This window comes from Dermacentor variabilis, chromosome 9 (assembly GCF_050947875.1).
Source record: "Dermacentor variabilis isolate Ectoservices chromosome 9, ASM5094787v1, whole genome shotgun sequence".
NCBI lineage: Eukaryota > Metazoa > Arthropoda > Arachnida > Ixodida > Ixodidae > Dermacentor > Dermacentor variabilis.
In genome coordinates this window covers 112,364,819-112,436,907 of record NC_134576.1, presented here as the reverse complement: position 1 = coordinate 112,436,907, position 72,089 = coordinate 112,364,819, and the positions used below count along the sequence as shown (strand labels likewise).

The 72,089-nt window shown below is 45.7% G+C and overlaps 1 protein-coding gene across 1 annotated transcript; it reads right to left on the bottom strand.

Moving 5' to 3' along the window:
• Nucleotides 1-30,314: 30,314 nt before the first annotated feature.
• Nucleotides 30,315-48,680, bottom strand: LOC142558137 (uncharacterized). Its single transcript, XM_075670294.1, has 8 exons — nt 48,462-48,680; nt 47,545-47,837; nt 46,330-46,432; nt 43,732-43,889; nt 42,487-42,621; nt 37,910-38,245; nt 32,784-33,035; nt 30,315-30,851 (listed from the first exon to the last, which is right to left on the bottom strand). The coding sequence occupies exons 1-8, from the start codon at nt 48,631-48,633 to the stop codon at nt 30,552-30,554; spliced, it is 1,749 nt and encodes a 582-aa protein (XP_075526409.1). The 5' UTR covers nt 48,634-48,680; the 3' UTR covers nt 30,315-30,551.
• Between the last annotated feature and the right edge of the window lie 23,409 nt (nt 48,681-72,089).

Sequence of the window (72,089 nt, the reverse complement as noted above, 5' to 3'; positions counted from 1 at the left end):
TTAGCGCGTGGCTACTTACTCACACAACCACACACGTACCCCCACGTACACACACACGCACGCACAAACACACGCACAGACACACACACGCGCAAGCACAAATTTTTCTAATGGCCCTGCCTCAGATTCTTTGTGTGCAAATGCCAGAAACTCTGAGAATACACTGCAAAAAAAAGAATATTCAAGTGAAAAATTAACGTCATGAAGAAGGTACGTTTAACGCCGTGAGCGTTCACGTTCGTTCGGGAACAAAGCTTGGCGCAACCTGTTTCTGGGGAACATGCGTATATGCGCGTCCCTAGTTTCCGATATAGTTTCTAGTTTAGCTTTGTGGGCACGTGAATGAATACGTGAACTGCGCGCGTGAGAACTCCAGCAATTGGAATTCAAAAGCACTTTTTATAGGCTATCAAACATCATCATATAGTTCAGCGACGGCTAACGCGACCAAAAGCATTAAAAGCGACAATAAAGGGCTTCGAACCGGTCCATCTTGAAACAAATTACTGAAAAGCAGACGACACACAAGACTAGATGAAATGACAGGTGCAACTAACAGCTTTTTTTTGTCTGAAACGTTGCCAGGGAAACCTGTTTTGGCGGCTAGGCTTATGAGTCTCCTTTGGTGCCATTTCTTCCAAGATGAAACCGTAGCAACTGTGCCAACAAACCATATGGCGAATGGATCCTTGGTCAAATATTTGGTCCGGCATTTATGCGCATCAGCTATCAAATTCCATTATGCAACACGTTTACAAATGGTGCCAATTCTCCGTCATAGCATGTCTTCCTTATCTTTTGTAGCCATGGTGACGTTATGTTCTATAAGTGCTTCTTTCATTCGTAGAGTCGATGTTCTCTAGCTGGCTCTTGCTGGCGGTCTAGCATCTAGCGAACGACACCGCATCTTTTGCTTCGTGGGCTGCAACGATTGATTTGTGTGTCATATAAATTACTTGTTATATGCGTACACAAACTTAGTACTGTCTATTGAGCTGACCCGGATGGGATACGGAAGCACCCACTCTGCCACTGACGAGGTGCTGCTTACTTCAGCCCTCAGGTTGCGTCTGTGGGAATGATGAAATGTTGCCGCTTCATTCGCATATCTCTACACTTCTAATTCGCGTTATCGTTTCCATGATTCGTCCGAGTGGTCACTGAGGCTGCGCTTTCCGCAATCTCTCCCGCCTCACTGGACCGTCAGAATCCACCATCTTTCTCCTCTCCTTCTGCGTTTGCATCTCTACTATCCTTCCCGTGGCCAGGTTGCCCAAAAGAACCAGAAGAAGTAGGCGATGAAATCTGTCACTTTGAAATTGCGCTTATTCCACGTGATGTAGAAAATTAGATTATGCGAAGCGTTGCGTTATGGTATCAGGACACCTTGCTCCTGTCAGTTACAATAATCGATGACGCTGAACTTTGCACACTGTGCAATAGGGAAAGAAATGGAGTTAATTTCTGTAGCATAGTTTTAGAATTTGTAAGCGACATAACCAGGCACGTAAAAACGATGTACGCGTCTTTTATTTTACCTTACAAAAAAGTGAAAGACCGAAAAAAGTGAAGAAAGCTTTTGAGCGACGTAAACGACGTTGTTTGTCAATTGCGCCGCATACTTATATAATGCACAAATGTACAAAAGGCAAATTGTGAACTTGCACGATCTCTTGGTTGGTATTTTACTAGAGTGCGACTTGGCTGTTGGTGATGCCTTGCGGTTTCAGGGGCGATAGTGTGCTTATGACCGAAGCCTTATAAAAACAAATAATATGCCAGCAGACAAGCTTACGCGTCTGTAATGGAATATAGCAGTATTACAGAACAATTCATGTGCAAGTTTCTGAGAAGCACAAGAGTGACTGGCTTTTTTCTTTCCTACAATTGTAAGCAGAGATGCTTATTCTCTTGGAGCTTCTACCTGTGATACAAATAGGAAGCTTGCGTATTCACACAAAGAGATAGCTAAATTTAACATCAGTGATGAACCCAGCGTCATTGCAAAAGGTAAAGTGTTGGTCGTGCGTTTCGAAGTGGCCGAGAGACAGCGAATATATTTTTCGTTGCCTTTATTGTTCTAAAATTCTTTTATAGCAAAAAATAGCATATTCAATTTCTTTTTCTTTCTGGGAAATCGCAGCTTTTATTAGTTCACCTTTGAGGAGAGCGTCCAGGGCTCGAGTTTTCTGTGACAAAGTCTCACTAGCCAGTGCTGGTTCGTCCTTCCCGCTGGATGATGGTCTCCTTCGGTGAAATACCTGCGTTATACCGAATGCATGCACGTCACTATGCCAGCTTTCTCTTTGTTGAAGACGTGAGCCATGGCCATGCAACAGTGTCGCGCAGGTTGCTGAAGCACTGTGCGTGTATTATATGAATTTACCTTAGCCCACGATGGAAATAAAAGATCTGCTCACAAGGGCAAGCCATACCTCTGCTGATATTTTCCGATGAGGCGCCTTCCGATAACGCGCTGGCGGAAACCCAAATACAGATCACTTTCATACGGGCTTCGGTGTCAATCACACCAGCCTGCGCCACATCGCTGCCAGTTTGTACTCTCGCAATGCGAGTGGGCTGTTACTGCGCGTCATACAGTTTAAGAAAAACAAGAGAATACTTCAATAAACTTGAATTTATAGACAGACTACGGTTTCTTAATCGGATGTAGTGCCTATGAAACCGTTACCCCTTCGTAGTGGTTGCACGCATCCCTGCCGCAATTGACACATTATTAAATTTTCTGGAGGGGATAACAATCTAGCTCCAGCCCTACGCACACATTTACACCAGAACAGAGACTCTGCCTCAAAAGCGTGTTTTCTTGCAAAAGGGTGTTCCTCGCGAGCATTGATTCGCCGTCATTCTAAGGTGAAGTCCACTGTGGAGTGCATCAAGACATACGAATTTCCAACAATAATTAATAAACAAAATTCTTGTGCTGCGTTGAGCTACCACGGGCGTGATTCGTGTGAGTACAGGGATTGGATTAACCTTCGTGTCCAAATACTTGAGACGGTCTTCCGGCATTATCTTCTAGAATCTCCGTTTCTAAATTTCCAGTAAATTATATATTTTTTTTATTGACGCACGAAACCAGTAGGGATGTTAATGCGCTCCTAATCACTGCAGTTTTCAGCAGTTCTTACGAAATAATCTTGTAAAACAGATAAGCTTGCGAAATGCCGAAGCCGTTTAAAGCCAGGGTGACCAAGCCCATGCATATCCTCGTAATGCTTGTCATTCCAATGCTGGGTGCACTCCAGAGCTCCCAGTAGCAACTCTTGTAGTAATCTATGCTACAAGCGGCCGGCCGGTCTCAATGCCGAGCAATTGCAAGGTTGAAAGAATTAGTGGGCCCGTTTGAGGAGGGCGTACCGGAGGGGTACCGACGGGACGTTCCTGGGTCCCGCTGGCCGATGTTGGCGGTGACGCATGGTCCGCAGCTCCTTCGGGCCTTTTCGCTGGTGACGTCAGAGGCACTGCGGCGTGTTCAGCTTGGATATCGTGTGAAGAGGGCCCCCTTGTAGGTCCCGCAAGCGCGACTATTCGCCTTTCGGTCGGTGATGGAAGGGCGTGGCAGGCCGGCTCTGCTGGCGGTCGAGTTGATGGAACTTCCTCTTCCGGCTTCGACACCGTTGCCGCCTGGTGAACTCTCACTGACCCCGCCTCTGAAAGTGATTTGGTAATTTGATTGGAATTTTGCTTGATTTAATGCGACGGTTACGATGCTGTTAACTATATTTAGAAGAGTTTAGAGGAATGGCAACGGATGCCAGAAAAAGCGCTCTCTGGCGTCTCTATCGGCGTTCCTGATGCACACCACCGAATGTTAAATGAAATGGTGATCGACCGGACAAGCATGATTGAGTTCTAAATTGAATGAGTGAACAACACATTCATCGGAATGTAACGCCTGATAAAAATGCCTTGCTTAGGAAAGATGCCACCGTAGAGTGCTCACGAATAATTTTCACAAATTGGGGGACACCCAACATTAATTATCCGAGTGTTCTTGCATTCTAAAATCAACAAACTGCAATTGCCACTGCCAAAAATTGAACCTGTTGTCACTACATCGGCTTGATACATCGTCCCAGGCACTGAGCTACTAGAGCGAGGGAGTTAAGTAAATAAGGGCTAAAATTGGCCAGTACCTGTTGAGTTGGCTTTCCATGCCGATTAAATGTGTTCATTTATCACGTTTTTTTTAATGTACACTGTCGTGTACAAACAAGCGACGAGGTAAAAATGTTAATGGCTACAATACTGTATACAAGACTGTTGCAGGCACTCACTCGTTTCTGCGGTTTCCGTTGTTGTTGTGTGGTGCGTTCCATGCTTGGGACCTTTTTCCTTATCATTCTTCTTGGCGCCTTTGTGCCCAACGTCTGACTTGTTGGCCTTCGAAGATCGCCTGGCTTTGTGGTCCTTGGGGGACTTCGAGGCTCCTTGCGAAAGGGGTTTCATGGTAATTCCAAAGGGTAAGCAGATGGAACACCACCAGAGCAAGATGGCTTCTTCTTCTTCTTCTTTTTCCTCTTCTTCGATTGTAATCTTTCTGATCATCCTGGAGCGCCACTGGTGGCCTCGTAGAACTTTGTAACGTAAAGAAAAAAAAACCTATATTGACACACGCATAATGTTTTGTGGATAGGTTAATTCTAGCACTTTACGTGCCAAAACCGCGATCTGAATATGAGGCAACCCGTTTTAGAGGTCCCAGGATTAATTTTTACCACTAGGAGATCTTTAACGTGACCTCGTTGCACAGGACGCAAGCGTTATTGCATTTCGACCCCATTGAATTGCGGCCTCCGCGCCCGGGATTTGATCCCGCGGCCTAGTGTTTAGCAGCGCAGCACCATAGCCGCTAAGCCATCGCAGTGGGTGGGTTTTGAGAGTGTTTGTGCGTGTGTGCGTTACCGTTCCATGTTTTGACCACAGGAACGTTTGTAGGGGCGTAGACTTTCTGAGCGATACGAGATTGAGCGCATGCTACATTTTGTGCTTCCCAATTTCAATTCTTTAGCATAGTTTATCACAGCGAAGCTGTTTACGCCTGGGGTTCCGTGTACTTTTCGTTTGAGAGCGAAAACTATCGATATGTGAGAGCGAAAACTGTCATCATCATCAATGGCACGTGCCATCGATCGCGCCTCCGTCGTCGTTTTCTTCCACAGCTGGCTCCTAAGCCCTTCATCATGCTAGCGTTCATCATGCTAGCCGACACGCAACACTGCTGTGTCGGCTGTGGGTAGGAGTAGCATTCACCAACTCCTACAGCTATCGTATTGGAATGGCGGATTCACCAATGTGCGCTAAGTGCAAGTGTGAAGAGACCATCAGTCACCTTCTGTGCCACTGTTCTCGCTTCGATAATCAACGTGCGACTCTCCAGTGTGCCTTGAATAGACTGGATGACAGGCCATTTACGGAAGCGAAGATCTTGGGAGCCTGGCCTCACAGCTCATTGGCACAGAAAGCAGTTCGAGCGCTTTGTCGCTACCTGAGGGCAACAGACTTGAGTGCCCGACTATAGACATCCTACACCTAAGTTCTCTCTCTCTCCCTCTTTCACTCCCCATTCCCCTCCTCACGTGTAGGGTAGCAAACTGGACTCAGTCTGGTTAACCTCCTTGCCTTTCCGTCTTCCCTTCTCTCTCTCTCTAGCGTTCCCATATTGCCTCTCCCTCTTCGAAGGCGCTGACGGCACTGGCCCACTGCCCCTCCATGCGCTGATCCCGGTCTAACATTCTTTGCCTGTTTTAATCGCGAAATGACAGCGCGAATGTATTTAAGCATGTATAGCACGAATGTGCGCGGATGTATAAAAATAAATGTGTATGCGTACTTTCTTCCCCATGACCGCCGATACAGACAATAACTGTGTTCGTACCCTTGCTCAAAATTATGTGTCACCTACTTGTCTTGTGCAAGACAGCTTTGCTGGTGATCCCCCCTTCACAGAATGGAATGGCTCGTAATTTTCCGTTATCAATACTCGCAGGCTACTTTTACTTGTTGGCGCCTAAATTCAAGTTACCTGCCTAATAACATTCTTTCGTTATTTTCCCCACTATTTTCGAGGTGGTTTTGACCAATTATAATGCCCTCATTCTTGTCCAGTTTTCCAGACCAGGTCACGCCATTTATTCTTTTCTTTTTTTTAGAACGCAGAGCTAGATAACCACCCACATCCATAATGCTCTTCGTTTGTAGAAGTTGTACTGCAGCTGGTGACGGAGAAGTTCGACAGCCCCTATAGTTTCCTATATGGGGCCGAAGAGCACCATCATGCATGAAACGCACTTAGAACAATTCAAACAGATACTGAATAGAACTTTTGCCGCCGATATTTTTAGCCAAAATGAAAGCTTGTGTGCTGAAATTCGTCGACACAGGCCTGTTTGCAGGAGGAACCTCGCGAACAAATAATTAATTTACTGTATTCTTCGCAAAACACCACGCCTATCTACTTCGCAAACACCACGAAATAGACCACGAGTCTGTGACGTTGTCTGTGACGTTGTCTGTGACGTTGTCTGTGCCGTATTCCAGCGTGCCAGCCATCGCCCGCGTCTCTCCACCCTCGTGGACGGCAGCGAACGACGTCTCAACTGTGCTGTTATACTCGTGGCCGCGTGCTTGTTTTTGTAAGCGGAGCTCGTGCCCCAGTATTCAACATCACTGTTTGTGTTGGGTGGTGCTTTGTGCAATGTTATCAGCGAAGCACTGGGTACAACGCAGGAGAATGCCTCTACCTCTACTGAGTGAAAGTGTGTGAGAAAGGTGCCGGCCGGTGAAACAATCCAATTGACAAGCCAAGTGGCCAATTCTCAGATAAGCAACTTACTCGGATAAGGAATAATAGATACGGCAATGGAGAGTGTAATGAGAACGCATAACTTGATCCCATCACACGGGAAAACATGTACAGCTTCATTAGTTATTTTATTGAATTGGTAAGGTAAATCAGGAACTCCTTGGCCCTGCCTCATAAAAGCTTTATTGATCCATGTAGGTCCAAATAGACTGGCTTGATTAGGGTTTTTTTCTAGCTGGTGATGTGTCGCATTGTCGCCGTCCACAAAATACGAATATTAACTGTCACGTTATATAACCCCTGGTGGTCAAAATTTTGAGTGCCCCACTACGGCGTGCCTCATAATCAGAAAGTGGTTTTGGCACGTAAAACCCCATAACTTTAATGTTAATTATAGGAATATGTACAATACGTAAATGACCTGAAAATAAAATATTATGTTTTGGGTCCGCGTCCACTGTACGGCATGTCCCAGCTATCCTTAGCCAAGCTGTTCAAGGAAAACCAAGATATTAAAAAGAAAACAAAGTGCGTGATATAATACTAATACCTACGCTCTTTAGTCGCCAAAGAGTAGGTCCATAAATCGTATCTTTCACTGTGCTTTTGTGGCCAATTCTTTTTTTTGAAGAGCTTGTCTAACTTTAGCTGGGACACCCTACATAATCCGCTGCAGAAACCTACAACAGAATATATTCTTAAATAGTCACCTTGTCTGCAGCCAGTACACGGTAAATGAGAAATGTTTCGCTCTCGAGCACTGAAAGCCTGCTTCTTTCATTAGATTGCACGCAAGAGTAAATTCCAAATTCAGCAATGCCAGATCCCCCGGTTCACGCTGTTGCTCTACCAATGCTGCAAGTGTTTCTTTGGCTTTTGACCAAGTTGGTGTCCTGAACAGTCGTGCCCGCTTCTTCGCAGGCGTTTCCCGGAGATGCTTCAGAGAGATGACCAACATCCGCTTTCGTTTTTCATCGAGGTCAAATTTTGTTCGCAGCTGCTATGGTTGGACTTCAGGTGTTGTCCAAGCTAAAGTACACTGAGCTTGACGATTCCGTCAGGGCTCTTCATTGATTCGCTGTCATCGCAGCTGTTGTGCTTTGCGCGCCTATAGGAAAGTTGCGTATTAAAGTGCTGCTGTTTTTGCGACGAGGTTATATGCGTCGGCTCCAATTTCAAGCGCTCGAAAGCAGGTGCCTTGGGTATTGCGTTGGGCTGCTGAGCACGAGGTCGCGGGATCGAATCCCGGCCACGGCGGCCGCATTTCGATGGGGGCGAAATGCGAAAACACCCGTGTGCTTAGATTTAGGTGCACGTTAAAGAACCCCAGGTGGTCAAAATTTTCGGAGTCCTCCACTACGGCGTGCCTCATAATCAGAAAGCGGTTTTGGCACGTAAAACCCCAAATATTATTATTATTATTGTTGGGTATTGCGGGATGCATTCACTTGCATATGTTCAGCGGCCGAGGCATACGCTAGAAATACTCATTGTGCGGAGTAACGATCATTGCGCAGCTCATTTCTCTGTGCAGTTTTGCGTAAAACAATAAGTCTCTGTAGGTCTATAGTTTTCTTACAAGTACACCTTCAAATCTTACAAAATGAAATCATGTAGGGTTCACACCCAATATAGTTCACGCGAAAATATTTCTTAAATTTTGAGGTTTTACGTGTCTAAATGACAATCCGTATATGCATGAAGCACACCGTGGTGGGTTACTCCGGAATTATTGACTTAGGTTCTCCTTTTTTTTCTTAACATGTGCCTAAATGCAAGCACACGAGCGCTGCCAGGTGACGCCCCCATCAGAATGCAGCCATCGCAGCCGCAATCGAATGCGAAACTTTGAGCTCAGCAGAGCGACCTCGTAGCCACTGCGCTAACATTCTACGTTATACCAGTCTCCGCTTGGGCGAAATTTCATTCTTTACACTTGTATAGCACGTGAGATACAATCTGGAACATACGTTGCATTGTACTAATTCCTGTATTACAATCAGACATGTTAGTTATCTTGCAGGAACTACACCTTTTCCAATACGTCGTGGTTGTTGTTCTTGGTGCGGTTGTCTATACAGATTTACTAAACCACACTCTCCTCCCCATTAGACAATCGCCACCAGGAATTGAGGAAGCTGGAGCAGTTCTGGCACCTTAGAGTTGGGCTGCGAAGCCCGTGTTACCCACGCAAGCAAGGGGTGAGTGTAGTGTCCGCTTGCGCCGAATGTCGCCTCCAACGGGCCGCTTCCACTTTTGAAATAATGTGGCTAGAAGGTGGGCGGCAGCTTTTCTATATGCGCCCCTTCCTACGCACATCATGTCTACAAGTTATAGTAGTAAATAACTATTAGTGTGTAACACGTCCCCATCATGAGGCCGCAAGTTATCTGCGATGTTTCGGGAGCAAACATATCCTTGAAGTCATGCGCATAAATAACGCGGGATTTTCTTTCTTACTGTACTTTTAACAGGAACAATGCTTTACACGAACGCAACAGCTTCGCAGAGGTTACCAGGAGTGCAGCGAAGTAGATTCAGTGCCGTCCCGTTATGGCATAAGGACTTTTATACGCCGGTGCAGTCACGTAGACTAAAGCCCTTATGCTTATCGAGAAGATGACTATAGTGTAATATTCTCCCTCATGTTTCGCGCATACTTAGCGTTACCGACTCCAGGGAAGAGTATTCTGATTATCAGTTAAAATATCTTGAGCTTAGGCTCAAGTTCGGCCTTCGAAGTTCTCCTGGCGTTATTATCTTTCTGGGACTGTGAGGCTTCTTGCGAAAGGGGTTACATGGTCATTCCAAGGCTCAAGCAGATGGAACAAAGCAGCGCAAGATGGCTTCTTCTTCTTCTCCTTCTTTTTTCGATCTGCTTCGCTTCTCATTGTTCCTATCTTTCTGGAGCACCACTGGTGGCCTTGTACGGCTTCTTATCTACCTCGTAAAAAGAAAAAAAAAACCTTTAGTGACTGATGCAAAGTATGCTTTCTTTTAATGCGGTGTTTCCGTTTTATATTTGTGCCTCAGGAGCGTTTGTAGAGGCTTTTTTGGCTGCTTTCGAAAAGGCAAGATTTATCGTATGTCGAATTTCCTCGTATCTCTCGTTTAGCTTTTTTTCAGCGATATTTATTTTGTTATCATAATTCACGGCCTGTTCTTGCTAGTTAGTGCTTAAGTTCAAGGTCACAGCTTCATTATTTGCTTTCCTTTTTGCCCCCACTATTGCGTTGTAGTTTTGAACAGTGCTTACATAAGCAATCACCACTTCTCTTATCATCATCATCCATCCCAATACTTTCACTCCCCTTCCCTCTTCCCCAGTACAGAGTAGCAGACTAGAGCGCACTAGCTCAGGTCTACCTCTCTGTCTTTCCTATCAATAAATTCTACTCTCTTGAACAGTGCTATTGCACTCTTTCCAGGCCGATATTCAAGGGCGAATTGCGCCGTTGATTTCTTTTTGCAGAAAACCAACTAAAGAACCAAGCAACTCCAGAATAATTTTCATTTGTGGAGGTTACGTTCCGTGGCGATAGAGAAGTTCGGCAGCCGCCATCGTTTCGCATATCTGGCCGCAGTTTCATACCAGGTGGCTCCAGACGGTTTGACACAGGTGCAGGAGAAGGGAACTTGAGCTAACACGAGTGAAATAGTGAGTGAAAACTTTATTCTAAATGTCCGGCGATTTGGCGGGGTGCATGGGGCCATAAGCACCCTAAAAAAATGGAGGTAATAGAAAAGAGAGTAGCATGTTCGTTAATAAGACTGACAATTTGAAGCCGCAGCGAGGTAGCTATCACGCTCTGAAATTTCACGGGCACCATTTAGCGCCGTTGCTGTGGTTGTGTTTGGCCAACCTAACTTTTTTTTTTTTTGCTCTGAGAATGGCAACCAGCAGTTCAGGCTCTCACTCTAGTGACTTTCACTCGATGAAAGTGAAACCTGCTAAGTGACAAGGTCACTGAAAACATGCAGGAAGCCTGTTGAAAATTGTTAAATGGCGTGGATATTAAATGGGAGTCACGCCCACTTGACTGTCCACGCATTTGTAGGGTGTTGTAATACTTTTCGAACATGAACATCAGATAAGTTATTCGCATTTATAAGTGCATGTCAGGTTTTCATATAATATAAAGATGTATATGCAAGTAAACGAACATTTGTATATATGAATGTGGATAGTAGCAAAATAACAGCATCTTAGTATTTCAGCATTTCTTGTACTCTTGTACTCAACTTGAAGTAAACAGCCGGCATTTATGTCATTATGAGTGACATCTTCGACTACAAGGAAGCCATTCGTTATCCGCAGTGCAAGTTCAATTAGTAGCTTTCATATGAGGGCGCCAAACATAGTTTTAGCAATTCGTCGTTCGTTTAGCTCACAGTACAAGCATCAACTTAGTCTACGCTGTAGCAGACAAGAAAAAAACCCGCAAACGCTCTCCAAGCAAGAGCGGCCCATCGCCATATTTCGCTGCGGGAAACGAGGTAGGGTAATAACGAAGGAAGGAAGGAAATCAACTTTATTCAGGTCCTGCAGGCCACGAGAGCTGCGGGCTCTCATGGAGTGGGCGTCTCCCACGACGGAACCGGGAGGTTGAGTTTCCTGGCGGCGTCGTGGACCTGCAGGACGGCCCAGAGTTGGGGAGCGAGTTCTTCGCTCCGGATTGCCTCTTCAAACTTGCGCTTGTCCTGTTCGTAGTTTACGTGAGCTTGCGAGCACGGCCAGAGTAAATGATAAACGTTAAGGGATGTATGGCAATTGGTGCAATAAGACTTGTCGTAGAGCTCAGGCATGTAATGGTGTAATCTATTTTGAGTGGGGTATGTGTCTGTTTGTAGCATTCTGAGTGTAACTGCTTGAGCTCGAGTGAGCGTGCGGTGTGGCGTGCTATATTGTCTGCGTTGTAGGTAGTAGTGTTTAGTGACTTCGTTGTATATAGTGGGCGCGTCCTTATTCTCCGAGTGGTCGGGTGAAGCCGCGCGGTCTGTAAGCGCGCGCGCAGCCTCGTGTGCCGCCTCGTTAAGGTTGGGGACGTCGCCGAGCTTTGGTCCTAAGTGTGCCGGGAACCAGTATATGAAGTGTTTCTTAATCTCTTTCTTTGAAACAATTTTGAGAGCCTGTGCGCAGACCGTGCCCTTCTGGAAAGCTCTGATAGCGGCTATGGAGTCGCTGTAGATATGGGAAAGATTGTCGTCGGTGAGCGCAACAGCGATCGCAACCTGTTCGGCCTGTTCAGGCTTCCTTGCAATTACCGTGGCTGCATATCTTGTGGATCCGCGGCCGTCCACAACCGCCACTGCGAAAGCTTTGTTTCCCGTGTATGCCGCCGCGTCCACAAAAGCTGAGCGTTCACGGTTCGCCAAGGCTTGGTTAAGAAGGAATTGTCCTCTCGCTTGTCGTCTGCCCCTGTTGTTTTCGGGGTGTACGTTTCTGGGTATAGGGCGGACCGTGATCCTGGCGCGTATGTCCCGGGGAAGGTCCGCAAAGTCTTTTTCTATGTGTCCTAGTGCAAAGCCTAGCTTCTCTAGGATCGTGCGCCCCGGAGGCGTCGTCGAAAGCCTAGCAAGCTGGGCGCGCTGCTAGGCTTCAGCAATTTCTTCCAGGGTGTTGTGCATGCCCAGGTGCCCCAGCTTCTCGTTGCTGGTGCTGGTTGGAATGCCGAGGGCTTGCTTGGTGACCTTTCTGATTTGGGCATTCAGTCTGTCTCTTTCGGATCGTGTCCAATTGAGCATTTCCGCAACGTATGCGAAGTGACAGGTGACGAACGCGTGTATGAGTTTGATGAGGTTATGTTCCTTGAGGCCCCTGTGTCTATTGGCAATTCTGATGAGTCCAATAGCGTTGTTGGTTTTGGTGATGAGCTTCTGAACCGTAGAGGCATTGACGTCTTTAGTCTCTACGATCATACCCAGGACTCTGATTTTGTCGACGCACGGTATGGCGTGTCCCGAAGTGGTTCGTACGATAATTTCTTGATTATAGTCGAAGTCTGACGAGTATGGCCTGATAACGAAGGGCATAGACAGATGACGTGGCTTCGCAACCAGCAAGAATAGAGAATAGGCTTGTAAGCAGGTAGTTGGTCTACTCTATCCGAGTATGTCGAGTTAAAGAGGTTGTTGATGTATACAAACACAAAAAAGCAAAGGTGGGACCAGGTAAAAGACAAACCATGTTGGCCATTACTCGGATAAAGAATAATAGACTTGAGAACGGAGAACATAATAAAATAGCTTTATCGGAGCACACATGAAAACGTGTGCTGCAACATCAATTACGTCAATGGACAAGGTAAGTAAGGAAGTTGCCTATTCTTGCTTCATAAAATCCTCATCAATCCCTGTAAGTACAATAGAATAGCTTATTATTTTTGAGCAAGCGGCGATGTGCCGTATTTTCCGCACTGTAGTCCACACACACTGTCCATAATATTCCGCAGAGGCCAATCTGGCCTGAAAAAAATTTTGGTTCATATAGTCGGCCACCACTGCGCAATACAATGCGAAAAACTTGAACCGAAAATAGTGTGACATCGTGGACTGGTCTTGAGCCTCTAGAGGGTAGATAAGCAAAATGTTTGCTCTGAACCACTGAAAGCCTGCGTCCTACGTTAGCCTCCATGCAGGAGTCGATTTAAATCCATCCACGCAAGGTTCCCCACTTCAGGCTGTTGCTCTATCCATGCTATGCGTTTCTTCGGAAAATTGGAAAGATACCGCAAACAAAGCATGAGAACTCCCCAAATTCATAAATAACCAACTGACCTACACCCACGCTCTGCTGTATGTTAAGTTTCTTTGGTTTCTGGCCAAGCAGGTGTCCTGCACCATCGTACCCTCTTCCGTGGAGGCAATTCCTTGAGATATTTCGGAGAAGCAAGCAACACCCCTCTTCGTTTTTCACCGACATCAAATTCACTCGGGGCTGCCCGGTTGGACTTCGGGTCATGCGTATGCCAGACTACAATGACCTTGACGATGCCATCAGGGCTTTTCGACTTTTGGCTCTCATCGCAACTTTTGTGCTTTGCGCGTGAAGTTCTACATGAACGCGCCCGGATATTGCACCAATGGTATGCGCTTATGCTACAAATTCAAGCACTGAAAGTAGCCACTTCAGTTACTGCGAGAATCATTCGCTTGCGCATATTGAGCTGCCAATCGGAGCTATATAGAAGTTCTGATTGCGTGCAGCGACGATTATTGCGCAACTGATTTCTCTATGCAATCTAACATAAAACTTCTTGCCTTCCCTAGTTTTAGTCACGTACGCGTCCAGTCTTACAAACCACTACTTTCGCTGTCGCCGCTGGAACTTCGTTACTGCTTAGAATTTCTTCCCCTAGGAATTGACGTCACTTTTTTTCTGAGCTCCATGAGACTACTTCTTGTTGTTCTCAGCTTAGTCTGAAACTGTATTTACATAAAGTTGCATGCAAGCAATTCAAATGAGCTGTCGCCTTCTTCGTTTATATATTTTGTGCAACGTGCGATCACGATAAACCAAGACACTCATTGAGGTTTTCTGTGAACGACATTGGATCTCAGACCTTTTTCATTTGGAGTAGTTATTGTGCCCTTACCGAAAAAGCGCCATGCAGAACAACTCGCTCCATTAGTTTTAATGAAGTTTCTTGAGTACTTTACGTGACCTTGTTGGAATGATACCCGCAAGAGAAAGACTCATATTTTATTAAATCTAGATATTGAAGTATGTAGTCCGTATCAGTCGTTATCGAATAATGTTTGCTGATGCGGTGGCCGCTGGCCACCGCATCATGATGTTACTATCTCCAGTATTGTTCACCATATGCGAATACCTTCCTTCGCACTGTTGATTTTCTTATTTGTATTTTCGCTGCATTGTCCTTGATTACACTGCATTGCAGTCCTGTGCGTTCAGGGCTACGTTTAGTTTCCTGCCCACCTCATACGCCTACAAGTTATCGTAGTTTGTAGTTATTAGTGTCTAACGCTTCTACATCATGTGGCATGTTACCTGTGGAGATTCGGACGCCACCATATCCTTGAAATCATACGCATAAAAAAACGCGCAACTTTCAGTTTAACCGCACAGTCAAGAGAAACAATGTTTTACATCAAGGTAACAGCTTTGCAAATATTACCAAGAAAGCAGCGAAGCGGATTCAGCCTCTTCCAACTATGACGGAAGGACATTAATACGTAGACGTTTTGAAGTACATAAAATTCTTATAATTATGGAGTAGATGAGTATGTTGAATGTCTCCCACTTAAGCTTCACGCATGCCTACCGTTACCGACACCAGGTAAGGTCATGTTGATATTGAACGGTAGACTTTAGTCGGTAAGCAAGTTATAGAAACAAACCGTACCTCGAAGAGCATATATATTCCTTTCCCTCAGTGAGCGAAGCATGCTTTACCAGGCCTTATAGGCTGTGGGCAGCTTTGACACTTCCATGACAACAGCTGTCATCGCAGGTGTCAGCCTACCATGGCAAAATCTTCATGACAAGTCACGTGAACGTCCCTTTGAACCATCAAATGAAACTTGTGCATTAGTTAATTTCGTGGTAAAGCCAAAGAAACGCAATTAGTGATTTGTTGTTCAGCTAACCTGAATATATAAGCAGTTCGATGAGAGAATGCGCGCAGCCTCTTAGTCGAACAGTTCACTTTGGCGAGAAAATAGCGTTCAACAATCGAAGATAAGGTACCTTATCTCTGGAAATCGACACGTTTCAATATACGCGCACAAAACGTCAGGGGACATCATGTACAATGCGAAGGAGACATTCAAGTCATGCGCCGACAGCATCCTTCGGAGGAAGTTAGCTTGCGTGGCTCAATCGAAATAAAGGCACTTCAGCGGTGGGTTCATGGGCGAACCAGTCGGACACCGGAAGACTCGAGCGAAATCCGGGAAATTACTGACGGCCTTGTTGCAGTCTCCCGTCAGAGCCTTGATTGGGCCGGCTCGGATACACATGCTGAAGCAGGCTGTAATAAAGAACACCTGTGCAAAAACTTAGAATGAACAACGCGTTTACAATTAGTAATGCGACTCTGTACACATAAAGAGCAAATGAAATGCTGGAAACGTCTTTTTAATAAGTTATAGTCAGGTATCTGACTTCGTTGTTAGAGCCTTGTTATAGTGAAAGACTTAAGTCCATTTTTAAGAGCCTTTCTTCCACTCCTATACGTCTACACCATCTTTGCTGCTGCTCAAGCACGGACTGACTCTACCAGAGGAGTGGTCTACCGCAAGGTTGAACACATTTTAAGAGTAAAGGCACAAAAGCCTGAACTTTTGAGTACTACATGCACCCTGCTATACAGAATTAAACACAGTGCAAGAATTCATTCACGAGAATTGGCCAGCCGGCATTGCCTTTGTTCTAAGACCATGTCAGACATACATGTGAATTACAGGCAAAACTAAGCAGAACGGTGAACAGTCAAAGTTGGTAGGTGTTCTCCGCTAACATTTCGGCACTTGTGTCACGTGGTTTTCTCTTTCGACCTTGCGTCGTTTTTTTCTCGCTGTGAAAAATTACCTGCGCAAAACTAATTTTATGTTGAATGACCCATTTTACTTGCACTTCTATTCCTGGACTCAAATATTTCAGGGAATGAACTTATTCGAGCCCAATATCACGGTCTATACTCGGTACGAAGCGGGTGCGTTTAACGCTATGCGGTTCGAGAGAAACAAAGCGACGTAGCATTTGTGTGAATCACAAGTCGACCTTGCGTCGTTTTTTTCTCGCTGTGAAAAATTACCTGCGCAAAACTAATTTTATGTTGAATGACCCATTTTACTTGCACTTCTATTCCTGGACTCAAATATTTCAGGGAATGAACTTATTCGAGCCCAATATCACGGTCTATACTCGGTACGAAGCGGGTGCGTTTAACGCTATGCGGTTCGAGAGAAACAAAGCGACGTAGCATTTGTGTGAATCACAAGCTTTGTAAGGTGTGCCTTTTCGAAGCTGAGAATACAAGGATTAATTTCTCACGGATAAGTGAATACTCCGAACTTAAGCAGCGCCGTGGTTCCGTATTGTGAGCAAGATGGACAAGTAGGCTGAGGAAGGGCTGTGGTTTTACCGGTTCCACAATTGAGATTGAGCACCCTAATCAGAGACGTCATTCTTATTGGCAATTGGTAATGCAAGTCATGTTAGTTTTCAATAAAAGGCATCGACTTTGCATTACCTTGCATTGTGCAGTCCTTCAACTAAAACAAGCGGCACTTATCCTTTTCTCTTTAAAGATAAAGCCATTGAACAAAGCTTTTAAAAAAAGTTGCAATAATATATAAAACTTAAACCTAGACTGCTCACCTTGCATGGATGCGATAGTGGCTTATTTCACAATGTAGCGAAATGTATGTGGTCTTATTGCTTTATGGGCGTTGCCGCGTATGCAAACATTGGAATAAATATATTGCACCCGACGACTCTCCAAGACAAGACGTGAATCAAATTAGGAGCTGAAATGCGACTGAAAGGTGTAGTGCGACGCATCCGAAGTCGTGGATTTGATAAGGTGCCTGCAGGTGAAGCATAAAGACAGGGTCCCCACCTGCTCCTCTCTCCAAACATCCGATAGCCGCAGACCCGCGTCCGACTCTCGCCTCTGCCTCAGGAACGCCTCATATGCCAACTGCATGGCGGGCACCTCCGGAAAGATGTCTTCGCCGGATGACAAGCAGTTGGCCGTCATCAACATCTCTTTGCGCCAGCGTGACGTCACCCAGGAGTCGTTGATGCGTCCAGCCGGATCTATCTACAAAAGACCACCGGTCATGGGTTGAACGAAATTGTGTTACAGCCGTTCCCATATCAGTTGACGGAACCATCAAGCGATATACAGTTAGTGTGATTCATAGTGTACAGTAATACAATGAGGCAATTTCTTTAAAAAGCACACCTCCTCTCATCGCCTCTTCTTCTTTTCTAAATTATGGGGTTTTACATGCCAAAACCACTTTCTGATTAAGAGGAACGCCGGCCGTAGTGGGGAACTCGGGAAATTTGAACCACCTGGGGTTCTTTAACGTGCGCTCTAAGTGCACGGGTGATTTCGCATTTTGCCACGATCGAAATGCGGCCACCATGGCCGGAATATTGCCTCTTCTAGCTCGGGCCATCTGTGGAAGCGACAATCTAATTGAAATCAGACACACCCACGGTGTTCCCGTATTACCATCGAGCAAGTGTCGCTCGTTCCTACTGGAATACATTTTTTCAGCCCGGAAGACTCAACTATCGCGTACCCGCCGTGGTTGCTCAGTGGCTATGGTGTTGGGCTGCTGAGCACGAGGTCGGCCGATCGAATCTCGGCCACGACGGCGGCATTTCGATGGGGGCGAAGTCCGAAAACACCCGTGTACTTTGACTTAGGTGCACGTTAAAGGATCCCAGGTGGTCAAAATTTCCGGAGTCCTCCACTACGGCGTGCCTCATAATCAGAAAGTGGTTTTGGCTCGTAAATCCTCATAATTAAATTTTTCTACTAACGCGTGCTTTCTCCATTTGTGCACAGTGGTCTTCCTCGTTTACTCTAAGGCCCATATTATTTACAGCCCCTTGCTCATTTCACTGACATGGTCAAGGCTAAGCATTTCATTCATACAGTTACAGTCAAGGGATCACCATATCCAAATTCATAAAAGGAAGAGACATATGAAGAAAGCATACGCGATGACAACAAGGATACACAGGGAGAATATCTGTGTGCGTGTGTGAAGACAACATTAAAGAAACGGTGTTGGTTTTTTTTATGACTGACTGTCTGGCGTGCTGCTCAACAACATCAGTGAAGTTTTTGATAAGCGAAGTGCTCAAACAATATTAGCTATTCCACTCTGTGAACATATATGACCAGCGAAACTGTGGACGTATTCTGAAACGGTTCCCTTGGGCGACACTATCGCCAAGATCAAGTGATCTTGCATCAAATTCGGGAGCTGAGTTTTTGCACCCACAGATTTGTTGACAGACACGAAAATAAAAATCCACGGAACCCTATTCATGCACAACTTTTCTTTAAAACACACTTAGACATGGCACAATTCCCAAAGGTATCAAGAGTAATACTACCTAATCTGCCAGATTCCCAATACCAGAGGGCAGACTTGTACATAACGAATTACAAGTAATTAGTTAATTGTAAACTATTGCATTCCTGGTAATCTTGTAATTTACTATTCAATTAGTTTAGTCGGTAATGCTCACTGTAACTTAATTACTTATTTCGGTAATCAATTACAGGTAACTAGTTCATTTTTGACGACACATGCTATGACACGCGTCACAGCTCTGAGTACATATATCTGGCGGGAACTACCGCGCCGAAAAGAATGAAAACATAATGCAATGGGTCACTTCCTTCGCTCAATCAGCGTCCTGCAGCTACACCTCACTCACCTGACACTGGCAGACTTGCACAGTTGCAAGCCTTTCTTGAATCTCAGCCTATCTTATTTAATAAATTTCTGTGTCTGTCTGTCTGTCTGTCTGTCTGTCTGTCTGTCTGTCTGTCTGTCTGTCTGTCTGTCTGTCTGTCTGTCTGTCTGTCTGTCTGTCTGTCTGTCTGTCTGTCTGTCTGTCTGTCTGTCTGTCTGTCTGTCTGTCTGTCTGTCTGTCTGTCTGTCTGTCTGTCTGTCTGTCTGTCTGTCTGTCTGTCTGTCTGTCTGTCTGTCTGTCTGTCTGTCTGTCTGTCTGTCTGTCTGTCTGTCTGTCTGTCTGTCTGTCTGTCTGTCTGTCTGTCTGTCTGTCTGTCTGTCTGTCTGTCTGTCTGTCTGTCTGTCTGTCTGTCTGTCTGTCTGTCTGTCTGTCTGTCTGTCTGTCTGTCTGTCTGTCTGTCTGTCTGTCTGTCTGTCTGTCTGTCTGTCTGTCTGTCTGTCTGTCTGTCTGTCTGTCTGTCTGTCTGTCTGTCTGTCTGTCTGTCTGTCTGTCTGTCTGTCTGTCTGTCTGTCTGTCTGTCTGTCTGTCTGTCTGTCTGTCTGTCTGTCTGTCTGTCTGTCTGTCTGTCTGTCTGTCTGTCTGTCTGTCTGTCTGTCTGTCTGTCTGTCTGTCTGTCTGTCTGTCTGTCTGTCTGTCTGTCTGTCTGTCTGTCTGTCTGTCTGTCTGTCTGTCTGTCTGTCTGTCTGTCTGTCTGTCTGTCTGTCTGTCTGTCTGTCTGTCTGTCTGTCTGTCTGTCTGTCTGTCTGTCTGTCTGTCTGTCTGTCTGTCTGTCTGTCTGTCTGTCTGTCTGTCTGTCTGTCTGTCTGTCTGTCTGTCTGTCTGTCTGTCTGTCTGTCTGTCTGTCTGTCTGTCTGTCTGTCTGTCTGTCTGTCTGTCTGTCTGTCTGTCTGTCTGTCTGTCTGTCTGTCTGTCTGTCTGTCTGTCTGTCTGTCTGTCTGTCTGTCTGTCTGTCTGTCTGTCTGTCTGTCTGTCTGTCTGTCTGTCTGTCTGTCTGTCTGTCTGTCTGTCTGTCTGTCTGTCTGTCTGTCTGTCTGTCTGTCTGTCTGTCTGTCTGTCTGTCTGTCTGTCTGTCTGTCTGTCTGTCTGTCTGTCTGTCTGTCTGTCTGTCTGTCTGTCTGTCTGTCTGTCTGTCTGTCTGTCTGTCTGTCTGTCTGTCTGTCTGTCTGTCTGTCTGTCTGTCACAAATCTGTTTCGACCAAGTCCATGATACGGTAGCCTAATATATTCACGTGGCACTTCTAAAATGCGATGGCTGCGTCGGACGTTCGTGTCAGGAAATCACCGATGGGTGAGTTATCAGTTCCTCGCTTGCGCTGTGAAGAGCGCCTTCCTGAGTCTTGTGAGCAGTGTTCAAGCACTACAGCACAGCGCTCACCTTCAGCCCACACATTGGGCAATGTTTCAGTGTTTGCCACAGATTGGACAAACTTTATTACACGTCCTGCGGAATGTACGTCAGCGCGAGTGGGCGTATTCCACGCAGGGACCGACAGGGAGTACCTAGCGGCCGCCGCAAGCGCCTTCTGGACGGCCCTGTCACCACAGTTGTCTCAAGAAAGAAACGAGGGAAGAATACCAAAGAAAATTTCGAAAATCAATTCTTAGTGAAGACAGGCAACTTGTGAAAAGCTAAAGAGAACACATAGAAAGAACTAGACCAGCTCGTACGCTGCACTATATTTTTGCGATGTGCGAATGTAACGTTAAGGTAATCGGAAAAGCTTTATGAATTGCTCAATGACATTCGCGATGCAGTAACTGGTAACCATAATCAATTACATTTTTGTAACTGTAGCTACGATTGTAATCGGTTACCTTTCTTCTTGAAGGTGTACAAATCTGTGAGTTGGCTATTGTTTGGGTACGGCTTCTAAATAGGTACTTCTAGCCAGAGGTTTTCGTTTCAAACAAAGGTTCAGCGCAAGAGTATTTATTTCGTTTTTTTCGTTTCGCAACCGTGAGCAGTTTTCTACAGGAGAGTGGAAGTACGTAAAGATAATTCGGTACGTTAGGCCTGGTCTCTGATTGTCGATGCCAATTCCGGAGCTTACCATGAGACCCGTGCTATCCATAGCTCTGACCAGTTCCCTGGCAAAGCCAAAGCCCAGGCCTCCGTGATCCACGGCGGCTGTTCCTTGGGCGTAGAAGATCGGCCTCGCCAACGCCGTCACGGCGATAGACACCGTGTTGAGCAGGTAGTCGTAGGCGAACAATGGCAGCAAGAAGTTTGGTCGCAGTGCCAACGCGTGCGAGTAGCGAGGTTGCTCGGCCAGCTGCCGGAGTCGCTCGTGCCCGTGCAGCCAGTATTCGGCGAGCGTGTCCTTGTGCGGCGCGAAGGTGGCGTACATTTCGTTGAGGCCACGCCACGTGAGCAGCGAGTCCGGAGGCCAGAGAGATACGCGAGTGTTATTCAGCTTCTCGACGACGGCCATGACTGACGGGTCATTTACCCGCGACAGCTGGCTGACGCCGTTGACGGCCGCGTTGATGATGTGGGTCAAGGTGCGGTTCACTTGCATTCGTGCCTGAAGGGTGTTGAAGGTATGCCCCATGTTCGAGGATAAATAAAAAAGTAAAGACAATTTAAGATAACACCTTTATTTTGGCGCAGGAAGGAAATAAAAGTACGCATCAGTTTTCCACATATGCCCCATACACTGCTTTCAACTTTCGGTATAGTGCAATGATCTTGTTTACCCATCCACAACGAAGATGTTTGGTTGCTCACGAAGCCAGATTTGCACCGATTACTGGACATCGTCAACTGAATCGAACCAGCGACTGGCAGCGCCTTGATCAAATGACCAAAGATGCGGTAATTTGAAACCACCAGTTCAGTGTTGTACGGAGGATAGGGAAGCGCTAGCAGCCGACGGTGCATGTCACCAGCTTTGACGGCCCTGCGTCCACAGAAAATGCACTACGGTGCGCAGTTTGACAATGGTGCAGTGCTGGAGTCATGCATGCATACGTGCGACGATTTTCCTCCACAATTCTCAACTAAGTGCTGCGCTGTTCAATGCTCCGACTTCCACGACCCTACAAATATGCACGTGGTAACATCACACACACCCCTGTCTTTGCTTATTCTCGTTAAATACAAAATAACCTTTAGTTTCATTTTATTTATCCTCGTAGATCACGTCATCTCTTTGCAGGTGACGACTCCACATTAATTCGAAAGCTTTCTTTATTAACTTATTATCGACTGTCAAACATCAGTGTACATGCAAAGAACATTGTATTATGTGCGTTTGCTTCATTTAGTGCGTCCTGCCCAATTCTTTTATTCCAGGAACCTAATTGCAGTCTATAGCTTAGAGCATTCTAGACGGGAGAGTAGCATGTGCAATAACCTAAACATTTATAATAATCACACTTTTTGTACAGGGAGAAATTCACCCCCTAATGAAACTACATGTCGAATGACTCTGTTCCTGGAAAAGCTCAACCAACAATGAAACTCTTATCAACTTTATTCAGCTGCAACTGCCGCTCTGTAATGAATTTACGTGCATTTTCAAAAGCTTCATAGCCTGCGAGATAGCCTGAATTGAATCTGACAAGCTACAAACGCCAAGTAACTTACTTCATCGGAAAATATGATTAGAATAAAAGGAACTCAGGAAGGGAACACTCATGTACTCCTAGAAGAGAAGCCACAGTTGTCCAAGAACATATAAGATGCTTCGGGGATTTTTGGTTTGGACAAGGTTGTAATATGCTGGAAGGAAGCAACTAATGCTGGTAGTTTTTCACATATATACTGCTGCCAAAAGTGGATTTCTCTATTACACATATTAAAATATCCCTACACACTTATAGGTCAAATACACCTCGTAGCCGCGAAGTACGCCGACGTCTTAATATGGCTGCCTCTTGAAAAAGATTACCTGAGTTTGTGCGATTCGATTTTCCCACGAATATGGCTAATAGGAATGGGCAAGGCGTTGAGTGGTATATTATTGCACTGGCGCACTTTTGTAGTTGCGTCGAGAAAAGAGACTCCTCTACTCTCCCCCCCCCCCCCCACCACACGCACCGTCATTTACATGGCAGCGACATGCCAGTTGGACTGACGACAGAAAATATCGTGCATCAACAAGATCATTGTCGTAGCATAGTAGTAGTTTACCACATGAGTGGATTGTGCATAAGCGCCTCGAGGTTCATGGAAGTTTAGAAGGTTAATTCGAGGTTAATTCGGCGATATTGGTTAAGACTGCGCTGTTAAATATTTCGCCAACTTAGAGCAGTCGGCAATGAGTTCAAAACTGTACCAATTGCTCAAGACGTTTTCTGCAATATTGTATCGGTCTGTTTTAGCCCAACCACTTGAGGGGTACAACACTTCATGGATCTTTTTTTTTGCATTTATTCTTTCACTTCACTCTCGACACAAGTGCACGTGTGTTAGACGTTCCATAGAAAGACTTGTGAAGTGTCTAGCCAACAAATAAAACCAAGGCTGACCTGTGGCGTCAGGTGCGTCGCCACGTAGACTGACGCCATGAGAACACCGTACAATGCTTCGACTTCGGTGGCACAGAAGATTGGCCTGTTTTCCACGCCCTTATCCTGATCACCAAACTTGTTCTTCAATAGGGCAATGTCACCTAGTGGCGCGAACACCTGCACGTTGAATGATCCATGAATTAAATCTATTGATCTTTTTTTTTTGTGAGAGAAAGTGCTCACAGACGTACTAACAAGAAATTAGCATAGAAAAACATGGACACTTGCATTGATATCTCGCGTTCACTCGTCAGCTGGTGATGTCGTATATTACTTTTTTTTATAGCTAACCTGTATATGGCTGGCATCTCGCGATTTGATTGTCTCTGCAGCTAAATACTCAACCAATCACAACTGGAGGCGCGCGCCGCGGGTACTGCTTTCCTGCACCACCAGATGGCGCTCGTCTCCGCGCATGCACGGCAGCGGTGCTGCCGGCCACATGGTGGAAAGGAAAAAATAACCAGAAGGCACATCGTCGCGCATAGTATTCGCGGCAAGCGTTTCCCGGTAAAGATTACGGTTGCATAAGCTGCAGTTGCCGGAAACGGCAACTGCAGCATACGAAGCAGGGGGTGGCGTAAGAACACTTTCTAATGTAAAAGGATAACCCACTTAGCAACTGATTTCGCTTTTCTTTCGGATATTACTACGCCAAGAACACGCATAGTTGGGACTCCCGAAGAGCAGCGTAAACACCGTGAACCGTGACGGGAACAGCAACGTCAATATGCAGAACGGCCTCATGCTCAGGCTAGACTGGACACAGCGGTTCCTGCCCAAAGCAAACCACGCACAGTTAGGACGCCTAAAGAGCAGCGCGAATATGATGGGTAACAAAAGGAACAGCAGCGTTAATATGCCCAATGGTGTCGTTCTTAGGCTCGCCAGGACCCAGCACAAAGCTACGTCACATTGTTTGATCGGATCGCGTGATGTCACAGCTTCGTTGGCGAATAACCTTTACAGCATTCAATGGAGCCCATATTATAGTTCGTCCTTTGGAGTTTTCATGCATGCGGGGAAATTGCAAGGCTGATTTGCGCTATCATTTTCTGGTGACCTGTTCGTTGCCTGATGGCCCACTGTGCTCTCCTGAGAAAGTGGTCACCAAGTTTTACTGCAAATGCGTGTTGAAGCACACAAAATAAATGTGGTTGCTGTTGCTTGCTGTTCTCTGGTTTGACATGCGGTACCGACCACATCCTCACACGAAAACCAGTTTCTTTAATTTTCTATATATCTGCTTTTCTTTTTTCAAGAACAATTTCGCTTTGCAGCATTGTTCTAAAAGAAGTTTAAACCTGCCCGACAGGCAACGTTACCTTGAACATCACTGTTAAATAATTACATATTGCGCCTATATGAGGCGCATTGGGTACATGAAAGTTTAGAAGTAAGTATTCGCTTCAGGAATTCACGACCAGTCAATTGTGTCTGTTTTCACACCAATAAACAAGATGTAAGAGGCCGGAAGCACGGGAAAAGAAACAGGTGCCAAACTCGCCGGGACTTATGGAGGAAGGAAGACGGTTGGAGGGAGTGTACCGTACTGCAACTGAAGTCAAACCTGGTGGCCCAACACGTGATCAGACGTCAAATTGCGCGGTTGGTTTTAGTGTTCCCGGTCTCCCATGAGAGCCACGGCAGGGCAACCGAACAAACGCGCACCGAATGAAAACTACTGGCGTAGCTACTACTGGGAACCAAACGCCTCGGCAAATCTCGCTTCTTACTCCGTGATCCCGCCGCAAGAGGTCCCCCGTTGTGCCACCAGTGTGGCTTCATGGAGCGTTCGCTTGCCAAGGCTGGCTGCGTGAGGTAATGCTCACTCCTATAGTTTTTCTCCCAGCATCACGGGACTAGACAGCGTAGCAATGCAAGTGCAGAAGTTCCACCTCTGCGGTTTCTCTGTCATAGCCAAGAAATTTAGTCCTCGAAAATATAAGTACACTGTAGTCGGTTGCAACCTAACGAACAATAAGTTTACTGAAAAGGTTTGCGCGAGGACACGAGGACAAGCCGAGAAGAGACAAGGACAAGCGCTAACGTAAAACTGAAGTTTATTCCAAACACATACACGAATAAATAGGAAAACCTAAACAGAACAAAACAAGGCTATTATATTGAACCTTTTCTGTATGCATTTCAACCAACTGTCTACTCTCCTAAATAAAAGGTTCTCCGTACACTATCCCACTCAAATACCATTTGTCTGGATGCGCCGGAAAATTAAGTTTGCCTACTTATATGACGAGTGATGCTGATATAACTGCTGATCCGAAGGCAAAATTTTGCGCTTGAAGACCATGATTTATTTTTTAGCCTCGTATTTCATTTAGCAGGTCATAGTGAGTAAGCTGTGAGCGCACTTCAACTGGCTTGGCTCTCCTTCAGAGGTGTAGAGGACGTACACTACGTTTTCGTGCGTGGAGATTGGTTTCTAATTTTTATGTTGTCATGGAGTAAGGCGTTCCGGCAGATGTGCGGTGTGTATCCACTGGACAGGGCTGCACGCACAGTAGACTGCAACGTAACGTTGTTTAATATGCCTCTGGGCGCTGAATAAGGCCACCAATTTTCCACCGATCACATCTCCTGCTCCATCAAAGTGATCCACCTGTAACGCTACCTGGTGGCACTCCCATTCACGTCAGCATTGTGATGAGAAGGCAGCTAGCCTGGCTGCCTGGGCGTTGCTGCTTCTCCCTAGCAGCACTTGCCTCAAGCAGAGAAGCGTCATACAAAAGCTCGCTCAGCAGGACGAAGGTTTGTGCATGCAGGCTCCCTAGCCTTACATGCTGTATTGCATAGTTAGAGCACTGCCTTTTCTTTCGGGCAAAAATGTCGTTTTTTTATTGAAGTTGAAAGACTTAATGCGTTCATATTTCGGAAAGCCCGCTAAGTTATCAGGAGGTTGGAGACGGCCTCCGCCCAAGAAAACCGTCACCACAACGTTACATAAGCCACAGGTTAAAGCCGTGGGCTGCTGGCTCTATCACAGCCTTTCTCTTGAACCAGTCCCTTGCGTGGATTGGGCCTATGCATTCATATTACAAGTAGTTTGATAAGATTTATCGGAAGTTTGCACAACACACCAGCTCTGCCCTGCCAGCAACGAAGTCATCACGGAACAGTTTCGCGAGAATAAAGCTTGCGGCTTGACGAGTACGGCCATGCAGAATGTTCAATGGGTTTACCTTTCCAAAGGAGTTCTAGATTTCCTGCTCATAACCCCGTCGCATAGGGAACCGAATTCCTCAGAAGTTTTTTCTCGAGGTGGTGCAAGCGCTCTTATTACGTGTTACTAGTTGCCGTTTCTTTACATAATGTAAATATCTGCGCAGTGCTCGACGCCGTCGTCTCAGGTAAACAGTTGAATAATCAAAGCAACTTTAGATAATTAAGACACATGAACCCGTTGCGGTGGGTCAATGGCTCTTGTGTTTGTGGCGCTGCTAAGCACCAGGTGGCGGGATCGAATCCCTGCCGTGGCGGCCGCGTTTCAAGGGGGGCGAAATGCAAAAAACACCTGTGTCCCGCATATATCGGGCACGTTACAGATCCCCTGGTGGTCAGAAATTTGTCAGGAGCGACGTGCCTCACGATTAATTCGTGGTTTGCGCTAGTTAAGCGCCAAAATTCAGTTCAGTTCAATAAACATGGAAGTTGTCAGTAAAAAGTGTTTTAATAATCCACAGTAAGAGTATTACTCCTTATATGATTGTTCGCGGGCAAATGATCCAAAAGCGATATTCCTTGAAAAATGGCTGTCATTTTACTGCAGTAACTGTTTAATTTTGCCAAAGCAGGTGGCTCCCTTCCAATGCGTTGATATTTATGCGATTATTATTGGCGTTTAGACAGAAATTGTGCACTACCTGGACAAAAAACCAAGCGATGTGGCGAAGTATTTCACGTCGATCGTATTTCACGAAGAACGCGTTGACAGTCTCCAGGAGCGCCGTGTCCTCGACCATGACTTGGTCGCCGTGCTCGAATTCAGGCGAAATGGCGACGTGCTCACACAGCTGGGCGACCCACGCGTCTGTCGTTATATTTGGGCTGTACAACGCTATATCGGACAGCGGGAATTCGGCTGGATGCTGCGTAAGAAGACGCGACGTTTTGTCGCTATCATCACAGGGGTGTTCCGTGTGGGCAGGCTTCAAGAAAGCGTGCAGAGACGTTAGGCGGATGACTGCACAAACAGTGCAGTGCTATTTTGAAAATATCACGGCCATACGCAGTACGTGTAACAGACTGAGTTTACGTTATTTTCATGCACAAGGTAATGTCTCCGGTTACGTTTGCACTAGGTGCGAGGTAAGAGCATAGATTGAAGTTATTCTGTTCAATATTTGTTTATGCGTTCCTCTATCTTCAGGTAAACACCCACAGGCAGATAAACTGCGTGCGTTTCATTAAACGTTTAGATACACGTTTAGATATTCATATTTCCCATGGGCAATTGAAATCTGGAATTGGTTGCCACAGGAAATTATAGAATCAGATTCTGTGGATGGCTTTGTCGCAAAATTGGAGCCATATTTTGGCTGTTCATGAAAGTGTTTGAGTGCGTAGTTCAAAGGTAATGCATTGGCTGAGTGATTGGACACTAGTGCACGTGCGTTTTCATACTGCCTTATGATTTCAAATGTAAATATTGCAATGTGCTGAATAGTGGTGTTTTATAGATCGACGATAACTACAAGAATATTATACGACTGATATTGCAATTGTTTTTTTCCCTGATTCATGTGAAACAAAAAAAAAGTGTCTTGTGTTGAATACCAGTGCTGTTGTATGGCAGTTTTTTTTTGCTTTATATATATATATTTTTCTTTTTTCCTGTTTTTCCCATGCTCATGTGTATATATTATAATCCACTTCCTGTTTGGGCCTGTGCAAAGGCCTACAGTATTGTTAAATAAAAAAAAAACGTCAACGAAACTTAAACTGCTTTAAACATGATATGCTCAGGTGCTTAAGCGTTGTTTTTTGCGAACGTCCTTACGTCCTTGCCACAATGGTAGATGTGTCAAAATGGATCCAGGTATTGCTTAAACAATTTACATAAAAATTCGAAAAATTTGCGTTCTCGCAAAATATGGTGAGACAATTGGTCGAAATGGCACACTCAATTCCCATTACTTCTTTCTCCCTAAAGTTGGCAATTATTTTATTATTCGTTACATTTACAGGTTGAGGCGCAGGCGAATGCTAAATCACACGGAGACGAGCGCTGAAGTGCGACTCAAGGTTTCTTTCTATGCGAGAAGAGCTTGTGTTTATACATGAATATATTTACATGCCTAAATGAAATGAAGAGGGGATGGGGACGGAGAAAGGTGTGCGTGTAAAGGCTAGGCTTGTAGTGTTAGAAAGGTTAGCTATAAGACAATAATTAAAGTTGGTCATAAGTCACCCCTCAGAATTTCGCATCACATGCGAAAAAACAGGTGAGAACGCTGACGCGACTGTGATAGGACATAGTGGGACATAGTGACAGTGTGACATAGGAAGTAACCAGAACAGTTGATGCACAATCAAGCATAGTAAAACGTCTGTGAAACGGACTTGACTCCTTGTATCCTCTATCCTTCTGTCCTGTCACGAAGTGTATGCCGGCAAAATCGGAAGATGCCTCAACACGAATTTGACGGTGCACCGGTACGTTGCGGGGAAAAAATTCTGGTCTCTCGGCTTTGAACTGAATAGACTACAGCTGCTCACTTGACCTGGAAAGCACCACGGTGGTGCGCTGCAAAAGGGACAAGCTAACACGAGAAATCATAGAAGCGAAAGACATTCACACGATGAAACACACGTAGACGTATAGGGGGTTCCAGCAAATGCGGACGCGAGCACACGTAAGAGGAACGGACAGGACAATACAGAACTTAAGTTCTTAGTCCAGCGTTGTCCTGCCCGTTCCTTTTGCTTGTGCTGGCGTCCGTGCTTGTTAGAACCTTATATACTTTCACCACGTACCAACTGGCCCAGCAAACCACACTACTAAAGATGCACACCTATTTCAGTTGCTTTTCGATTTACATTTCAGAAAAAAATATTTTGACGCATCGTTCCTTTTGCTACGTTTTTGGTCATCGTCTTTTTGCGGTAACGTTTTAGGCCTTAAGGTCTCACACCAATGATGTGCCCCCACCCCCTTTGACCAGCCCCCTCCTCCTCTGGAATTACCGAGCCGATGCGTTATATTGAAGCATGAAAGTAATGGCTTCTCGTCTTCTCGCACAGCAAAAGGCCTTCGCTTTCAGTTTAGCGCTGGTCTGGGTGAGTGTTCTGGCATGCTTCGACAGGTCAGTTACATTTAAAATAATCGTGGCCAACCAAATCACCGAGCAATACTTCTTGAGATTATTTCACAACGGCTTCCAGACTATGAAAACGCTGATGGTGCTAACATCTGGTAAACAATATCAAGACCGGTCTTTCATCCAGAAATGTGAAACTTTATTATCGAATAGTGCACCTTCCTGGTTTAAGTGAAATGCTGATGAATAATGTAAATGTTCCTGTTTCACAGTTGGGCGTACACGAAACGAGGGAAATTGCGGATTGATAACAGGCGATCTATCATTTTTGCTGTAGCGAAGAACACAAACAAAGTGGCATGACAACGAATAAACAGTGTTGGACGAGTGACACTTCATTCTTCGAGTCCTCCTTCGTGTTCGTGCGTGTGACCTATAGAACAAGAAATTCAGCATTTCACCAACTAGCCCAGTTCGGAGCACTAATACAGCTGGCCAAGTTTCTCGCCTTTCTGTTCCGTGTCTGCAAGTCCAGGAATCGGTCCAGCACGTCAGAATGGAGCGACTCCATCCTGGCGACTTCCTCTCTGGTCGGCCTTCTGTCACTGGCGTCGGCGAATGCCTCGAAGTAATTAATGAGGTAGTTGTAGTAGACCTCATCAGCGACCAGATTCTGGTGGTAGTTGGACCAGAATGTTATGAGGTTGCCCAAGCGTAGAACGAGGGCGTTCCTTTCGCCGCTGTTGCCTTGCAAAACCTGCAGTTTTTTAAGAACACAGGTAAAAAAATCGCGTGGTTGTTTTTAATGCTGGTACCAATGGCGGCTGGTTTCAGTCAAGGTATGGTTTCAGTGAAGGTGTGCCAGTGATTGGTGCAAAGTGCAGCAACGTCATGCGACAGCCTTCACTGGTTTACAGGTATGTTTTATGACAAACTGGAGTACGCCGTACTGCTTTCGTCGCTGCTTTACCCGAGGCAACTGCACTAACGGAAGTGAAAGTGTAATCCAACAGCTGAGTGCGTACTGGTGGCAGCTACAAGGAAGGTCTCGCACCTTCTGTTTATTAAACTCAACTTTGCACGCGTCTCTTATAACCGTTTTTGGGACAATACATTTTTGACACACTAATATGATCACAGTTTTGTGCTTAAAATAAATGTGTTCTTAGGGCTGTCGCAAATATCCAAACATCAAATAACTCACTCCGGCAGAAAATGCGCTGAGATACTTGTGGCGGTTCGTCACTCAGGTTTTTATTTATCTTCCATACGGTTGTAGGATATAGTCTGCGGAAATCCACAATTAATTATAGCAGGCAAAACATGTTTTCTCAATTTCTCGGTACTTGGCACAATATATAGTGTTCAAATTACTATTTTCTCCGCCAGAGTCAATTGCAATGAGCCGAGTGCTGTCTGAATCCTTCACTTGTTTGTGGCGTCCAGGACAAGAGATATAAGCGACAAAAAAAAAAGATCAGCCATGAGCCATCAAACTTGGACGTACTGGGAACAGCTGAGCGGAAGTAATTTATAAGAAACTAACATGCATCTCTTTGGTAAAGGTAGTTAAACGTGATCTCTTAAGCTTTACCTATGTCTCCAGCGTGCCAAACTCTTTCCTTATATGCGGACTGCTCCTCTAATTGCTCCTGCTGCCTTTTCCTAGTCATTTCTGAACCTATAGAGCGGAATGTAGTGATGTTTCTCCCAAGGTCACGTTGCCTGACACTTTTAATTTAAGAAATATCTAGTCGATATTTCATTGCGGTAGCAATTATATAGACACTCCATGGGAATTATTGACGTAGTCGTCGGCAACGCAGTCGCCATGAGGTTCCGCATAAAGTCTTACTGGGATGAAATCCTATGGCCCTCCGCAAAGCGTATGCTGCAGAGGCGAGGGAAAATATGCAGGTGTGAGCCTAGAAGGATGGTGGTTTGATTTACTCCCATTGTTGAACGTCACATGATAAAGCACACGTAAGGCGGGGGAGGGGGTGTAGATGAGCGTACGTCTCTCTTCTAGCCAGCTCGGGTGCCTGTCCGGAGGCAATACTCAGCGGGGGCAAAGGTTCGGCGATCCGAGACGGCTTGCGGTTGCGTGTTTCACTGTTTTCGCGAGCGCTTAGTGTTCAAGGTGGCGTGACGTGAACCCACCGAGGACACGTTGAAGGTAGCGCGAGCTGAAGCGTCCACCCCCTTCTGTACGTGCTCTCTCTTCCGCTTAGACGATTCCGTCGGATACAACGGCATTAGCTAAAGTGCGCGCTTCGCTTCGCGAATTAGAAGAGCAAGCATCAATATGTAGCTACCGCTGATCCTCAGAAAGAACATATTTGACATAACATGAGTGGCAGCTTTTTTTATTACCGTAATTTTGGTGTTTTAGCAAATTGAACAATCTCCTAAAACGCCTAATCTTCTGCAAAAGCCTAATAGTTAATTAAAAGGACCATATTACAAAGCAATCGTTCAGATGAAATGTTTCACTGTTTAAGGAAATATTTTGGCCCACACTGGCTGCTCATACTTGTCCTTGATATTAGAGGGCTTGAAAGTTATTTAGTGGTTTAAATCAATTTAGTCCATATAATAATTTTAGTAAACATACATACTAAAAGGCTCTCTCTCAATCAACTCCTGCGGTGTGATTTCACGTTCACTAAAGGCAGTATTTTTGCATTACCTGAACTTGAAACCAAAACGGCGTCTGCCAGTTGAAGGCGAAGTCGAGGAGTACGCCCAGGGGGTTCACGTTCAGGTCAGGCTCGCCAGGCCAAAGGATTCGACGTTGCCTCATGAATTTCTTGAGAGCTTCCATGCCGGCGCGTCCATATTGGCTGGCAGGTTTTCCTTGCATGCAGGCCTGGTACATAGCCAACGCCTTCTTCGCCGGAAGGTATCGCTCCGAGCTCATTTCCAGGAGATTTTCGAAGCCCTGTGATTGTTGGAAAAAAATGAACGCCACGACTTCGCGGTGGAGACACAACTTTCGTAGTCAGTCGGGAGTTGTGTGCATTTCTGAGTAAATCAGTTAATGCTAAATAAGCGCGTGGAAGTTCTACGAATGGTTTACTTGAATTCTATGTCAACTGGTCCATGTGATAGCTAGTGCAATGGTAACTCTAGTTAGCGAAGTGTGGTATTAGTAATAGATGGTTGGATCGTGCACAATAAAATAAGTAGTAAAGCAGAGCAAGAAGGAAAAATCATCAAATGCATAACTCTCTGCGAATGTCGCACAGATTACATACAGCTCTTATAGGCCACATAGCATTATACGATTTTCTTCGATAGTCAAATAGATTCCTTACAATTTTCATTGGTCACATAGCTTTCTACAAATATAATTGTCAGCTAACAATGTAATCATTTATCTGGCTAAGCTCACAATCCTTTTTGTTTGTTTGCTCTTCTCACGTCTCGTAGCCAGGAACGATAAGTTCGCAAAATAAAAAATCGTGAGCGCCTGCAGCGCCTTGTGCGGTGTGCAGGAAGGATAACTGTTCGGTAACATTTATAACACTCCTGTTCACATTTTTTAATCGTTCATCTAACATTTAACAAAAGCCTAGGCACATATACAATCACATACACTGACGCGCACTATAATCTCTCTTCTCATAGTTAACAACGAACGCTTGCAATTTGTTAGAGCTCGCTGCCCCCCAAACTCAGCTCCGTCCTAATCAACCACCTGGATGAGGAAAGAAACAGAGCCTGAGGGCACTGACATTAAACAGACAACACGCCCAAGCGCACGTGAATGTCATCTGCAGTATGCCACGACCTCAAGCGTTGTTTCTTCCCCAAAGTAGACATAAACTTGTTAGTTCTATCATGCATTTCACTGAAATAGGTCAAAGTAAAAGTCATAGTCAAAGTATATTATTTAAGCATCAGAAAACAGTTACCTAGGAGGCAGACATAAGGGCAATAATGTCCAACAGAGTGTCAACCCACTTCCCCCCCCCCTTTCCCAAGCATCTCACCCAACATCATTGTAATATTTGCTACATTGCCTGTCGACAAAACTTTCAATTATAAATCAGTGGAAAGCACTGGCAACAATGCATCAAAATGAAAATATTTGAAAGAAGAGTATTCTATATCGCGAGAAATGCGCAACTGAGAACGACTGACATTTGTGACATAAAGTACATGAAAAATCGACAAGCGCAATGGAACAGGAACAATAAAATCAAAACTTAACAACAAACCAAACATTTTGTGCTCATTTATCACGCCCAGATCATACTCACCTGGCTACAGCTGGCTCAAATAATGATATCATAGGAGATTCTTTGTTATCTATGCCAACATATTAAAAAACACCTGTGACAAATAGCTCACTTCTAAGCAGTGATTTAAAATACTAGGAAGCCGTCACTTGGTCAAAAAATTTCTATGCTTAACGAGATAATTAGCACAATTACACTAATTAATTATCTCATTCGGTAATCAATGGCACATGTTTCAATCTACGAATTGTACCTAGGGCGTGTGCAAAGCATACTGACAGGGAGCACATTCTTGAAGATTTGATACAATAATTCGAGAACGAATTCGAGAACAACTTCGAGAACGAAGTTTCGAGACAATGATATTTGGTGTGTCTGACTAGACTAACTAACTAAACTGACTGGCGTTCCAGTTATTTTTGTGCTTAAGTGCATATAATAGGGTTTATGTGGAACAATATTGCATTTTTAGGGCAAGTTTAGTCGCGTATATCTCGTAACAGGTGCCATCCTCAGAATTCGTTCTAAGTGTATATGGCTTGCATTCTCGCTAAGCTACAATTTGTGGATTAAAGTATGTGCCCTAAAGTATTTACATATAAAAGTTATTTATCTGAATTCTGCTATATTGTCATGTTGAAGTGACAGCGAAGAACGACGCAATGTCAAAACTTTGATGTACACATGTAACAGTTTTCGGAGGGGCGAGCTTGCGCCTAACTAAAAGTTACAATCAAGCCCAACCATAGCGAGAAGCAAAGCCGGAGATCGAACACAACAGATAGGATCAACGTTAAACCTCGACTAAGTTCCAAATCATGCAGGCGCGTCTAGCGCTGAATGATAACTAAGTTGTTAGAGGCTGAAATTAAGTTCTTGACAAAAACATAAATAAGTACACGTTTCAATACCCCCCTCTTAAGAAGCATCGTCCCTATGCTGCAAACGCGAGATCAAGGAACTAAAAGCACCTGTAGTAGACAAAAATAACCAACAAATGAAGAGACAAAGTCCCAAAGCTCGTTATAGCGCTGGCTTACAGAGCACAACGTGGACTATTTCAGGCCGCGAGCGGCGCACGGTATTGGCGCGCTGGACTATGAGGCAGTGCCAAGTCACAGTCCAGTGCGCCAATACGTCGGATGATCTTGCAGGGTCCGAAACGACGGGGCAAGAAATGCTCGCTAAATCGTCTTCAACGTATTGCGGTCCAAACCCGAACACGGTCACCGGACTTGTACACCACGTAGTGTCGCCGAATATTGCAGTGCCGGCTCTCACTTTCTCTGCAGGTTCTTGATGCGCAGGAAGGTGAGCTGTCGAGCTTCGGTGCGCTGTACATAGGCGTCGACGTCGAGACTGTCTTCGTGGGTGACGGGCTGCAGCATGAGGTCGAGAGTCGTCGTCGAGTTCCTTCCATAGACCAGCTTGAACGGCGGGATGTCCTTTGTTTCATGCACAGCCGTGTCGCAAGCCAAGGGTACGCACGGTAGAACGACATCCCATGTCTTGTGGTCGATGTCGACGTACTTTTCTAACATGTCAGCTAGAGTCTTGTTCAGCCGCTCCGCAAGACCATTGGTCTGTGGGTGGTAGGCACTTGTGCTACTGTGGCTTGTCTGATTGTATTGCACAATGGCTAGGGGGGGAGGGGGGAGCTCTATGATAAAGGGCGTGTGTGTGCCGCTATGAGGAGTTGCGGGGCATCATGTCGCAGCAGGATGTTCTCGACAAGAATGGCGCCACTTCGACTGCAATATCTATCGGCAGGGCTCCCGTTTCAGCTAAGCGGGTAAGGTAGTCTGTCGCCATAAGGATTGACTTATTTCCAGATGTTGACGTCTAAAAGATTGAAGTAAATCCATTCCAACCTGACGGAACGGTCGGCAAGAAGGATCGATTGGTTGTAACATTCCGGCTGGCATTTTTGGTGGTGTCTGGCATCACTGACAGTTTCGGCATGTATCTAGGTAACGGGTGTCAACTGTAGCCAAGCATGGTCGTCGTTCTCAAACCAGGTACTAGCGGCGTCATCATATAAAGAAAATGCCAACCATTACGGTAGTCCTTAATGCCAAATTTCAGCGAAGCTCTATACGTGTTTCATTTCGCGATACATTGGCTTGCGTGGGCAATCTGTCTGGTGCGGCACGTTGCAAGCAGAGCGAAGTGTGTCGCGACTGTCTTGCCAATCGGAAAATCGGAAGGCGTAGTGCTGGGGTGATTCACAGCAGCCGCCGCAGACAGACGTCCACTCATGCAGCGCTTTCTCTTCACACAAACAACTCACGCTTCACTGGCGCCATCTCGTATCCATCGCCGGCGCAAAGGTGGTCTTGCGCAGCACTAGACTTTTCTTCTCACGCTTTCGCGATACCCTCTTACCCCGTCTTCCTCCTCGCGCTCACTTTGCTATCGCCGTGTTTCATCTCACACTTCACTCCTCATTCGCTTTCATTCTTCGCTGTGCTCATTCGCTCGGTTACCATGCCGACACTCGCTGCAGGAACGGGTGCCTAATATCTGCACTCTAGTATAGACATGGCGCAGTTTGCCCTTCCCGCTCCAGTTGTTGAACGTTGCATCCTTCTTTTATGCAGCCATGTTCCAGGTTATTTAAAGGCTGATCCACGGAAACTAGGTGGCTCCCTGTGCTGTCCAGTTGGTATGGAAGCTAACGATGCTGGGTTCGTCATCGTGGCTCCCGACTCGGTCCTGGTGTGCCAGTTCATCACGGGTTGAAGTCCGTTCTTTGGAGGCAAGTTTTGTATTGTGACGCTACCTTGTCGGTCCGGGACGACCTTGGCGCGGTCTTCGGGGTTCGGGCTTCAAGAACGGCTCTTTGGGGGCCTCCGGTACACGAACACAAACGCACGTCCACCGGATATCAGGTTGTATATAGTAGTGGTGAATTATGACGCATTGTCAAAACTGTGTCCGTTACGAAATTGGCTCAATATTGGGCGAACTTGTACCCAGCAAAAGAAGTTAAAACTCACCCACAGCGACAGCGGTGGGCAAAGTCGGCGATCGTCGAAAGTGAGATCTGTTGGTCAAGCACGTCAGCTTTTATGCATGTCTCGTAAAATGTTCCAGGGTAATCGCTGGTGCGGACGTGCTTCCCGTTAAATGCTAGGCAATTCGCGTCGCGCATACGATCAGGTCACACCAAAGTTCGGTGACAACAGACGCAATAGGTGACTCAAAGATAACCTTCCAGTAAGTTCCAAATCATGCAGGCACGTCCTGCGCTGAGTGATAATTAAGTTGTTAGCCGGTGAAGTGCACTCGACGAAAGGACAAGTAATTACACGGGTCAATGTGTTCAATTCGGCATTTTAATTTCAAGTCCATGTAATGGCTGCCTCATTGAGTAATTTAGATCAATGGTCGTAATTGTGCCATATGCCACAAGCAATTCTTCAAAATTGGTTGAAGCTAATAAAGGAGCATTGCACACCAATATCCCTGGCTTTCGGTACTGCAGGTGGTGGATGCAGGGACTTAAGTCATGGCGGACATGTTGTGGAAGGCAGTTTAGTACATGAAAAGAAAGCTATAAATACTTTACCTTGTACCAGGCCACAACCGCGTCCCTGGTGGTGCCGCTGGCAAAGCTGAATATCTCCTTGGACGGGGGCCACGCGGAGCAGGTGAACGCGTGGAAGTCCTTGCATGGATCCACGCTGGTGTTTATGCGGGCGTTGATAAGCCTAGAGTGCATCACGCAGTCCTCAGTGCTGCACAACATGGACGGGGCTGTACCTCCGCTATGCGACGGCGCCAGCAGAGCGGCCAGCAATATCAACGCTACCGTGGAGATTGCGGCGACTGCAAACGCTATGGCAATGGTGTTCTTGGCGGCACGGGAAGTACAGCGGGGTGGCGTCTGGTTCGTGGTCTTTATCTGCGCCAAATAAAATTTGCGAGCGTCAGCAACTTGCATAATGAGGAAGCATTATATATGCCCAATTAAGCGACTATCCGTCCTAGTCAGCGGGACCGAAAAATGCTACCAACAATGAACGATGGCGCCACAAGAAAAAAAAAGCACGTCAAAAATGTCCCCGACAATCACGATATTCCCTAATGCAACTTGAGCGCAGCTCTATACGTGTTTTCCTTTCGCGATATATTGGCTGGCGCGGACAAGCTCTCTCTTGCAGCAGGTTGCAAACAACAGAGCGAAACCGCAGGGGACTGCCTCGCTAATCTGGAGATTGGGAGAGGCAGCGCGTGGGTGACGCGTGGGAGCGATTCACCCCAGTCGCCGCAGACATAGACCTTGTGCGCATCTCTGGCGCCACCTCGTAGCCATCGCCGTGCACTACGGCTTTCTCCTCACGCTTTCGCCATACCTTCCTTTTCCGCCTTCCTCCTCGCGTTTATGTACCCCGCTGCGTTCTACGTTCGCTCTTTCAACCTTCGATATGCTCGTTCGCTCTGTTACGCCGACGCTTGCCGAAGGAATGGGCCCTTAAGAGCCGTATTCTAAAATGCTCACTTTGACGTCGAATTTTTCAGGGAGGTTCCTCTAAACAAACTAAATTAAAAGTTTTGAAAATACAATTTGCTACATTTTTGTCTGCGTGAGAATTGCACCCGGCCTTCCAGGGTGCGAGATGAGCACGCTCTTCCGACGCTTACCCGACGTTAGATTCAATTACGCTGAATAACCTCAAGAAAAAGGTATGTTGGTTGCTTGGACAAACTGATGCTTGAGGTACGTTTTAATTCGCAAGGATACCAGTTCGCTGATGATTCTGCTGCGACCTGGAGCAGATGATTAATCCACCGATTCATCACACATCAAGTAAATGAATCTAAGAATTGAAAAGTCATTCTGTTTACTCAATTATGGATAGGACGGCGGGTCAGTATATGATTATACACGTATTACCATCAGTCTGAGCATTTAGGGACAGCTAAATATGGACAATGCCCGTCCAAGCCCAGATAGGATCTCCGATTTCGTCCCGGTTGCCTCGCGCTCTCTACGAGTATTTACGTAGACATGCGTTAACTGCAGAGCTCTGTCGTGTTGAGGTGATGTTAAAGAACCGCAGCGGAAAAATGCGAGTCTCGAAACTACCTTTTTATTCGGCGAACACGTCCCCAGCAAAACATATAACACTAAGCACAATGATAGCGGGGAGCATATTCGTCCATGGTCGAAAATCTTATCTGCCGTTCCAGCCATTCGGCTTTAATGCGTGACTCGTCGAAGGAGCCAGCATAATCGCAGGTGCTTGCATGCCTCACAAAAGTATAACACTGTTCGCTTCACACATACAATCTGCGGCCCTATAACGTAAAACTATTCCAATATCTAATGAATACATTTTTGCACCAAAAAAAGAAAAAAAGGACTTGGGAGGGAGAGTACGAAACGACAGATTGAGCGGTGAACTTCAACTGATTTTATTCTTACAGCAGGGCGGGGACAATGAACAAAAGCGCATACGAACATCAGTGTTTCATAGAGCGCCTACAGCGACGTTTCTAACAGTGGCAACTCGTTTTCAAACAGAAAAAACGGACGTATCACTAATACAACTCGTGCGTCTATCTTTTATGTGATATGCCTCCAAAATTTCTCTTGCTAACGTATCACCACTCTTGCCAAGTATCTTTACCTTATGCAGTAGTAGCTGGCATCTGCCTTCCAAGCAAACCATGCGATGCGCAGGTAAATGCGCATTACCTTGGTTGATTACAGACAATTCGTGCTACCGGGCCCCGTCATTAACACATCTCCCCGTTTGTCCAACGTAGAATTTCCCACATTTCAGCGGTATCTCGTAAATAACGGCCGTCGCACATTTCACGTACTGTCTAGTGTGCGTTTTCTGGCATTCTGACTTTTTGTCAATGCGGCTTATGCTCGGACACAGTCCAGCCAACTTGCGCGGCGCCGAAAAAACAATTGGCACACCAAACCTAGTAGCGACTTTCTTCAAGTTGTGGGAAAGCTTGTGGACATATGGCACCACTGCCGCTTTGCATCGTTTTTGGTCGGGCCTAGAGGGATGCCTTCTTCCCTTCACCTTTTGGAGCAATGTTTTTGACACCGCCCCAACGTGCCCTCACCCGATGCAGGCTAGCTTTACTAAGCCATTGGCGAGGCTACACACAGCCGGTTACCCGAGCTCAGTCATTGGGGCGGTGACAAAAACATTCCTCCAGAATGTGAAGGAAAAAACGCATCCCCCTAGGCCCGACCAAAAACGTTGCAAACCCGCAGTGGTGCAATACGTCCACAAGCTTTCCCAGAACTTGAAGAAAGTCGCTACTAGGTTTGGCGTGCCATTTGTTTTTTTCGGCGCCACGCAAGTTGGCTGGACTGTGTCCGCACATAAGCCGCATTGATAAAAAGTCAGGGTGCCAGAAAACGCGCACTAGACATTACATGAAAGGTGCGAAGGGCTTTATTTACGACATACCGCTGAAATGTGCGAAATCCCACTTTGGACAAGCGGGGAGATGGGCTGATGACCGGACCTGGGAGCATGAATTGTCTGTAATCAACAAAGGTAATGCGTATTTGCCTGCGCATTGCATGGTTTGCCTGGAAGGCAGATGCCAGCCACTACTTCATGAGATAAAGATACTTGGCAAGACTGGTGGTACGTTAGCAAGTTTGGGGGCATATCACATAAAAGAGAGAGGCACGAGTTGTATTAATTATATCTCTGCTTTTCGGTTTAAAAACAAGTTGCAGCTGTTAAAAACGTCACTGTAATCGCTATAGGCAACAATGATGTACGCATGCGCTTTTGTTCATTCTGCACGCTCTGCGGTAAGAATAAAATCAGTTGAAGTTCAGCGGCCGACCTGTTGATTCGTATTCTCACTCCCAAGTTTTTATTTGATTTTTTGGCGCAGCAATGTATTCAATAGATCCTAACCAACTTGCCCAGCAACAAGTTTTACTATTCCAATATGTTTTGATTCCAATCTCCTGAAGTCAAATTTGCGTAACCGCCGACGCAAGCATCGGGCGGTGACACGCAGGGTTCTTTAAGGAGAACAATCAAATGCTATTCTTATTTATAGGAGGACACTTTTGTTTGCTTTAAAAACGAATAACATTGCCTACACTGAGCAGCTTGCCTTATCTAATTGTCTGATAAGAGGCGTGGAGCGCGGCTCAAGTGGAGAGGGATTCGATGGGGCCGAGCCAATGCACTGAAAATCGATAACCAGATGAAGAGGGTGGTGCGGCGTCTGCGATTGGTCCGCTTTCCATTACTTAGCTTGGGGTCCCTTGTCGAGAATCGCGGCGGCATGCAACGGAAGGTTAATATTGCCGCTAGAAAGGATCATCAGCAAAGAAAAGTTGACTGAGCGAGGTCGTAAACCTGCGGAAAGTGCTCGAAAACATCACACAGCCGCGCAAAAAGTATTATTGTACGAAAATAAACCCATGCTCTTCGGCAGGTGCGAGTAGTCAGTGCCTGAGCGATCGGCGGAAGCCATCTTTTATTCCTTTCTGAACGGCACAGCCTGCGGCTATTCAGAGGAAAATTCAGTTTTGTTCGGCATAATAACGCGTACATGTCACTTTGACGCGGTGAGTTTTCGCGGTTTTGTGACGTCGCGTGACATGCAGGTGAAGTGGGTGCCGATCGAAAACTTCTGAATAGCGGAGGTCTAATGGCGACAAGGCGCCGAATCAGAAATAACTATATTTCTTTTGTTCTTTGCAGTCATGCTTAATCACTGTGTTCACATCATATCAGATGCGGAGTTACCGCGTTATCCATGACGTCGCGTGACAGACAGGCGAAGTGGGGTGGTTAAAAAGGTTGTTGGCCAATGGCGGAGGGATGATTGCAGAATTGGAATAGAAAAGTTTGGAATAGCGTTACGTTATAGCGGCCCTGATTACACAACACTCACGGTGAACATGCGCTACAGATAGTATAAACGATCATTCGAGTAAGTTCCAAATCATGGAAGTCCATCATGCACTTAGCGATAACTTTAGGTTGTAGGTGGCTGAAGAGCACACACTAGAAGAAAAGGATAAATAAGTGTCAATGTGTGGCTAACAAGCTCAAATAGAAACCCTTCTCATATTTATAATCAACCAAATACTCGAATGACATGTACGTTACTAAGTGGCGGGAAAACATATCTGCTTACCGTTTCTGGTATTCTGCCAGAGCTGCGGAACGTGGAATGCACGTTTCTGACGTCATCGTCGGAAAAGGCACACATTGAAAAACCTTCCGCGTTGCTATAGATCTGGTCTTGCGGTGACTTGATGGGTAACTCTCCCTGCAGGCATCCCGCCAATGTTAAGGTGGCACTGGAACAGTTTATTGCGTTAGCAATTCTTTTATAACCGAAGTAAACGCTTAGTTTGGCGTCGCAAACCCTCATATCTACGATCTCTATGAGCCTGGCCGAGAATATCCCGACAACCCAGTATCCATCCAGAACTCTACTCAATGGTGTAAAACACTGGTCGTTCGCTGCGGCCGCTGGAACTTAATCACTGCTAGAAAATTTTCGTCACAACGAATCGGCACCACTTGTTTTTCGAACTCCGTGAGACATCATTGGGTCATGTTTCTCAACCTCCTCTGCACCCCTCCTAATAGAATTCCGTTTATATAATTGTTGCCTCGCACCCACCTGTTTCAGGTAATAATATTAATAAAAAACTCTGCAGCCCAGCTGCTAGCATCTCAATACGAAACATTCCATTTACCTTTCCAGTTAAACCTCTTACATCAATTTTCTCTTTATATAATTGTTCTCTTGTAAGCGCCTGTCGCATTTAATAAAATATGTAGTGGAGCAGCTTGCTCGTGAAAACGAAACATGTTATTTTGTCTCTTAATATAACTTTTCTCTCGTATCCGCCTGTCCTATTTTATAACTGTAGTAAAGCAGCTCACTCACAAAAATGAAACATTCCATTTACCTTTCCAGTTGTCCAAGGTAGAAACTCTAGATTCGCTTTATAGATTGTTGCAAGGATTCGTGCGAGGAAGGGTAACCAAACTTCCCACTTTTAATGTTCTTGCGCGCAAGCTGTGCTCTTGCAAAATTTTGGAACTTCATTGCAGACCACATATATCACACGAAAGCGGAAAAAAGAACATTCGTAAACATTTTCAGCGCCAGTAAGAGTCGCCGCTGGAGGACACTACCTGATAATGCCTTATTGAGGCATCAGCAACGCGCGAATTCCCAAGAAACATATGTGCGAAATAAATCCCATAATTCTATATATATACATATATATATATATATATATATATATATATATATTTATATATATATATATATATCTGTGTGTGTGTGTGTGTGTGACAGTGTGTAACAGAAGAAAAATAGAACGGATTTCGTATAGCGCAACAGTGTGTTCGCAAGGCGTACCCCTTTTAATGGAGACGCTGCTGATGACCGAAATCCCAAGAAGTCTCTGAGGCCTCCGAAGCGCTCCTTGGTTGGCTGCGAGATCGCGATAGCTTTCTCAGGGACACAGCTGGGCTTGCGGGTCGGCCACCGTTTACCAGGCTGGATTGGATCCTTCGCTGCGTGGCAATGACCCTAACTGTTATAGTTTGTGTTAAGACCAGTGCCAAGAAACGAATCCTCTTATCTATTCTCATCTTCGCTGTTAAGCGCCATCCATAGATACCGTGTAAACCAGCAGTCCGTAATTAATGACCGTAGTCAACCCAGGCAGTATATACGGGTTTTTATGATTCCCGACGCAGTGCTCGTTGGCTTGCTTTCAAAGATCATCTCTTCTATGTAAAACTAATTCTTAGTCAGCTCTTTATTTATTTAAATATGCAGAATCCCTCGCAAAATCCTTCCTTCATGGAAGGTGATGTTCTGGCTCAATATCTACGTTATATAACCCGCCTGTATGTATTGCATTTGGTGTAATTTGCACTTGAGTTTACATATGTTTGGATGCCCCTTGAGCATGGCCTTTAAGAGTGGAACGAGCTAGCAATCAAGGATCTAGGACTGCGTCTCACGCTTCCCGGTAAGTGAGGCTTATGTAACCGCAATGTTTAACGGGAACGCTGGCGAACGCTGCGCACGAAGGCAAGCGGCCGAGCTTTCTGGTAGAAACGCGGCCTCTCACGTGTTGCCGCGCATGCGCGGAGGCGAGCGCCATCTTTGTGGAGTCGTTTCAAGGAACAAAGCGGAGCGCGCCCCTCAAGGAATGGTAGAAATGCTGGAAAAGGGGTTTATGTTTGAGATCACGCGTAACGTAATTATGTTGTCTAGTATATTCAAATGAGAATCCGACGCTATCATGTCTGTAGGCTGTGTTTTGGTTGTGCTTTGCGATCTTTCTGATGCATCTTACATGGAGGAATTCAAGAAGTTCAGTAATGCCTCTGAGCCACGCGGAGGGCTTGCATGGTTGTGGTTCAGAATGATCATTTGCTAAACGACGTGCGACGCAAGACGCCGACATCGCCTTCTATACGAAACGTGACCCTTAACGCTTTCGCATTAATATTTCTTGCGCGCTTTAGCAATTCATCCGCTGAAATCATAACTGGAGCCACAAGTTATCCCTAATCTCGGTGCTGTTACCTCTCGCTCCATTATTATTATTTTTTTGATCAAGAGAAAGAACGCACACATTCAATAACTAAGCAATCAACACTACGCACAGCTGCTGAGACTGCTGAAACCAAAGGCGAATGTTCCCAGAGTAATGACTCATTTGCAATGAAGATAGATCCACGTTGACCTGTCTTCCTCTTCTCCGGGGCGAGAAAAACCACCTCCGAATTTCAAAGTGAATGTCCCGTAGCTTGCGGTTTCCCAAAGGCAATGTCTGTAACGTCTTGTCTTTGGACTCAATGGGGTGTCAACTGATCCGTGTATAGCGCGTGGGTACTTTCTCACACAAACACACAGGTACCCACAAGTACACACACGCGCGCACACAAACACACACAAACTTAGTACTGTCTATTGAGCTGATCCAGAGGGGATTCGGAAGCACCCACTATTCCCACTGACACAGTGCTGCTTACTTCAGCGCTCAGGTTGCGTCTTTGTGAAGGATGAAATTTTGTTACTTCATTCGCATGTCTCTACCCTTCTAATTCGCGTTATCGTTTTCACGATTCGTCCGAGTGCTCACTGAGGCTGCCCTCGCCGCAATCTCTCCCGCCTCACTGGACCGCCAGAATCCACCATACTCCATCCACCATTACAATACTCGATGACGCTGAACTTTACATTTTTATCAAACTGTGCAATAAGGAAAGAAATTGAGTCAGTTTCTGTAGCATAGTTTAGAATTTGTAAGCGACTGTACCAGGTACGTAAAGAGAATGTACGGGTCTTTTATTTTACCTTACAGAAAAGTGAAAATCAGAAAAATGTGAAGAAAGCTTTTGAGCGACGTAAACGACGGAGTTGGTTAATTGCGCCGAATACTTATATAATGGACAAATGCTCTAATTCGAGTAGAAAAGGCAAATTGCGAACTTGCACCATCTCTAGGTTGCTATTTTACTAGAGTGCGACTTGGCGGTTGGTGATGCCTTGCGGTTTCACGGGCGATAGTGTGCTCATGGCTGAAGCCTCATAAAAACCAATGACACGCCGCCAGACATGCTTACGCATCTGTAATGGAATATAGCAGTATTACGGCACAATTCATATGCAAGTTTCTGAGAAGCACAAGAGTGACTGGCTTTTTTTCTTTCTTACAATTGTAAGCAGAGATGTTCATTCTTTCGGAGTTTCTACATGTGATAAAGCCTACAAACAGGAAGCTTGCATATTCACACAAAGAGATAACGAAGTTCAACATCATCGAGGAACCCAGTGTCATTGCAAAGGGCAAACTGTTGGCGTTTCGAAGTGGCCGAGAGACAGCGAATATATTTTTCGTTTCCTTTATTTTTCTAAGAGTCTTTCATAGCAAAAAAAGATAGCATATTCAATTTCTTTTTTCTTTCTGGGAAATCGCAGCTTTCATAAGCTCACCTTTGAGGAGAGCGTCCAAGGCTCGAGTTTTCTCTGACAAAGTCCCACTGGCCGGTGCTGGTTCGTCCTTCCCGCTGGATGATGGTCTTCTTCGGTGAAATACCTGCGTTATACCGAATGCACGCACGTCACTATGCCAGCTTTCTCTTCGTTGTAGACGTGAGCCATGGCCATGCGACAGTGTCGCGCAGGTTGCTGAAGCACTGTGCGTGTATTATATGAATTTACCTTAGCCCACGATGGAAATAAAAGATCTGCTCACAAGGGCAAGCCATACCTCTGCTGATATTTTCCTATGAGGTCCCTTCCGATAACGCGCTGGCGGAAACCCAAATACAAATCACTTTCATGCGGGTTTCGGTGTCAATCACGTCAGCCTGCGCCACATCGCTGCCAGTTTGTACTCTCGCAATGCGAGTGGGCTGTTACTGCACGTCATACAGTTTAAGAAAAAGAAAAGAATTGTTGAATAAACTTAATTGAGTTTATAGACAGAATACGGTTTCTAAATCAGATGTAGTGCCTATGGAACCGCTACCGCTTCCTAGTGGTTGCAAGCGTCGCTGCCGCAATCGACACATTAGTAAATTTTCATGAACGTATAACAATCTAGCTTCAGCCTTACGCGCACATTTACACCATAAGAGAGACTCTGCCCCAAAGGCGTGTTTTCTCGCAAAACGGTGTTCCTCGCGAGCATTGATTCGCAGTCATTCTAGGGTGAAGTCCACTGTGGAGTGCATCAAGACATACGAATTTCCAACAATAATTCATAAACAAAATTCTTGTGCTGCGTTGAGCTACCCCGGGCTTGTATCGTGTGAGTACAGGGATTGGATTAACCTTCGTGCCCGATACTTTAGACGCTCTTGCGGCGTTATCTTCGAGAATCTGTTTCGAAATTTCTAGTAGATTATATATTTTTTTATCGACGGACGAAATCAGAGGGTATTTGAACGCTTTCCTAATCACTGCAATTTGCTGCATTTCTTACAAAATAAACTGTTAAAATTGATAAACGTGCGAAATTCCGATGCATTGAAAGTCAGGGTAACCAAGCCCATGCATATTCTCGTGATAACCATCATTCCAATGCTGGGTGCACTGCGAAGCTCCCAGTAGCAGCTCTTGTAGGAATGCAAGCGGCTGGCCCGTCTCAATGTCGAGCAATTACAAGGCTGAAAGAATTAGTTGGCTCGTTTCAGGAGGGCGTACCGGTGCGGTATCGACGGGATGTTCCTCGGCCCCTGTGGGCGATGTTGGCAGCGACGCATGGTCGGCAGCTCCTTCGGTCTTTTCCGCTGATGACGTCAGAGGCACTGCGGCGTGTTCAGTTTGGAGATCGTGAGAAGTGGGCCCGCTTGAGGGTCCCACAAACGCGACTATTCGCCTTTCGGTCAATGATGGAACTGCCTGGCAGGTCGGGTCCGCTGACGGTCCTGTTAATGAAACTTCCTCTTCTGGCTTCGGCACCGTTGCTGTCTGGTCAACTCTCACTGACCCCGCCGCTGAAAGTGATTCGATTATTTTATGAGAAGATTGCTTGATTTATTGCGATGGTTATGATGCTGTTAACTATATTTGGAAATGTTTAGAGGAATGGCAACGGATGTCAGAAAAAGCGTTCTCTGGCGTCTCTATCGGCGTTCCTGATGCACAACACCAAATGTTAAATGAAATGGTAATCGACCCAACAAACATGATCGAGCTGTCAATTGACTCATTGAACAAAAAATCATCGGAATATAACGCCGCAAAGAAATACCTAGCTTAGCAAAGACGCCACCGTAGAGGGCGCACGAATAATTTTCACAACTTGGGGGACAGTGAAGGATAATGATCCGAGTGTTCTTGCATTCAAAATTCAACAAAGTGCAATTGCCACGGCCTAAAACGAACCTGTTATCACTACATCGGCTAAATGCATCCTCACAGGCACTGAGGTACTAGAGCGAGGGAGTTAAGTAAATGTGGGCTAACGTTGGCCAGTACCTCTTGAGTTGGCTTTCCACGTCGACCAAATGTGTTCATTTATCACGTTTTCTTTAATTACACTGTCGTGTACAAACAAGCGACAAAGTAAAATTGTTAATGGCTACAATACTGTGTACAAGATTGTTGCAGGCACTCACTCGTTTCCGCGGCTTCCGTTGTTGTAGTGTGGGACTTTCTAGGCTTGGGACCTTTTTCTTTAGCGTTCTTCTTCGCGCCTTTGTGCCCAAGGTCTGACTTGTAGGCTTTCGGAGATCGCCTGGCTTTGTCCGCCTTGGGGGACTTCGAGGCTCCTTGCGAAAGGGGTTCCATGGTAATTCCAAAGGGTGAGCAGATGGAACACCGCAGCGCAAGATGGCGTCTTCTTCTTCTTCTTCTTCTTCTTCTTCGATTATAATCTTTCTGATCATGCTGGAGCGCCACTGGTGGCCTTGTGCAACTTTGTAGCCTCAAGAAAAAAAGGAAGCTTTATTGACTCATGTGTGTTGCTAGTTTTCTGTGTGAATGAATGATCTCTAGGGCTTAACGTGCGAAAACCACGATCTGATTATAAGGCAAGCCGTAGTATGGGACTGCAGATTACTTTCGACCACCGGGGGATCTTTAACGTACTTCCATTGCAGAGAAAACGAGCGTTTTTGCAATTAGACCACATCGAATTGTGGCCGCCGCGACCGGTATTTGATTCCGCGATCTAGCCACCACAGCGGGTAGTTTTTGTGTGTGTATGTGCGTGTGTGTGCGTTACCGTTTTATGTTTCGGCTGCAGGAACGCTTGAAGGGGCGTTGAAGTTTTCAGCGATACAAGATTTATCGCATGCTAAACTTATTGCTTCCCAATTTCTATTTTTTTGTAATGTTTAATACAGTGAAGCTGTTTATGGCTGGTGTTCCGTGTATTTATCGTGTCCTTCAATCAATATTTCAGAACTAAACTATCATCACCAGCAACTGCTTGTGCCACTGCTCGCGCCTTCATCGTTGTCTTCTTCCACAGCTGGCTCTGACGGCCTTCATTTTGCTAGCGTTCCCACACTCATCAAGCATCAAGCTCATCAAGCATCAAGCTCATCAAGCATCAGGTCATTGATGGAGATGGAAGGGGCGTTAAGGCCATCCTAGGGCTGGACCTGGAGAAGGCTTTTGACAACGTTCGGCACTCTTCTATTCTTAAGTCCATTTCGGATCTTGGCCTCGGCGCGCGCTTTCATGACTATGTCAGGTCCTTCCTGTCAGGCAGGAAGGCTACCTTGAAGGTTGCGGAGCTGGAGTCAAAGATGTTAAATCTTGGAGACAGGGGTACTCCTCAAGGGGCCGTCATCCCGCCCACATTGTTCAATCTGGCCATGGTCGGATTGACCAAGAAGCTCTTGGAGATTGAGGGGATTAGGCACACCATGTATGCAGATGACGTGACCATATGGTGTCCCGGTGGTAGTGAGGGCTATATCGAAAGTGTTCTGCAGGAGGCAGTAGATGTAATTGAGAATTATTTGGACTCCACGGGGTTAAGGTCCTCCCCCTCTAAGTCGGAGTTGTTGCTGTACAGTCCCACTAGAAGGGGACGCAAGCAAAGGGGATGGATCCCCGTGGACCAGCTCAGCATTCAGCTTCGTACCAGAAATGGCGATCTCATACCTAGGGTTGATAAGATCGGAGTTCTGGGGATGATTATTGAGTCGAACAGCGCCAACACGCTGACGATCCAGAAGATCATTGCCAAGACAGAAAATGCGGTACCCCTAGTAAAGAGGGTGGACAACAGGCAGACGGGGTTCAAGGAGGATAGTCTCATTAGACTTATGCACGCATTTGTATTGTGTCACTTTACTTATGTGGCGGCCATGCACAAGTGGAAACCATCGGAGAAGGAGAAGCTTGACACGCAGATTAGGAAGATCACGAAGAAAGTGTTGGGAGTGCCCATGTGCACCAGCACCAACCGACTTCTCCAGCTGGGAATTCATAATACCTTGGATGAGATAGCTGAGGCTCAGGAGAGGACGCAGATGGTGCGTCTCTCTACGACTAGCACGGGTCGGCATATTCTGAGAGAGTTAGGTGTTCCTCAGGAGATTTCGCAGCTTCATGTCGGTATTCCCGTGAAGATCCGTAATCGGTATCACGTAAAGCCTGTTCCCAGGAACATGCATCCGGAGCGAAATGTTGGTAGAAGAAAGGCCAGGGGAGCTTGCCTACTGAGACTCATTCAGGATGAGAATCAGAAGGTTGGCTTCGTCGATGCTTCTTTTAACGAGGAGAGAAAGGTGTTTACCATAGTTGTCGTGGACAATGAGGGCAGTCTCGTTAACGCTGCTACCGTTCGGACTGATAGGCCAGAGGTCGCGGAGCAAGCGGCAGTTGCGCTCGCCTTGGTTGACAGGCGCAGGCCTTTTGTATATAGCGATTCAAAGTCGGCCGTTAGGGCCTTTGAGAAGGGTTCGGTGGCTAAGGTTGCTTTTAAAATTATGCAGACATGTGAGATCTCTCAACACTACTTATGTTGGTTCCCTGCTCATCTTGGGATGATCGAGGGAGCCCCTCCGAATCTCAATGAGTCCGCTCATGAGGCAGCGCGAGATCTTACCCTCCGCTCTGCCCCGCGCAACGGCGTGGCGGTACTCCACGAGAACAGAGACTCCCCTTCCACATACAATGAAATCACGAAGTATTACCTTCTTAATCGCAAGGTTTACAGTGTGCCGCATCCTAAACTAAACAGGGCTCAGGCACTTACATTACGCTTACTACAGACTGGTACTTATCCTTGCCCACGGAGACTGAACATGTTTTATCCAGATACGTATACAGAGCCTTATTGCCAAGATTGTGGTGCTTTAGCCACGCTCGAACACATGCTCTGGTCTTGCGAAAGAATTGAAGACTCGGCGATCAAGGATGCGTCCAGGTGGGAGGCTGCACTTGGCAGCCCGGACCTGGATGAACAATTCTGGGCTGTCCAGCAGGCTCACGACGTGGCCGTGAGGCTTGGCCTTCCGGTCCCGACGTGGGAGCGGGCCGCTTAGTGATTACTTATCACTACTTGCAGGACCAAATAAAGTTTTCCTTCCTTCCTTCCTTCCCACACCGCCCCTCCCTTTTCGGAGGCGCTGACGGCCCACTGCCAGTCGGTGCAGGGATATCGGTCTCAAATTCTTTGCCTCATTTTATCGCGAAATGAAAGCGTGAATGTATGCAACGAAAGGCGTATATATAAAGATAAATGTGTGTGCGGTCGTTTCTTCACGATGACTATCGATCAAGACAATACATATGTTCGTGCCTCTGTTCAAAATTCTGTGTCACCTCGTTTTCTTGCGCTAGACAGCTTTGCTGGTCCTCTACCTTCACAAAACGGAATTGCTCATGATTTTCTGTTATCCATACTCACAGTCTATTTTTAGATGTTGGCGCTTCAATTCAAATTAACCGCCTAATAACTTTCTTTATTAATTTTCCCCACTATTCTCGTCGTAGTTTTGACGAATTCTACTGCGTTCATTTTTTACCAGTCGTCCAGAGTAGGTTACGCCATTTCTTTTTTTTTTTTGTTAGAAAGTACAGCTGAATAACCATTCATCCCCAGAATTCTATTAGTTTGTGGAGGTTGCAGTGGCAGGGGATGGAGAAGTTTGACGGCCCCCGTAGTTTCCTATATGTGGCCTAAGAACGCCATTATGAAAAGCTACCTAGTAAAAGGTAAAGGAATACTGAACAAAACTTTTTGTTGCCGAGATTTTTAGCGCTAATGAGAGCTTGGGTGCTGAAATTAGTCGACACAGCCTTGTTTCCAGGTGGAAACTAGCGAATAAATAAGTTGTTTATTCTACTTTTGGCAAAACACCGCATGTATCGGGCGCACCACGAATTGGATCACGTTTCTGTGACCTTGTCTGTGCCGTATACCGGCGCGCCAGCCATCACCCGCGTCTCTCCACCCGCATAGACGGCAGTGAACCACGTCTCAACTTTGCAGTTACTCGTGGCAGCATACCTGTTCTCGAAAGCGGACCTTGTGTACCAGTCTTTAATATCACCGTTAGTGTCATGTGGTGCTCTGTATAATATGACCAGTGAAGCACCGGGTACAACGCAGGCGAATGCCTCTACCTCTACTTCGCGAAATCGCGTTAGAAGGGTGTCGTCGGGTGAGACAAGCTGTGTCGCACTTTCCCGGCAGAGGCGAAGCTTCGGAGGATGAGAATACGTGCTGCGCGTCCGTTGTAGCCAGCATGCTCGCAAAGAGCAACGCGCGGACATCAGGCAATAAGTGCAGGCTGCCCACCTCTGTTGCTACGATAGAGTTTCGAACAATAATCACGACGGTGAACTCTGGTACTAGTGTCTACGGGAGTTGCGATGAGGGTGGTGCGGACAGCATGGGAATGATGGGGAGTACGCCAATTTGCCTAAACCTCGCCGCTATGGGTTCAAAGGATTTCGTTGCCTAGTAAAATCTGTCATTTTCAACAAAGTTTACTGTCAAAAAATAATTCGATAAACATTGTTAAATTTGTCCTACGGCACGATTCAAAGAACTCTAGCACAGACGCCCGATACTGAAAGAATTACGCCACGGACGTATGCATCGACAAGTGACATAATCCGAATATAACCAATAACAGCGTGCACGTGTTTTGTATGTTACTGTCAAAGTGTAAACTTCATCCAAAAGTGAAGCAGTTAAGCCGGAAATAAGACATTTCCAGCCGCAACATGTAACACAGCGGACGGATCCTACTAATGCTTTTCTCAAAATAGAAAATTAATGATACAACAGACGACTGTGCAGGCTGGTTTTGTGGGTCACCGTCGTCTGAATCATCTTATTACCAAGCACTGCCAGAGACGAAGCTCATGAAAACAGCACAGCAGACGACACTCGCTGATGTTGCGCTGTCTAACTTCCATCTTGTATACCAGTGATGCCTTGTAAATGTCCTATAAACATAACTAAACCTCTCTTCACATCGTAGCAATATTTCTTTGTTGCGCATACTCAAATTCGCTACAGCAAATAGCACTGAAACAATAATTTGAAGACACAACACAATCATGATACCCACTTGGTTCATGCCATGGCTAGTCTACGAAAGACATCGCAAGGTGCGCATCACGCGAGAAAAATAATCGTGAACAGTGCAAAAAAACGATGACAAACCTTGAGATCTCGGACCGTACGGATGTCATTGCAATCTCAACGGATTGGTCATTACCCACTTGGCTCTACGGTCATAGTCGTTTGTGAAAGGGAAAAAAAAAGAAAACTCGCACTTCGGTCTCTTTGTTGTAGTGGCCGGGACAGTTGGGTGCGCAGCAGGGGCACATCCTGTGTTGGTGGTGGTTCCGCGTCACAAAGCTTCACTTCTAGCTCACAGCAAACAAACCAGGAGACATCACGCGCAAGTAGCAGAAGCGATACGTGAAATTGTGCAAAAGCATGCGCACAGGGCCTGTTTCCGCATGTCTGTTCGGCGCGGCACCCCACACTGGCCCAAACCAGTTCTAAACAGGCTCCGCCACACCAGCCCCAACCAAACACGGCCTTCCGATCAAGAGCCTCTGACAACTCCGTCGGTCAAAGTCAAGAGCCGTCAGAGTCAGAAAGGAAGAAAGTGCACAGACCTTGAAGAGAGAGAGAGAGACAGACAGAGAAATAGAAGACAGGAAAGGCAGGTAGGTTAGCCAAGATGCGCCAGGAAGTCTAGACGGTTTAGTACAGGTGCAGGAGAGGGGAACTTCCCCGAACAGAAGTGTAAAAGAAAGATGGGGAACGTAGCCTATTCTTTATCGAGATTCACATTAACAAGCCGTGGTGACTGATCTAATGGGTTTTTAAGTTTGACAAGCAGCATCTAGCGCCTTTGTTGTTGCTCTGTTTAGCCAAGATCTTCTTTTTTGCTCTGAGAATTACAACCTCATTTAAGTCTCTCACTTCGGTTTCTTTCATTTAGCGAAAAGAGAACCTGCAAAGCGAAAATATCGCTGAAAACATGCAAGAAGCATGTAATAACTCGTTAGAGAAATTGCGCGCATTATAAATAGAAGTGGCGCAATTCATAAAACTTAGGCCTTCGAAGGGTGTTGTAATACTTTTCGAACATGGATATTAGATGAATTGCTCGGGATTATAAGTATATGTCAGGTTTTCAAACACAGTAAAGCAGTAGTATGTATGTTGACTAACAGATATACAGATGTATACGGATAGTACCGTAATAACCAAATCTTCACAATACAGCAATGCTTCATAATACAGCAATCCACCCGGATTGAAATAAACAGCGGCCATTTATCTGATATTGAGCACCTTAAACTGCGTGAAAACTATCCACTATCGACAGTGCGGTTGAGTTCATAGCTTTGCTATACAGGTGGCAACCATTTTTAACAATTATTCGTCGCTCGTTTCGCTCCTAGTACAAATATGAAATTAGTAACGCTCTTGTAGACATGACAAAAGCTCAGGCATGTTCACTAATAAAGAGCAACTCACAGTAACTCACAGTTATACAACCCTGCGGATAACAAGATGGGGTAATATTGAAGAGCGTAGTTCCCATGACGTGGCATCACCACCATCAATAATAGATAATAAGGCTTGTAAAGGAAATCGTCGGTCCGCTAAATCCGAGTATGCCTATCTAGACAGGTTAATGATAAACACGCAAGATAAAATGGGGATGACATAAGACAGAAGACGAAGTGGCCAATGCCCGGATAAGCCACTTATTCGGATACAGAATAATAGAAAAGTCAATGGAGAGCGTAATAAGAAGGCGTAACTTGATCTCAGCACACGTGAGAACATGTACAGCTGCATTAGTTATTTTATTGAATGTGTAAGGTAAATCAGGAAGTCCTTGGTCCTGCCTCATAAAAGCATCCTTTATCCATATACATGAAATATACTGGCTTGATTATGATTTCCTTTTACTTGTGATATGCCGCATTTTGCGGACTGTAGTCCACAAAATACGAATATTAGCAATAGTAAGATGTATACTACGTAAATGATCTGAAAATAAAATAATACATTTTGGGTCCACGTCCACTGTATGGCATGTCCCAGGTAACGTTAGCCAAGCTGTTCAAGGAAAACCAAATTATTGCAAAGAAAACAGAGTGCGAGATATAATTATAAGACCTACACTCTTTGGTCGTCAGAGAGTAGGTCCATAATTCGTATCTTTCACTGTGTTTCTGTTGCCAATTCTTTTTTAAGAGCTTCTCTAACGTTAGCTGAGACGCGCTACATAATCCACTGCGGAAACCTAGAACAGAAAATATTCTGAAATAGCCACCTTGTCTGCAGCCAGCACTCAGTAGATGAGCAAATGTTTTGCTCTCGAGCACTGAAAGCCTCCTTCCATCATTAGATTGCACGAAAGAGTAAATTCCAAATCCAGTCATGCCCGATCCCCCGGTTCCCGCTGTTGCTCTACCAATGCTGCAAGCGTTTCTTTGGGTTTGGGCCAAGTTGGCGTCCTGAAACGTCGCGTCCGCTTTTTCGCAGGAATTTCCCGGAGATGCTTTTAAGAGATGACCAACATCCGTTTTCGTTTTTCATCGAGGTCAAATTTTTTTCGTAGCTGGTATGGTTGGACTTCAGGTGTTGTCCGAGCTAAAGTACACTAAGCTTGACGATTCGGTCAGAGCTCTTCGTCGATTCGCTGTCATCGCAGCTGTTGTGCTTTTGCGCACCTATTGGAAAGTTGCGTGTGAGAGTGCTGCTGTTTTTGCCACGAGGTTAGATGCGTCTGCTCCAATTTCAAGCGCTCAAAAGTCAGTTGGGTATTAGTCATTTGAGTAAAGTCATTTGGGTAGTCCTTAGGTATTCCGAGCTGCATTCACTTGCATATGTTCAGCGGCCGAGGCATACGCTAGGAATACTCTTTGTGCGCAGCAACGATCATTGCGCAGCTCGTTTATCTATGCAGTTTTACGTAAAACTATAAGTCTGCGCTAGTTTTCTTACAAGTACGCCTTCAAATCTTACAAAATGAAATCATCTAGGGTTAACACCCATAAATAGTTCGCGTGCAAACATTTGTTACATTTTGAGGTTTTACGTGCCTAAATGATTATCTGTATATGTACGAAGCACATCGTGGTGGGTTACTCCAGAGTTAGTCGACTATGCTCTTTTTCTTAAAATGGCCCTAAATGGAAGCACACGAGCGCTGCCACGTGATGCCCCCACCAAAATCTGGCTTTCCCACCCTGGAATCAAAACCGAAACCTTGAGCTCATCAGAGCAACCTCGCAGCCACTGCGCTGCCATTTTCCGTTTTACCAGTTTCCCCTAGGCGAAATTTCAACCTTTAAACTTGTAAAGCACGTGAGCTACAATCTGGAACATTCGTCGTATTATACTAATTCGCGTATTCAATCACACATCTTAGTTATCTTGCAGGAACTACACCTTTTGGAATACTTTGTTGTTGTTCTTGTGGCAGTTGTTAATACACATTTACTAAACCACACTCTCCTCCCCTCTAGACAATCACCACCAGGAATTGAGGAGGCTGGAGCAGTTCTGGCACCTTAGAGTTGGGCTGCGAAGCCCGTCTTACCCATGCAAGCAAGAAGTGAGTGTAGTATCTGTTTGCGCCGAGTGGTCGCCTCCAACAGGTGGCTTCCACTTTTGAAATAATGTGGCTAGAAGGCAGGCGGCAGCTTTTCTAGATGTTCCCCTTCCTACGCACGTCATGTTTACAAGTTATAGTAGTAAATAATTATTAGTGTATAACACGTCCCGATCGTGAGCCCGCAAGTTGTCAGTGATTTTTCGGGAGCAAACTTATCCTTGATGTCATGCGCATAAAAACGCGCCATTTTCTTTTTTTACTGTACTGTTAAGAGGAACAATGCTTTACACGAAGGCAACAGCTTCGCAGAGGTTACCAGGAAAGCAGAAAAGTGGATTCGCCGCCACCACGTTATAGCATAAGGACTTTTATACGCCAGTGTAGTCACGTAGACTAAAGCTTATTGAGCGAATGAGTATGGTGTAATATTCCCCCTCATGTCTCACGCATACTTAGTGTTACCGACTCCAGGGGACGGTATCTTGATTTTCAGTTAAGATATTTTCAGCTTAGGCTAAAGTCGGCAAGCAAGTTAGCACACCTAACTCGAAGTCAAGACCAGGTATTGCTCATTCCACACGAACTGTCCCAACCGTATTGCTAGAGCAATATTCATTCCTGTAAAAAAATTACAGGAATGATAGACTTTAATAAGAATTACTTGCGCGATATTTTATCAATACAATTTGAGCGGAAAAGGTTTTGTGTGCCCGTGAGGGCCATTTGAATTTTAGGTAGGGTGGAAAAACAGTGGTGATGCAAAAGGTTGCCAAAAATCGATCGTCTCGCGCATTCTTCCCAAGATTGGGCTTCGCAGCCCGCAACGTGGCTTCACAACCAGCAAGAATAGATAATATGGTTTGTAAACCGATAGTTGGTCACTCTATCCGACTATGTCGAGCTACACAGGTTGTGGATGTATACACACACAAAAAAAACAAAGGTGGGACCCGCTAAAACACAAACCGTGTTGGCCAGCAATCGGATAAAGAATGATAGACTTGACAAAGGAGAACATAAGAAAACAATTTTATCGCAGCACACAAGAAAATCTGTGCTGCTACACTAATGATGTCAATGGGCAACGTAGAGAAAGGAGGAGTCTATTCTTCCTTCATAAAATCGTCATAAATCCCTATAAGCGCAATAGAATAGCTTATTACTGCATCAGCAAGCGGCGATGTGCCGCATTTTCCGCCCTGTAGTCTACACGCAACGTATATAATAGTCCGCAGAGGCCAATCTGATATGAAAAAGAAATTTAGTTCAGAAAGTCCGCGACCACTGTGTAATCCACTGCGAGAAACTTCAACCGAAAATTGTGTGACATAGTCGACTCGTCTTCAGTTTGTACAGAGTAGACAAGCAAAATCTTTGCTCTGAACCACTGAAAGCCTGCGCCCTTCGTTAGCCTGCATACAGGAGTCGATTTAAATTCATCCACGCAGGTTTCCCCACTTCTCGCTGTTACTCTATCCATGCTGTAAGCGTTTCTTCGGAAACTTGGAAAGATACCGCCAACCAAAGCACGAGAGCTTCCCAAATTCATAAATAACCAACTGGCCTACACCCACGCTCTGCTATGTTAACTTTCTTTGGTTTCTGGCCAAGCAGGTCTCCTGCACCATCGTACCCTCTTCCGTGGAGGCAATTCCTTGAGATATTTCGGAGAAGCAAGCAACATCAGTCTTCGTTTTTCACCGACATCAAATTCACTCGGGGCTGCCCGGTTGGACTTCGGGTCATGCGTATGCTAGACTACAATGACCTTGACGATGCCGTCAGGGCTTTTTGACTTTTGGCTGTCATCGCAACTTTTGTGGTTTGCGCGTGAAGTTCTACATGAACGCGCCCGGATATTGCACCAATGGTATGCGCTTATGCTACAAATTCAAGCACTGAAAGTAGCCACTTCAGTTACTGTGAGAATCATTCGCTTCCACATTTTCAGCTGCCAGTCTGAGCTAGAAGTTATGATTGCGTGCAGCGCCGATTATTGCGCAACTGAGTTCTCTATGTAATTTAGCACAAACCTTTCTTGGCTTGCCTAGTTTTATTCACGTACGCGTCCAGTTTTACAAACCTCTACTTTCACTGTCGCCGCTGTAATTTCGTTGCTGCTTAGAATTTTTTACCCTAGGAATTGACGTCACTTTTTCTCTGAGCTCCATGAGACATATTAGGTTTATTCTCAGCTCAGTCTGAAACTGTATTCACATAACGTTGCATCCAGGCAATTCAAATGAGCTTTCTCCTTCTTCGTTTATATATTTTTGTGCAACAGGCGATCACGATTCACCAAGACACTCGTTGAGGTTTTCTATAAACGACATTGGATCACAGACCTTTTTTTTCATTTGGAGTAGTTATTGTGCCCTTCACTAAAAAGCGCCATGCAGAACTCGCTCCATTAGTTTAATGAAGTTTCTTGAGTATTTTACATGACTGTTAGATGATACCTGCAAGGGAAAGACTCATATTTTATTAAAATCCAGATATTGAAGTGTGTAGTCCGTATCAGTGGTTATCGATTAATGTTTGCTGATGCGGTGGCTGCGATCATGGTCTTGTGATCATCATCATGATACCGTGTCCAATATTGTTCAACTTATGCGAATATCTTCCTTAGCACTGTTGCTTTTCTGATTTATATTTTCGCTGTATTGTTTTTGTTTACACTGCATTGCAGTCCTGTGCGATCAGGGCTAGGTTTAGTTTCCTGCCCACCACATACGCCTACAAGTTATGGTAGTTTGTCGTCATTAGTGTCTAACACTTCTACATTGAGGCATGTTACCTGTGGAGTTTCGGACGCCAACATATCCTTGAAATCATACGCATAAAAAACGCGCACCTTTCAGTTTAACCAAACAGTTAAGAGAAAAATGGTTTTGCATCAAGGTAACAGCTTTGCAAATATTACCAAGAAAGCAGTGAGGCATATTCAGCGTCTTCCGGTTATGACGGAAGGACTTTAATACGTAGGCGTTTTCGAGTACATAAAACTCTTATGTTTATGGAGTAGATGAGTCTGGTGAAAGTCTGCCACTTAAGTTTCACGCATGTTTACCGTTACCGACACCAGGTAAGGTTATGTTGATATTCTTCCCTTATTCTTTCCCTTCCTGCTTCCCAGGACTGGATTGCGTAGCAATACAAGTGTAGATGTTCCACCTCTGCACTTTGCCTATCATATTAAAGAAGAGTCGTCCTTGAGAATACAAGTACACTGTTGTTGGTGACAACCTAACGAATAAAATGTTTACTGAAAAAGCTTGCAGGGTGACACGAGGACAAGCCGAGAAAAGACAAGGACGAGTGCTGTCTCACAAATGAATTTCATTCCTAACACATGCACCAATAAATATGATAGCCGAAACGAAACAAAACAAGGCTATCATCTTGGATATATCCAGGATGTATTTCAAGCAACTAGCACAACTATCTGCTCTCTTAAATAAAATGTTCTTCGTACACTGTCTCACTCAAATAACATTTGTCTGGATGCGCCAGAAAATGAAACTCACCTATTTGTGACGTCAGGCGGCTCACGTGTGTGAACCAAATGTTTTTTTTTTATACAAATCAGTCTTCCTTACATAATGTAAATTTCTGGGCCATGCTGGACGCTGTGGACGCAGGTAAACAGTTGAATTATCAAAGCAACTTTAGATAAATAAGAAACATGAACCCGTTGCGGTGGCTTACTGGCTATTGTGTTTGGGGCGCTGCTAAGCACTAGGTGGCGGGATCGAATACCTACCGTGGCGGCCATATTTCGGGCACGTTACAGATCCTCTAGTGGTCAAAATTAATCAGGAGCGGCGTGCCTCATGACTAATTAGTGGTTCGCGCTAGTTAAATGCCAAAATTCAGTTCAATGCAATAAACATGAAAGTTGTCAGTAAAAAGTGTTTTAATAGTCCACAGTAAGAGTATTACTCCTTATATGAATGTTCGCTGGCAAATGATCCAAAAGCGATATTCCTCGAAAAATGGCTGTCATTTTACTGCAGTAACTGTTTAATTTTGGCAAAGCAGGTTGCTCCCTTCCAATGCGTTGATATTTATGTTATTGGCGTTTAGACAGAAATTGTGCACTACCTGGACAAAAAATCAAGCGATGTGACGAAGTATTTCACGTCGATCGTATTTCACGAAGAACGCGTTGACAGTCTCCAGGAGTGCCGTGTCCTCTACCATGACTTGGTCGCCGTACTCGAATTCAGGCCAAATGGCGACGTGCTCACAAAGCATGGCGACCCACACGTCTGTCGTTGTATTTGGGCTGTACAACGCTATATCGGACAGCGGGAATTCGGCTGGATGCTGCGTAAGAAGACGCGACGTTTTGTCACTATCATCACAGGGGTGTTCCATGGGGGCAGTCTTCTCAATAGCGTGCAGAGACGTTACGTATTGTATTGCACAAACAGCGCGGTGCTATTTGGAAAATATCACGGCCATACGCAGTACGTGTAACAGGCTGAGTTTACGTTATTTTCATGCACAAGGTGATGTCTCTGGTTACGTTTGCACTAGGTGCGAGGTGAGCGCATAGATTGAAGTTATTGTGTTCAATATTTGTTTATGCGTTCCTCTATCTTCAGGTAAGCACTCACAGGCAGATAAACTGCGTGCGTGTTATTAGACGTCAACAAAACTGAAACTGCTTTAAACATGATACGCTGAGGTGCTTAAGCGTTGTTGTTTGCGACCGTCCTAGCCACAAAGGTAGATGCGTCAAAATGGGTCCAGATATTCCTTAAACAATTTACAAACAAATTCGACAAATAGCGTTTCCGCAAAATATGGTGAGAAAACTGGTCTAAATGGGAGACTCAACTGCCATTATGTTTCTTTTTTCGTGAAAATTGCTACTTATCTTCATACTTGTTACATTTACTGGTTGAGGCGCAGGCGAACGCTTAATCACATGGCGACGAGCGCTGAACTGCAACTAAAGGTTTCTTTCTATGCGAGAAGGGTTTGTGTTTATGCATGAATATATTTTGCATATTTGAATGAAATGAAGAGGGGAGGCGACTGAGAAAGGAGTGTGCGCAAAGGCTAAGCTTGTAAGGTTACAACGGTTATCCGCAAGACAATAACTAAATGTGGCCATAAGCCATCCCTTAAAATTTCGCATAACATGCGAAAAATAGGTGAAAACTCTGATGTGACTGTAACGTTCTTTTTTGTTCAGCGCGAATGCTGCTTTCAGCGCTGCAGACAGGTAAACATAGGGAAGAATCAGAACTGTTGGGGCACAATGAAGCACAAGAAACCTTACTTGAAATGCGCATAACTGCTTGTATACTCTATCCCGCTGACCTGTCAGGAAGTGTATGTCGACTAACCGGAAGATGCCTCAACATAAAAGTGATGGTGCAATGGGACATTGCTGAAAAAAAATATCTGGTCTCTCGGCTTTGAACTGAAGAGACTACAGACGCTCACTTAAACTTGGATGGACCAGGGTGGAGGTGTGCATTAAAAGAAACAACTTACGGAGAATAATTCATCACTGCTTCTAGACTATGAAAACTTTGATGGTACTAACACCAGGTCTTTGATTCATCTGAAACTTTGATTTCGAATCGTGTACATTCCGCATCATGAGTGAAATGCGCAAGAATAATGTAAATGTTCCTGTTTCACAGTCGGGCGTACATGAAACGAGGGAAATTGCGGATTGATAAAATACGATCTATCATTTTTGCTCTAGTGAAGAACAAAAACAAATGGACATGAAAACGAATAAACAGTGTCGAACGAGTGAAACACTTCATTCTTCGAGTCCTCCTTCGTGTTCGTGCCTGTGACCTATAGAACAAGAAATTCAGCATTTCACCAACTAGCCATGTTCGGAGCACTGATACAGCTGGTCAATTTTCTCGCCTTTCTGTTCCGTGTCTGCAAGTCCAGGAATTGGTTCAGCACGTCAGAGTGGATCGACTCCATCCTGGCAACTTCGTCTCTGGTCGGCCTTCTGTCACTGGGGTCGGCGAATGCCTCGAAGTAATTCATGAGGTACTTGTAGTAGACCTGATCAGATACCAGGCTTTGGTGGTAATTGGACCAGAATGTTATAAAGTTGCCCAAGCGTAGAACGAGGCTGTTCCTTTGGCCGCGGTTACCTTGCAAAACCTGCAGTTTTATATAAAAAGACAGGCAGAAAATCGCATGGTTGTTTTTAATGCTGCTACCAATGGCGGCTGGTGTCCCGTGAAGGTGTGCCAGTGACGTATGCAAAGTACAGCAACGTCATGCGGCAGCCTTCACTGGTTTACAGGTATGTTTTATGACAAACTGGAGTACACCATACTACTCTCGGCACTGCTTTACTCGGTGCAACTGCACTAACGGAAGTGAAAGTGTAATCGAACAGCTGAATGCACACTGGTGACAGCTACAAGGAAGGTCTCGCACCTTCTGTTTATTAAAGTCAACTTTGCACGCCTCTCTTATAACCGTTTTTGGAACAGTACATTTTTGACACACTAATATGACCACACTTTTGTGCTTAAAATACATGTGTCCTTAGGGGTATCAAAAATATACAAATTTCAATCAAGTCACTCCGGCGGAAAATGCGCTGAGATAATTCTGGAGGTTCGTCAGTCAGGTTTTTATTTCTGTTACATACGGTCGTAGGATATAGTGTCAGTGGAAATCCACAATTAATTTCAGCAGGTAAAGCATGTTTTCTGAATTTATCGGTACAGGCCCAATATACAGTGTTCAAGTTATTTTCTACACCAGAGTCAAATGCAATTAGCCGCGTACTGTCTGAATCACTCACTTTTTCATCGCGTCCACGACAAGAGACATAGGCAAGAAATAAAATAAGATCAGCCATGAGCCATCATACTCGGACGTAGGGCAAACAATTGAGCGCGAGTAATTTAAAATAAAATTATTGCATACCTTTGTTAAAGGTAAAAAAAACACGATCTCTGGAACTTAACCTCATGTCTCCAGCGTGCCAACGTCTTTCATTATATGCGGACTGCTTGTGAAATTGCTCTTCCTGCCTTTTCCTAGTCATTTCTGAACCTATAGAGCGGCATGTCGTAATGTTTTTTACCCAAGCTCACGTTGGCTGACGCTTTTTATTCAAGGAATATCTAGTCGATGTTTCGCTGCGGTAGCAATTACATGGACACTCCATGGGAATTACTGACGTAGTCGACAGCGTCGCCGTCACCGCGAGGTTTCGCATGAAGTCCTAATCGGATGAAATCCTATGGCGCTCCGCAAAGCGTACGGTGCAGATGCGAGGGAAAGTGTGAGCCTAGAAGGATGGTGGCTTGATGTGCGCCCACTGTTGCAAGTCACATGATAAAGCGCATGTAAGGCGGGGGAGGGGGGAGTAGGTGAGCGTACGTCTCTCTTCTAGCCAGGTAGTGCGCCTGTCTGGAGGTAATACCCAGCGGGGCAAAGGTTCGGTGATCGAGATGGCTGCTCGTTGCGTGTAGGTTGTTTTTGCGTGCGCTTAGTGTTGGAGGTCACGTGATCTCAAAGCATCGAAGACGCGTTGAAGGGAGCGGGAGCAGAAGCGTTCGCTCCCTTTTCATCGCGCTCTCTACGCGGATTTCTATGGATGACGTCACAGTAGCTCAAGCGCGTACTTCGCTTCCAGACTTGGAAGAGGAAACAACATTATGTAACTACCACTGCTCGTCAGAAAAACATCTGACATAACATGAGTAGCAGCTTTGTTTTGATCGTAATCTCGGTGTTATAGCAAATAAACCATCTCCTAAAACGCGTAATGTTCTGCAAGGGCCTAATATTTAAATAAAGGAACCTGATTACAACTAAATCATTCAGCTGAAGTGTTTCACTGGCTTAAGAAAACTGTTGGCCCACACTGCTGCTAATACTTGTCCTTACTTTCAGAGTGCTTTAAAGGTATTTTATGGTTTAAGTCAATCTCGTCCACATAATAATTTTAGTAAACATACATACTAAAGGGCTCTCTCTCAATCAACTCCTGCGGTGTGATTTCACGTTCACTAAAGGCAGTACTTTTGCATTACCTGGACGTGAAGCCAAAACGGCGTCTGCCAGTTGAAGGCGAAGTCGAGAAGTACGCCAAGGGGGTTCACGTTCACGTCAGGCTCGCCAGGCCAAAGGATTCGACGTTGCCTCATGAATTTCTTGAGAGCTTCCATGCCGGCGCGTCTGTATTGGCGGGCAGGTTTTCCTTGCATGCAGGCCTGGTACATAGTCAACGCCTTCTTCGCCGGAAGGTATTGCGCCGAGCTCATTTCCAGGAGATTTTCGAAGCCCTGTGATTGTTGGAAAAGCATGAACGCCACAATTTCGGGGTGAGGACACAATTTTCGTAGTCAGCCGGGAGTTGTGTGCATTTCTGAGTAAATCAGTTAATGTTGCACAAACGCGTGGAAGTTCTACGAATGATTTACTTGAGGTATTCTAAGTCAACTAGTCCATGTGATAGCTATTGCAATGATAGCACTTAAGAAAGTGTGGTATTAGTGATTGATGGTTTGGTCGTGTACAATAAAATAAATAGTAAAGCAAAGGAAAAAAGGAAAAATTAACTGCATAACTTTCTGCGACTGTCACACAGATTACTTACAGCTGCCATAGGCCACACAGCATAATACGACTTTCTTCAATAGTGAAATAGATTCCTTACAATTTTCATAGGCCACATAGTTTCTGCAAATGTGACAGCCAGGTAACAATGTAATCATTTATCTGGCTCAAAATCCGTTTTATTTGTTTGGTCATCTTGTCACGTTTCATAGTCAGGACCGATGAGTCCTGAAAAAAAAGTAACAAAGGTGGACGCCTCTAGCTCCATCTGCGTGCAGGAAGGATAGCTGTTCCAGACAATTCAGAACATTCCTGTTATGCTTTCTTAGCCCTTAATCTAAACATTAGCATACGCGTAGACACATGTACAATCGCATACACTGCAGCGCATTCCCAATTCTCTCTCCTCATGGTCAAGATTGAACACATGACATGTATGGCAGCTTGCTACATCCCAAACTCAGATCCGTTCTAATCAACCATATTGATGATGAAAGAAACAGAGCCTTAGGGCACTGACATTAAACAAACAACACGCGCAAACGGACGCGAATGTCATCTGCAGTACGCCGCGATCCCAAGCGTTGTTTATTCCCCAAAGTAGGCGTAAACCCGCTAGCTTTATCATACATTCTGTTGAAATAGGTGGCCAGATTATACACACCTGGCTACGGCTTCTTCTTTAGCTATGTGAACTTTTTTTAAAGGTGCCTGTGGCAAACAGCACAATTCTAAGTGGTGATTTAAGATGCTCCATGAGGAGGCCGTCACTTTTTCAAGAAATCCCAATGCTTAATGGGATAATTCGTATAATTACAATAATTATATGTTTCGGTAATAAATGGCACATATTTCAATCTACCTAGGGTGTATGCAAGGCAAACTGACCGAGAACGAAGTCTCGGGCCTACGCCAGTTTCGAGAGAATAATTTTCAATTGTTTGACTAAACTCATTGGCGTTCCAGTTAGTTTTGTGCTTAAATGCATATAACTGCGTTTATGTGGAACAATAGTGCATTTTTACGTCAAGTTATGGCGTATTATATCGTAACCGATGCCATCCTACAATTTGTTCCCAGTTGATATAGCTTGCGTTCTCGCTAACTGCAATTTGTAGTTTAAAGTGTGTGTCCTAAAGTAATTCATCATGAAAGTTATTTACCGTATCTCTGTTATACTGTCACGTTGTAATGATGGTGAAGAGCGACGCAGTCTCAGAACTTTGAGTTAAAACTTTAACACTTTTTTTGAGGGGGGTGGGGCGAACTTGTGCCCAGCAAAAGAAGTATAACACTCAAGCCCAACCAAAGCGACGAGCAACGCCGGCGATCGAACACATCAGATGGAATCCAAGCTAATCTTCAAGTTACAAACCATACAGGCGCGTCTAGCGATGAGTGGTAACCTTAACTTGTTGGCGGCTGAAATGCGGTTCTCGACAAAAAGATAAGTGCACGTTTCAAGGCCCACCTCTTGAAAGCTTCGTCCCGATGCTACAAACAAGAGAGCAAGGAAATAAAAGTGCGTGAGGTAGACAAAAATAACCAACAAATTAAGAAACCAAGTCCCAGAGTTCGTTAGCGCTGGCTTAAAGAGCACAACGTGGACTATTTCTGGCCGCGAGCGGCGCCAGTGATTGGCGCGCTGGACTGTGAGGTCGTGCCAAGTCAAAGTACAGTGCGCGAATACATCGGATGATCTTGTATGGTTCGGAACAGGGTGGCAAAAATTTCCCGCTAAATCGTCTTCGGCGTATTGCGATCCAAACCCATGCATGGTCCGCGGCCTGGTACTCCGCGTAATGTTGTCGAATACTGTAGTGCCGTCTGTCACTTCTGCAGGTTATCCTCCGTGGTTGCTCAGTGGCTATGGTGTTAGGCTGCTGAGCACGAGGTCAGGCATGTTAGGCTGCACGAGGTTCGCAAGATGCGCATTACCAGACGTGAAGCATTCGTCGAGAAGCAAGGCAGTGAGGCCACATAAAAAAAATGTACGAAAGGACACCTCAAATTTTCCCGCCTTCACTCGCGCTCATAGGTGCACGGAACCCGCCGTGGTTGCTCAGTGGCTATGGTGTTGGGCTGCTGAGCACGAGGTCGCGGGATCGAATCCCGGCCACAGCGGCCGCATATCGATGGGGGCGAAATGCGAAAACACCTGTGTACTTAGATTTAGGTGCACGTTAAAGAACCCCAGGTGGTCGAAATTTCCGGAGTCCTCCACTACGGCGTGCCTCATAATCAGAAAGTGGTTTTGGCACGTAAAACCCCATAATTTTAACTTCTGCAGGTTCTTGATGCGCAGGAGGGTGAGCTTTCGAGCTTGTTCGGCGCGCTCGAAATGGGCGGCGATGTCGAGACTGTCTTCGTGGGTGACGGGCTGCAGCATGAGGTCGAGAGTCGTCGTCGGGCTCCTTCCACAGACCAGCTTGAACGGCGTGATGTGCGTTGTTTCTTGCACAGTGTTGTTGTAAGCGACGGGTACGCATGGGACCACGGCATCCCGCGTCTTGTGGCTGACGTCGACGTACTTTGCTCACATGTCAGCGAGAGTCTTGTTCAGCAGCTCCGTAAGACCACTGGTCTGTGGGTGGTAGCCACTTGTGCTCCGGCGGCTTGTCTGATTGTATTTCAGAATGGCTTGGGGGGTGAGGTCTACGGTAAAGGCCGTTTGTCTTTGATATGCGGACCTCTGAGTCACATTGTCGCAGAAGGATGCTCTCGACGAAGAATTGCGCCCCTTCGGCGTCACTATTTTTCGGCAGGGCTTTTCTTTCAGCGAAGCGGGTAAGGTAGTCGGTCGCCATATGGATCTACTTATTTCCCACTACTGAAGTCTAAAGATATTCAAGTAACCCCATTCCAACCTGACGGAACTCCTGTCGGCAAGAAGACTCGATTGGCTGTAGCGTTACGGCTGGCATTGTTGGCGGTGTTTTGCGCCGCTGACAGTCTTGACACGCCGCGAGGTAGCGGGCGACCTGTTTGGCCAGGTATTGTCATCGTTCTCAAACCAGGTCCTAGCAGCGACATCTAATAAAAAAATTCGCCGACGATTACGATAGTACCTAACGCCAAATTTGAGCGCAGCTCTATACGTGTTTCATTTTGGGGTATATTGGCTTGCGCGGACAGTCTGTCTCGTGTGAAAGGTTGCGAGCAGAGCAAATTGTGTCGCGACTGTCTCACCAATCGGGAAATCGCAAGAGGCGGCGCGGTGGTAACTCTTGGGCATATTGTAAACAGAACAGCGCGGTCTTCACGGGGACAAGCAGGGAGAAACGACACGGACGAGTTCTGTTTCGAATATGTCTTACCATCTCGCCCAAACGTCTGTTTTAACGACCCTTGGGCGCAGTTGAAACAGCCGGCGCAAGCCGACCTCCGCTCACGAAGCGCTTTGTTTTCATACAAACAACTCACGCTACTTTGGTGCCATCTCGCATTCGTCGCCGGCGAAAAGTCGGTCTTGCGCGGCACTAGACTTTTCTCCTCACGCTTTCGCCTCCCCCGTTCTCCTCCTCGCGCTCTCTTCGCTATCGCCGTCTTTCATCTCCCGCTTCGCTCCTCATTTGCTTTTATTCTTCGCTGTGCTCATTCGCTCGGTTACCATGGACAACGCCGATACCGACGCCGACGATCGCTGCAGTAACGGGCGCCTAAGATCTGCGCTCTAACATAGACATGGCGCAGTTTGTCCTCCCCGCTTGAGCTGTTGAACGTTGCATTCTTCTTTTGTACCAACCATGTTCCAGGGTATTCAAACGATGATCCATGGAAAGTAGGTGGCTCCCTGGCAGTCAAAGTGCGATGGACGTTGACGATGCTGGGTCCGTCATCGTGGCTCCCAACTTGGTCGTGGTCTTCCCGTTCGTCACAGGTTGATGTCCGTTCTCTGGAGGCAAGTTTTGTATCCTGACGCTACGTTGCCGGTCCCGGATGACGTTGGTGCTGTCTTCGGGGTTCGGGCTACAATACCGGCTTTTTTGGGGGCGTCCGGTACACGAACGCAAAAGCACGTCCACCATATGTCAGGTTGTAGTAAGGGCGAATAAAGACGCACGGTCAAAACTCTGTCAAAACTCTGACAGTTACAAAATTCACTCAGTATTGCACAAGCTTGTTCTCAGAAAAAGAAGTTAAAACTCACCCACAACGACAGCGGTGAGCAAAGTCGGCGTTCGCCGAAATTAAAATCTGCGGGTCATACGTGTCCGCTTTGATGCATGACTCGTCGAATGTTCCAACGTAATCGCTGCTGCGTGCGTGCTTCCCTTTAAATACTACACAGTTCTGGTTGCGCATACAGTCAGATCACATCATGTAAGGTGATAATTCAGACAGACAAAATAGTAGAGTCAATGATAACCGTCGAATGAGTTCCAAATCATGCAGGCGCGTCCTGCGCTGAGTGATAACGAAGTTGTTACCCGATGAAATAAAAAAATAAATTATGGGGTTTTACGTGCCAAAACCACTTTCTGATTATCAGGCACGCCGCAGTGGAGGACTCCGGAAATTTTGACCACCTGGGGTTCTTTAACGTGCACCTAAATCTAAGCACACTGGTGTTTTCGCATTTCGCCCCCATCGAAATGCGGCCGCCGTAGCCGGGATTCGATCCCGCGACCTCGTGCTCAACAGCCCAACACCATAGCCACTGAGCAACCACGGCGGGTACCCGATGAAATGCAGTATACCGCCAAAAGGATAAATCAATATGTTCAATTCAGCATTTTAACTTCAAGTAATGGCCGCCTGAATGAGTAATTTAGATCAATCGTCGGCATTGTGTGATCTTCCACAGGCAACTTATCAAACATTCGGTGCAGCTAAAGAAAAAAAAAGCATTGCACTCCAAAAGCACTGTCTTTCGGTGCTTCGGATGGCGGTTGCAATGACTGACATCATGACCGACATGTTTGGAAGGCCCTCGAGTACATAAAAGCTATAGATACTTTACCTTGTACCAAGCCACCACCGCTTCCCTGGTGGTGCCGCTGGCAAAGCTGACTAGCTCCTTGGACAGGGGCCACGCGGAGCAGACGAACGCGCTCAAGTACTTGCACGGATCCACGCTGGCGTTTGTGTGGGCTTCGATAAGCCTCGAGTGCATCAGGCAGTCCTCAGTGCTGCACAACTTGATCACGGCTTCACGTCTGCGACGTGTCGGCGCCAGCAGACCGGCCAGCAACATCAACGCCACCATGGAGATTGTGACGACTGCAAACGCTATGGCAGTGGTGTTCTTGGCGGCATAGGAAGTACAACGGGGTGTCGTCTGGATCGTGGTCTTCGTCTGTGCCAAATATAATTTTCCAGCGTCAGCACCTTGAATAATGCGGAAGCATTAAATATGACCAGTTACGCGAAAATCCGTTTTAAATATCGTCACCGAAACCTGCTGCCAACAATCACCGACGGTGCGGAGAGAAAAAAAAAGAACACGTCAAAAGGTTTCACCGACGATTACGATATTCCCTAATGCTATTTCAGCCCAGCTCTATACGTGTTTTCATTTCGCGATATATTGGCTGGCGCGGACAATCTCTCTCGTGCAGCAGGTTGCAAACAACGGAGCGAAGCCTCACGGGACTGCCTTGCTAGTCTGGAGATTCGGAGAGGCAGCGCGTGGGTGACGCGGGGAAGAGATTCACCGAGGTCGCCGCAGACATAGACGACGAGCGCTTCTCTGACGCCACCTTGTAGCCATCCTAGCGCACTACTTCTTTCTCCTCGCGCTGTCGCCATACCCTCCTCCTCCACCTTCCTCCACGCGTTTTTTTTTCGTCCCCCACTGCGTACCGCGTTCGCTCTTTCATCCTTCGATATGCTCGTTCGCTCTGTTACGCCGACGCTCGCCGAAGGAACGTGACTTTAAGAGCCACACTCTAAGATGCTCGCTGTGACGTCTAATTTTTCAGGGAGGTTCCTGTAAACAAACTAACCTAAAGGTTTTGAACATGCAAGTTGTCACACTTTGGTCTCGATGAGAATCGCACCCGGGCTTCGAGGGTGCCAGACGAGCACGCTTCCCTGACGCTTCCCCGACGTTGATTCAATTACGCTGAATAGACTAAAAAAAAGTATGTTGGTTGCTTGGTCAAATTTATGCTTGACATACGTTTCATTTCACAAGGATTCCAGTTCACGCTAATGATTCTATTGCTACTTGGAGCAGATGATTAATCCACGGATTCGTCACACATCAAGTACATGAATCGAACGATTGAACGATCATTCTGTTTACTGAATAATCGATAGGACGGCGGGTCAGTATTCGATTATTCGCGTATTAGCAACAGTCTGAATACTTGGGGACAGTGCAATGTGGTCAATACCCAAGCGCAGATAGTATCTCCAATTTCTTCCTGGTTTTCTCGCGCTCTCTTCGACTATTTACGCAGATATGCGTTAACAAGCTTACTTTAGAATTCTGTCGCGTTGAAGTAACGGTAAAGTATCGCAGTGGCAGAAAGCGAGTCGCGAAATCGGCTTTTTATTCGGCGAACCCGTCCCCAGAAGAACAAATAACACCCAGCACAATGATAGCTGGGAGCGCATTCGTCCATGGTCGAAAATCTTATCTGCGGTTCTAGCCCTTCG

Bases quoted from the DNA above. Each gene is read 5' to 3' on its own strand.
- LOC142558137 (XM_075670294.1), bottom strand. From the start codon at position 48,633: ATGGAACCCCTTTCGCAAGGAGCCTCGAAGTCCCCCAAGGCGGACAAA. The intron at 46,433-47,544 runs GTACGCCCTCCT...GGTATAACGCAG, and splicing joins ATCCCGTCGATACCGCACCG to GTATTTCACCGAAGAAGACC. The intron at 33,036-37,909 runs GTAAAGTATTTA...CAACAATCACAG, and splicing joins CGGTTGTGGCCTGGTACAAG to GGCTTCGAAAATCTCCTGGA.